A 72,089-nucleotide genomic window follows, 5' to 3' on the forward strand; every position below is an offset into this window, starting at 1 on the left:
CAGGCAAGTGGCCAAGAGGCACTGAGGTGCAGGATCACAGCCTTTAAATAGGACACAGGTGATTGCTGATTGCACTGGACTCTGGAAACCACACCCACATCCTGGAGAAGGTGGAGCCTAGCACAGGACAAAAAATTAGCACAAACACAAACATCTACCTGGGAGATGTAACACAGAGACACAATGCATGCGGGCTACTGCATGCTCATCCAGGAGGAGTGAATGCTGCAAGTCATTGACTCGATGCAATCTGTAGCGTTTCCTATGGAAAACCTTTTAAGCTATTTAAACAATAAACGGAACTTGACTGTTGTTTGATAACAAGGATCAACTGTAATGAATATAGCTAAATAGTTTTTATGATACATTTTTTATACTGTTTTGAAACAAAGTGTTGTGTGTTGCCACTGTATAAATAAACTAGAGTTGAATTGAATAATTTTCCAAGGCTCTTTCTGTCAGGGTTCTCTGTTTTGGTCCGTGCTCTAACTCTGCTCCACAGGTGGCTCTAGTTGTCTGGGGGGCGTGGCCCACACCTGCTGCACGTTGGGAGCGGCTTCCACTATATACTGGAGAGCCTTAACCCTGTCGTGGTACGCCGTGGTCTCCGACCACAAGAACCTCGCGTACCTGCAGTCAGCCTGACGTCTGAACCCCTGTCAAGCCCGCTGGTCCCTGTTCTTTTCCCAATTCAACCTCACCATAACCTATCGACCTGGCTCAAGAAATATCAAGCCTGATGCTCTGTCTTGACAATTCGCACCCCAGGAACAGGAAAAGGAACTGCCGCCCATTCTTCCCCCCTCCTGCACAATGAGGGCATTACGTTGGGAGCTATAAGATCGTATTAATCAAGCATTAAGACTTGATCCTGACCCAGGATTTATAGGACGCAATCACAGGTATCCCGTCGGTTTTGGTGGCCGGCTTGGACCAAAGATGTGCGCGAGTATGTACTAGCCTGCCCTGTCTGTGCACAGAATAAGCCCTCTAATCGGCCACCTTCTGGTCTTCTCAATCCTCTCCCTATTCCTAAGCGTCCTTGGTCTCACATCGCGCTAGACTTTGTCACCTGACTTCTCCCGTCCCAGGGTATGTCCACCATACTTACAGTGGTTGGCCGATTCTCCAAAGCCTGCCACTTAATCCCCATTCGAAAACTGCCTAATGCCCTTCAGACTGCACAACTCCTCATAAAGCATGTTTTCAGGCTTCATGGAATTCCCACGGACATCCTCTCTGACCGGGGCCCCCAGTTCGTCTCACAGGTCTGGCGGCACTTTTGTTCTGCTCTTGGTGCCAGTTACACTCTCACCTCAGGATTTCACCCACAAGTCAACGGCCAAACCGAGAGAATGAATCAACAGCTGGAAACCACCCTTCGTTGCCTCACCTCATTATCACCCGCCGACTGGAATACATTTTTGCCCTGGGTTGAATACGCACTCAATTCTCATGTTTCATCTTCCACAGGACTTTCAATTCAATTAAATTTTTCAATTCAAGTTTATTTATATAGCGCCAAATCATGAAACATGTCATCTCAAGGCACTTTACAAAATCAAGTTCCATCATATTATACAGATTGGTCAAAAATGTCCTATATGAGGAAACCAGTTCATTGCATCAAAGTCCCAACAAGCAGCATTCACTCCTGGGGAAGCGTAGAGCCACAGGGAGAGTCGTATGCATTGTACATGGCTTTGCTGCAATCCCTCATACTGAGCAAGCATGAAGCAACAGTGGGAAGAAAAACTCCCCATTAACGGGAAGGAAAACCTCCGGCAGAACCGGGCTCAGTATGAACGGTCATCTGCCTTGACCGACTGGGGGTTACAGAAGACAGAGCAGAGACACAACAAGAGAGACAAAAAAGCACAGAAGCACACATTGATCTAGTAATCTGTTCTACATTAGATGGTAGTAGCGGGTGAGCCGTCTTCTCTGGATGATGTCACAGTTAACAGAACGCCAGACCAGGTGTACCTACTATGAAGATAAAAGAGAGAGAACAGAAAGTTAAAGCAGAAATGACAACACATAATGCATAATTGAAGAACAGTAGAACTCTATAGAGTGAGAAAATTAGATCCTGATATCCTTCAGTAGCCTAAGCCTATAGCAGTAAAACTATAAAGGTAGCTCAGAGTAACATGAGCCGCTCTAGTTATAAGCTTTGTCAAAAAGGAAAGTTTTAAGATTAGTCTTAAAAGTAGACAGGGTGTCTGCCTCACGGACCAAAACTGGGAGTTGGTTCCACAGGAGAGGAACCTGATAGCTAAAGGATCTACCTCCCATTCTATTTTTAGAGAAATTCTTATTTGAATTTTTACACTCACCAGCCACTTTATTAGGTACACCTTGCTAGTACCGGGCTGGACCTCCTTTTGCCTTCAGAACTGCCTTAATCCTTTGTTGCATGGATTCAACAGGGTACTGGAAACATTCCTCAGAGGGTCAATATTGACATGATAGCATCAAGCAGATGCTGCATATTTGTCGGCACATCCATGATGCAAATCTCCTGTTCCACTACTTCCCAAAGGTGCTCCATTGAATTTAGATCTGGTGACTGTGGAGGCCATTTGAGTACAGTGAACTCATTGTCATGTTCAAGAAACCAGTCTGAGATGATTCGTGCTTAATGACATGGTGCGTTATCTTGGTGGAAGCAGCCATATGAAGATGGGTACATTGTGGCCATAAAGGGATGGACACGGTCAGAGACAATACTCAGGTAGGCTGTGACGTTGACACGATGCTGAATTGGTACTAAGGGGCCCAAAGTGTGGGAAGAATAATATAAATATCCCCCACACCATTACACCACCAGCAGCCTTAACCGTTGATGCAAGGCAGGATGGATCCATGCTTTCATGTTGCTGACCCTACCATCCGAATGTCACAGCAGAAATTGACTCATCAGACCAGGCGACATTTTTTCAATCTTCTATTATCCAATTTTGGTGAGCCTGTGTGGATTGTAGCCTCAGTTTCCTGTTCTTAGCTGACAGGAGTGGCACCCAGTGTGGTCTTCTGCTGCTGTAGCCCATCCACCTCAAGGTTTGAGGTGTTGTGTGTTCAGTGATGCCATTCTGCATGCCTTGGTTGTAGCAAGTGGTTATTTGACTTACTGTTGCCTTTTTATCAGCTCGAACCAGTCGGGCCATTCTCCTCTGGCATCAACAAGGCATTTGTGCCCCCAGAACTGCCCCCCACTGGATATTCTCTCTTTTTTGGACCATTCTCTGTAAACCATAGAGATGGTTGTGCGTAAAATTCCCAGCAGATCAGCAGTTTCAGAAATACTCAGACCGGCCTGTCTGGCACCAACAACCATGCCATGTTCAAAGTCACTTAAATCACCTTTCTTCCCCATTGTGATGTTCGGTTTGAACAGTAGCAGATCGTCTTGACCATGTCTACATGCCTAAATACATTGAGTTGCTGCCATGTGATTGGCTGATTAGAAAATTGCGTGAACGAAGTTTTGGACAGATGTGCCTAATAAAGTGGCTGGTGAGTATATGTTTGAAATAAAAAACAAAATCACCAAAAAGTATCTGATTTTGCATAATCAAAGCTTGGCACCTGATTTGGTGAATATTCTATACTGTAGATGGACCATTTCTTCTGCAGTCTGTTTTCAAGTGCCATGATCCCCACTTATTTCACTACAAAACAAATATAAATGAGCAAAGATGTATTAAAATAGATGCAGCTAACATTTCGACATGAAAAAAAACGATAAATTGCATTTGTTAAGCCAGCCAGAACACACACACACCTGCCACATGATGAGTACTACGTCACAAGGTGAAGCACAATCTGAGTTTTGGATGGTTTCAAAATGGAGGAGCAACTTTTATTTGTCAATTTCTCTTTTTTTCTTTCCCAGTGAGAAATTCCAGCCAAAATGAATTTCTCACCGAGACACGTTGGAACGTTGCATCGACAAAGATTTTTATTGTTATTGTTTTAAAGGCTGATCATTTATTTTACGGGACCATAATAATGAAAACAAAACTGCTTGTAATAAAGAAACACAATCCTAATATGATTAAACTTTTATATAAGTGAGTGATTCAGTAAAATATTCAATAAAATATTCTAAATAAAATATAACTGCAAACATAAATATGACCTCGTTTTTTAGAAAGCGCAATCAGTTATAGTAAAACGATGAAAATTAAAAGAAAAACAGGTTAGATTATGTTTGTCCACGATAAATCTTTCTCTGCCCTTGGACCGCTGCAGCCTGCGCATGCGCCTTAGCTGTCACGACTCGAACGTTTCTGCGTGCGGCTGGTGCAGGTGGAAACATGGCGATGAGGGCGCTCAGGGGGATGGTGAACGGGGCCATGACCGAGTTGTCATCGGCCGTCAGCGGGAGCAGACCGACAGCCGCCGATCCGGTCCTCTCGGCTGCCTCCAGGGAGCATGCGATGGCTGTGAGCCGGGACTACATCTCACAACCCCGCCTGAGTGAGTGTGGATGTGTCTGGAAAAATCCGCAGATAAAGCTCGGTCGACCTGATCCTGGCTGTTTCTGTCAGATCAGGAGGTGAACAAGGTGTCAGTCCTGATCATCTGGAGCTGATGTGGTGACTGTCAAACTGGGTCCGGCAGTGGTCTCGTCTGGGAGGTTTAAGATGTCTTTGAACCTTTATTCTAACAACGCCAAGGTTACTTTATATCTTCACCCAGCTTGGCTGTTTTCCTCCAGAATGTAGATAAACTGGTATAATTGTGGCTGGGAAGTCACAGGTGGTCCCAGGTTTTATGGGGCCCTGGGGCAGAATTGGACCTGGGCCACCCCTATCTCAGCAATCTCCTGGTTTGTTTGCTTACCAAGACAAATACAGTCGGCATTGGGTGGAATGGCGGATATTCTCCGACTTCCTGGGGCATTCATGTTTATTTTTCAAACTTAGAGCTTGGTTATTCAGACTTCTGAGTACACATGCATTACACAGCATCTCTTCTTTGCTGTTGGCAATTGATTATTGGTTCTCTGCATCTGATCTGACTCATACAGTGTTTAAATTAAGGAGCTAGCATATGATGCTCTGGGTGAAAATAAAGCATGTTGAAGGATGAAAAGGACTCCACATTTGTCATTTGTGTCAGTTCAATTAAAGATAGTGACACCTAATGAGTAATAAGTAACTTTATTCAGAAGATTATCTGGGCATTCTGATCAGGAGGCCCCTGTTCTTAAATTTAATCTGCTCAAAGCGGTGCAGTAATCTCAGGCGACAGGGCCTGAGTTGAGACTCATGTTTGAAAAAGCACAACTATTTCCAAACTTTGTCCACAGTTACATGGAAACATCTCAGTCTAATAGAAAAAATAATCACAATTATAAGCTGTAGTATTAAACTGGCAATTAGAAGGACTGGCTTCAGTAACCTGAAGCCTTTTCTTTCCCCCATGTTTTGCTTGTGTCGACATGATCTGTCATTCGTATAGATTAGAATCCTAGCAGTTCAACAAGTCGTAGGTCATGTGCTTCACATGAACCTTTATCCTAACCTGGATTCAGATGTTCCCTATAAACCATTGTGGATCAAAACAGACAGAAAAACAATATCGACATACAGGAACAGCAAACCTGCATCCCCATCAGCAGATCAGAGCTCGACGTTGAAATGATAAAGGTTTTCATGCTTAAATCAATTTGAGTTTTAATAACCATCTAAGTAAATTTTGGAGGATCAATGTTCTTGGTAATATTGTTAATTGTGTTGGAGATTTTACATTTCCTAATCAAAGTATTACATAACTGAAAGCAGAAATTTATAAATGCTGTAAAAACACATGTTTTTCCTCATTGTCTGACTGTATATCAGTCTAAACCGTTCCTGTTTCAGGTCAGAATAAATCATTACCTAAATTACCGGTACTTCTATTCACTAAATGACTGAATAAAAAGAAATAAATAAATAGGTAATTTTATAAAAATGATTATCTACAGCGCAACAAGTCCTACACTGTCATGGTTTAGCATTGCTCTCAGGGACAAAGAGCTTCAAGGCCAGTGTTTGGAGTGGCTGTTACCATGTCCTCCAAACTCCCATAGAACATCTGGTTTCATAGTTAAAAGGTGTTTGCTCAGGGAACTGATTTCAGGAATCCTAACTGACTTAATGATGGTGAGAGAAAAAGTTACATGGGTCAAAAACATCTGGTTTTAACTGTGCATAAATTCACTGTGTTGCTGCTCTCCATTTTCAGCCTATAAAACGGTATCTGGAGTCAACGGTCCCCTGGTCATTTTGGATCAAGTCAAGGTAAGAGGCAGAGACAGGTAGAGTCTGGCCACCTTCATGTCGTCCACATTTATCCAACCATGTTTAGACTCGCTTCTCAAAAAGCCTGTCAGACAGTTTAGTCTGGGCAACTGAAGTCAGTCCAGTTAAGGTACCTTCCTGGTGTCTGTATCTTTCTCCTATCATTGTGTGATCAGGAATATTCACTTAGTTTTGTTCAGGACCATGGTTAGTCTTAATGCTTGTTGGTCATGTTTCCTTTGAACAGTTTCCTAAGTACGCAGAGATTGTCCACCTGACCCTGCCTGATGGTACCAAGAGGAGTGGCCAGGTGCTGGAGGTTACTGGGTCCAAAGCTGTGGTGCAGGTAAGAGTGACAGTCAGAGAGATTTTCAAATCTTCCAAACCGATCAGCACTGTGTGAATAAAAGGGAAAATTTATTCATCAGGCTAAACTGAGAAAGACTAAGACAACTTTATTTGTCATTTTGTATGCCCAGAGTGCGTACAGAACGAAATTCCGTTGCATACAGCTTGTAAATTGCAGTAAAATTAAATTACAGTATAAGGTGCAGCAGTGATTTAAAAGTAAACAGTTTAAATGTAGACAATGCAGGAGAAGTCACAGTGTACAGGTGAGTATTTTTTAAAAACATTTCTATGTGCAGAATTTGATTGTGCAAAGGGCCTTTGAGCAAGAATGCATTTAAAAACTAAGAGTTCGGCAGCATTTGTATTGCTAGATGGAGATGCAATGATGCAAAATGTGCAGATATGCGAATGTTGTGCAGAGTTTATGGGTTATAGTTCAGCAGTTCAACAGTCTGATGGGAGCAGGGAAAAAGCTTTTGCAGAAAAGCAAAAAAACAAAACAAAACAACTTTAAACATTAACATGTTAGAAATGTTTGTAGTTCCATAACTTAAGGTGGTTTACTTAACCTTTCCTAAAAAGACAAGAATGCAGTGTTATTGTTGAAACACTTGTGCTTTAAAGTCAGAATGCTCCTGCTGGTCAGTCGAAGGATTATTAAGATTATTCCAGACAATTTCAAGTAAAACATTCTACAGTAGGAAGGAATATTCAAGCATGGGAAACATTATAGGAGGGGACATCCTAGAAAGTTCCCCCTCAGGCTTCACTGTCCAACACTCAGAGAAATGACAAGAATCCCTGCAGCTCATGCATATTAAATGTTCATGTTTGTGAAAAATAGAAAAGTTGGTAGAAGAAAAACTGAGAAAAGTTGGTAGAAGAAAAACGGCGGTCTGACCTAGGATGAACATTTCCCGATGAAGAAATCCCAGGACTTCTGAAAAATGTCCTTTTGGGCCAATGAGAGCAACATAGGAATTTATGGCCACAATGCTCCACAGCAAGTCTGGAAAAAACAAGACAGCTTCTCAGCACCAATGCCATGAAGCACGGTGGTGGAGAGGTGATGATTTGGGTTGGTACTGCAGCCTCAGGTCTGAGCAGCTCGCAGTCACTGACGTGATCATGAACCTTCATACAGCCACTGTGAGGCCGTCTGACTGGTCAAAGCGTGAACAGAGGAAGATCATCAACAAGAGCACAGAGGCCCTTCTATGACAGAGAGGCTGACAGAGAACAAGGTCAAGGCAATGCAGAAAATAAACTGGATGAAAAGTTGAGACCTGGTGTCAGTTGTGACTGCATCGCTCCCTGATTCTACATTTTGCTTTTTTTATGACATGCTGAAGAAAAGTAATTCTTCATTAGAAACTGTAAAAACCTGGTCATGCTGTATATGATCAAGAAATTTAAAACCTGAATCAAAATATGTGTTCTAATGGTTTTAAAAATCAGGGACGTTTCAGAACTTATGCGGTGCGGCTGACAGCCAGACTGAATGTTGGTAACGTTGAGGAAGGGATGCTCTGTCTGCATAGGCTCCCTCCATTTGATTTGCTGTTTGTTTTTTTTATTCTGTCCAAATGCTCTGCAGGTGTTTGAGGGCACATCAGGCATCGATGCAAAGAAGACCAGCTGTGAATTTACAGGAGACATCTTACGAACACCTGTTTCTGAGGACATGCTGGGTTCGTGTCTTGTTTTCCATTCATTCCTATTCAGACATACTATTTGTGTCTTGTTAGACAGCAATGAGGCATTTCTCATGTTTTCAGGGCGCGTGTTTAACGGCTCTGGCAAACCCATTGACAGAGGACCAGCAGTGCTGGCAGAGGACTTCCTGGACATAATGGGTACGTCTGGTAGCATTTACTTTTTGTTTAGTTTTAGTTTTGTTTATTTATTTATTTCGTTCAAAAATAACTTTAAAATTCTTACACACAACACTAGAAAATAGATGCATCTTGAATGAAAAGGAGCAGAGAGAAGAGCAATCTTATGATATCTGCTCCTTAACTTATCTTACAATAATTGTGCATCAGTTCTGTTTTTTACAGTATTTACATCCATCTTGTCTCAGTTATCCATATTTGCTGTAATTACATTTTACAGTATTCAACAATATTATATAGCATCATTCAAACTCAACTCAAAGTGCTTTACACAGAAACAAAATAAAACATGTTAAACATTAAAACATTTGTTTCAAAGAGCGTTGTATAGAAAAGAAACAAATGCTAAAATGCTAAATTTCTCTTAATAATTTATTATTTTTATTATTATTATTATTGATTATCAGCTTGATCAACAAACCACTGAATTATTCCATAATTTTATACTCAATATACTTAATTTAATACATTTGGAATATTCACTGGGTGTAAAAAGTTGCCAAAAGTAGTGAAGCCAGTTCCCCACGTCTTCTGGAAATTGGGTGTGTGTGTGTTGTTCCACAGGCCAGCCCATAAACCCTCAGTGCCGCATCTATCCTGAAGAGATGATCCAGACTGGCATATCCGCCATTGATGGCATGAACAGCATTGCTAGGGGGCAGAAAATCCCCATCTTCTCTGCCGCTGGGCTGCCACACAATGAGGTACACAAACATTGCATGGCTATCCTGGTCAAACTGGAAATAAGATGGGTGCAAGACAGACTGACTTTGTTCTAAAGATATACTGATCTGATTTTTATTGGCCCATATCGATTTCTGGTGTTCCTTTGGCTCTGGCCTGCTGATTCTGGTTCTGGCCATTTCAATTTTTTCTAAAAACTAACACAGACGTCTTTTGTGTAAACCTTATAAAGATTTAATAGTGAAATTATGTGTTTATGCATTTACAGATTGCTGAAGTGTAAAGGTTTCAGGAACCTGATTTTGTTCACATCCACACCAAAGACTGTTGTCATCATGAAGCATCCGAATTTCATGTGGTGCATTCACTGACTGTAAAAAGATCTGATTTTTCACTCTGTGATGGGCCGATTACCTGTCTGGACCGATCAAGCCAAAAATGGGCCAATTTTGATCAACACCTGATTTAACTGTATATCCCTAATTTCAAACCTTTTTTTTTTTTTTTTTTTTTTTTTTTTAAAGAATATGTTTATTTATTTTCCATTTCACAGCAAGTAGACAAATATCCAATATGCAATGGCTTAAACAAACCAACAAACAAGCAAACAGGAGAAAAAACAAAACAAAACAAAAAAAAAAAACACACAGAGGCTCAGCTATGCATATACAGTTCCATATATGGAGGAAAAAAAAGTAAAAATAGAAAAAGTGCAACAGCATGTCTTCCTTTATGACCTTTCAGGAAATCCTTTTAACAAAATGGCTGATACATTCGGGTCAAGGTAGTTCAAATAAGGTTCCCATACTTTATAAAATTGTTTCGATTTGGAGTGTATCATACATGTTAAATATTCCAAGGGTATCAAATCAAAAAGCACCTTATGCCAGCCTTTAACAGTTGGGTCTCTATTATTTATCCACTGCAATAAAATATTCTTCCTAGCTGCATATGTAAGAATACAGAACAGTCTCTAATTTTTTAACAGAACACATCTTGCTGGAAGGCCTAGAATAAGAGACATTGGGTCCATCTGTAGCTTCAGTCCTAATATCCTTTCAATTTCAGTTAAAATATTAGACCAATATCTTTGTAACTTATGGCATGACCAAAGACAATGAGTTAATGTTCCCACTTCAGTTTTACATTTAAGACACATTGGTGATAAAGTGGGATTGAAATTGTGCCTACGGTTAGGGGATATATGCATTCTATGCAAAATCTTAAATTGTATCGACTTGGCACGGTTACATACTGAAACTGATCTAGCATAGGTCCATATATCTTTCCACTCATTATCATGAATTGTAACAGAAAGCTCTTTCTCCCATTTCTCTCTAAGCTCTTGCAAAGCTACAGGTGGAATATCACGCATAGCTCTGTAGAGTATCCTAATGGACATTTTCCCAACTGCTCCAAACAGCACTTTCTCAAGAGGAGATATCTCAGTATTACTAATTAGGGTTGTGCTTTGCACTATATAGTGTCTTATTTGCAAGAAACAAAAGAAATCACGTCTGGGGATATTGTATTTCTCAACCATCTGATCAAATGACATCAAAGAATTATCAGAAAATAAATCTTTCAGGACGTTAATGCCAGAGATACCCCACTGTTTAAAGCCAGTGTCAAGCAGCCCTGGTTGGAAATCGGGATTGTTAAGAATAGGAGTGAAAACTGATGTTAGTTTGGACCTACCCTCAAGTCTACGCATTAGTCGCCATGCATTAATTGTGTAACAGGGTTGTCACAGCACAGCCTGATAGTCCTAAAACTCTTAATAAACAACAGGTCTCTCAGTGGATATTTTGATAGGGAGGTTTCAGCACCCAACCAAGTAGAAGTTTTATCATTTAAGATCCACTCATGAATAAATCGCATATGAGTACACAGCTGATACTTTCTGAAATTTGGTAAGTCTAAACCTCCCTCAGTGCTTGGCAGCTGTAAAGTAGCTATCTTTAGCTTTGGTTTGCGTTTGCTCCATATAAAAGAACTAAGCCAGCCATTTAGTTTTTTCACAACTCCATTAGAAAATAAAACAGGGATCATTTGGATATGATAAAGTACTCTAGGCAATATGTTCATCTTAATGAGGGCTATGCGTCCTAACCAGGAGACGGGTAGGGAATTCCAGCGCTCCAAATCTTGTCTCACTTTCTCAAATAAGGGAACAAAATTAGCTTTATACATTTGCTTAAATGTAGGGGTTATAAATATATACCTAAATAGGTAAAGCCTGTTGGAGACCACTTAAAGGGGAAAAAGGGGAGTGCTTTAGGTATTGAGTTTAGACTCCCAATCGGCAAGGCCTCAGATTTTGTCAAGTTAATTTTGTAACCAGAAAATTTACTAAACAAATCAATAACATTAAGTAAAGCAGGTACTGATGTATCAGGACTTGAAACATAAATTAGGACATCATCCGCATAAAGGCTTATCTTATGATGTATCCCATCAATTTGCAGGCCTTGTATAGAGGGGGCTAATTTCAAACCTTTTATGAACTCAATTGTACACTACTGGGCTTTGAAGCAAATAGAGGCATGAGCACAACTCTTTCACAACCACTGTCAGTTTTATTCCACCTGATTGTTTTCCTTGTCAGGAGTAGGACTCTTAGGACTCTTTAAGGTGTAGCTTTTTCATGATGAGTTCCACTGGAGCAAGTTGGGAAAACTGCATACAGATGGGAACAAGGAAGCAACATCAGGTTAAGCTTAGGTCATAGCATAAGATCATTTCATTTTCCCAATAGTAAGTACATTTTATACAGTATAACCCTGTGGATAGCTGTCCGAAGTGATGTATGTCAGATCTAATAATGTGTTAAAAAGGTAATAGCAGATAAAAGAAGCAACATGAAAAAATAATAAAAATCACACAACAAATTTTACATAAAAAAACACACAAATTAAAGTAAATGTCTCATTGAGAAAATTAGCAGGCTGAAAAAGCCTAATTATAAGGGAAAGATTTTAGCCTAGCCTTAATAACATGGATTAAATGTCAAGGGAAGCTAATTCAGAGCAGCATCTCCTTTGTGCCTAAAACAGGATCAGGGAACATGGAGAAAATCTTTCTGTCACGATTTGTCTTCGATGAACCCAGGACCACACACGGGACTAAAATTGAGTTTTTATTGAATGGTAGTTGGGATGGTGGATGATGAAACCAGAGAGGCAGTATTGCACGGTAACAGGGGTGCAGATGACAGCAGGAAAAAAGTCCCGTCTAGACTTTTTATTCAAGTTTTACACTGAAGCTGCTCTCAACCAATTAAACCTGGCAGAGCCGGGACATTAGCCAATCAGAAAGGGAGTAGGGCGCTCCAGGACACTAAATAAAATGACATGCTTACAGAATTATTAAGAAAACTACATCAAAAAGATAAAACAAATAAACTGCAGCTACAACATGGACTGGAGAACAGGTTCTAACTGGGTGAGGCCAGAGAAAGGCGATTCTCGACAAGAGTTTTTATGAAGTTAAAGTGGAGCGCGGACACAGGGTTCATCCTGGACAGGTCTCCAGTCACTGTGCTAAAATATAACCATTTTATTAAACTTCAAAAAAGTTAAATCATGCCTTTATAAACTGTAATGATTAATTGGTGAACAATAACGGGCAAAGCAGAGACTGATTATTGTCATGTGCAATCTGTGTCAAATTAAAATGTATTATGTCATGATAGTGTTGGTGATGTGTCCTGCATTTCCAAGGCTGTGTTTGGCCTTGTATGATCATAATATTGGTTTATATTGAATGTGACAGGGAGCCAGAGGAGTTGATGTACAGATGTGAAGTAGATTATGTAATGATGCAAGCTGCTGTCCTTTGAACCAGCTGCAGTTTATGGAGGTTTTCCTGAGGACAGGGAGGAAAGGGAGCTTGGATTGTAAAGTGGTCTCTGGACCAGTTTGTCAAAAGTATGAAGGAAGAACTTGATGCTGCAGAGATGAAAGTTAACCAGATGATGATGTGGATGTGGAAAGTGATGAAGAGGCTGTCCAGGATGACACAAAGGCTCTAAAGCTGAAAGGTGGCAGAGATACAGGAATTTTCAATGGATATTTTAAAAGTACCAGATTTGGTTAAAGTTGACTTTGCACAATAAGCAAGGGGGCCAACTAATGTGGCATGATGTCCATGGCCCCGGGAATGTATGGGCTGGCGAGACATTTTTTTTCAGTCAAACATTATTTTTGCTTCAACCCATGTGCTAACTTTACTTGCACCGCTTCTTTTGTTAATATGGCAAAGCCCTATTAGCAAAAGAAGGACATGCATCAGGCACCAGGATGCACGTGATGAGAGGGGAGACAAGTGGATCCAGTAGCAAGCAGAGATTAATAACGTAAAACTGAGGCAGGAAACAAACGGTCAGTAGGAGCAAACCAGGCAGACAGGCGAGGAGTAGGTGTTGCATGATGACGAACCGGCAGAGGAGTGACAACAGAGGGAGGCTGGCAGGTGAAATGAGTCTGACTGATTAATGACTAACAGGTGTGACTGACTGCAGAGGGAGTGAAGAGAAAGCTAAATGAGGAGAAGGATGAGCTGAAAACTAACAAAAAAAGTCAGTTCATAACTGAAACCCTAACAAGGAGGAAAAACTGAAAATAAATAGTAAACAAAAGCCAAGTCAAAACTAAACCCTGACACTTTGTCTGTTCATGTGAGAGGTCTGTGAGATAGACAAAGATTTACAAGTTCATTCAGAAATAAAGTGGGTTCACCCATCTAAGGCTAAATATGTGACCATCCGAATCCTAAAATGAGGAGTGAACTGGAAATGGAGACATTGCTTTAAGCAAGGACTGGAGGGATGGTCTCTTGTTTCTTGGTACCGGTAGTGGTCTTTCAGAAGCAGCATTAACACAAGTCTTTGTTAGTTAGAATGTCTTTAAAAGGGAGCAAACACGTTTAAATCTGTGTCCTTTCACAATTATTACTTAACAGTTTATCCTACTGCTGTCGGCTTATTATTTCTTTCATCCCAAATATCTGGACTCTGTTCCCCTATGGATCCGTTCAGGTTCTGTCTAATTGATGCTTGCTTCAAACTGAAAGAAAGAAAGTTAATTTCCTGTCTGTTAATTAATTCAATGTCATTTCCTTTGAACTGCTCTGATTTCATTCATATGAAGAAATATTCAAAGTTTTATCTCTGACTAAGGTGAAAGGTGAAGCAATGATCATTTCAGAGAGTTTATGAGTCATTTCCTTTTTTCTGTCCTCTCGTCAGATTGCAGCTCAAATCTGCCGACAGGCTGGTTTGGTGAAAAAGTCCAAGGACGTGATGGACTACAGCGAGGAGAACTTTGCTATTGTTTTTGCTGCTATGGGGGTGAGATCCTGATATTCTTCTGTCCAAGACCTAATCTTATTAATACACTGTGCTTTATTGCATTGTGTGGCTTGCAGAGCCTTGTCTATCTTAAACCCTTTATAGTGTCGGACATTCCAACAACAGGCATCTATTCAAACCATATTCTAATGTCACTGCCTCCTAGACACAAACTAGTGCAGGATGGGGAATTGGAAGGAAAATAACATGTTTTCAAACATTTCATTGGACTTTTATATGATGCCCCTAAATCAACTTTCCAAACATGGTTGTGTTGCTATTGCAGGAAGATTCAGGCCGTCTATGTGGTGTCAAAATGTCGAAACAAAGCCTTCTTTAATCAGTTTAACTGTTTAGTTTGATTCTAAAATCAAGTGATGGTCTGTCCTGTAGTAACTAGAGAGTGATTAAGTTGATGAGCCATAAAGTAAAGGTATGCTTGAGTTATTGAGGCGATGTTAAGAGAAGAGGTAACTATCATTGAACAACAGATTGGTGTCATGCTGAGGAAGAGTCCCACAGATGTGATATTTGCTTGGAGAGGTTTAGAGAATTCTAGGAAGAGTTAAGCTGTGTCGTTGTGGATCTAGAGAAGCACATGAGCAGAGGTCCATCATCCACAGCAATGGGCAGAGAGAAAAGAAGACCACAAAGAAGGGTTATGGATGTTGTGAAGGGGGATGAGCAGAGGGTTGGAATGCCAGGAGGATGTTGGAGATATGGTAAGATGAAAGTAGATAGTCCACTAGTGTGACTTCTAAAGAAAGCAGCTGAAAGAAGAAAGTAGTTCAGGTAGAGGCCTTTTTTTTCTTTAAATAGAAGTGAAGTAGTGCAGAGGAAGAGAAGGGAGGAATTTAACCTACAACCAACCGATTGTCCTATTTTTGAGAGGAATCTTTTTTTTTAAACTGAGAGTTGGCTGACATGATGTAGAGGAGGAAGGTGGACACACAAGCTGTTCTACTGTGGAATAGACGGGAAGAGAAATGATGTAGGAGTTATCTTGAAGGAGGAGTTTGTCAGGAGTATTCTAGAGGTAAAAAGAGTGTAATTTAGGATGAGCTAATGCCATCAGATAGACAGGTATGAGAGTACTTGGTATCTCTTCTGGAAGGAAAGTTGGAATGAGGAACTACGGCATATCTAGAGAAAAAGATTTGTTAAAAAGAAGTTACAGGGATGCTGGGAAATAAAGTGCAAAGTGAAGGTAGAGGTAGTTAAGGACGGACAGAGGGCAGATAGTGACTTGTATGCCAGGCTGGACAGTAAGGAGGGGGAGAAGGATTTATACAGGTTGGCAAGGCAGATACAGGAAGGATGTTCAGCAGGTTAGAGTGATTAGGAATCAAGATGGAAATGTACTGACAGGTGCAGCAAGTATGATGGGGAGATGGGAGCGGTACTTTGAAGGAAAACGAGAAAGAAGAGAAGAAGAAGCAAATGTTGTGGACCAGGAACTACGAAAGATAAGTTAGCAGGAAGTAAGAAAGGCATTGAAAAGGGTGAAGAGTGGAAAGGCAGTTAGTCCTAATGATACCTGTGGAGATATAGACGTGTCTAAGAGAGACAGCAGTGGAGTATTTGACTCTTTCAATGAGATATTAGAGAGCTAGAAGATGCCTGAGGACCTGTGGAGAAGTGTGCTGGTACTGATTTTCAAGAACTAGGTAGATGTGCAGAGTTATTGCAAGTACAGAGGAATAAAGTTGACGATACAATAAACATAAGATAAAAATTCCGTTAATGTCCTTCAATGGGGGAATTCAGGAATGAATTAACTTATGGGAAAGAGTAGTGGAAGCTAAACTGTGGTCAGAAGTGAGCATCTGGGCGCAGCAGTATAGTTTCATGCCAAGATAAAGTACTACCGATGGGTGAGGCTGTTGATGGAGAAAGTCAGAGGTCAAGTGTTAGCTCCATTGTGTTTTTTTTTTTTTTTTTTTTTTTTTTTTTTTAGATCTAGAGAAAATAGTTGACAGGTGCCAAGTGAGGACCTGGGGTATTATGTGATAAAGTCTGGAGTAGCAGAGAAGTATGTTAGAGTAATGCAGGACATGAGAGCAGTAAGACAGTGGTAAGTTGTGCTCTAGGTGACAGAGGAGGTGGAAGTGGGGCAGTTTCCAGGATCGGCTCTGAGTCCTTTCTTGTTTGCTGTGGGGATGACAGGTTAACAGATGAGGTTAGACAGGAATCTCCGTGGACTATGATGTTTGCAGATGACATTGTGACCTGTGCTGAGAGCAGGGAACAGGTGGAGAAACATCTAGAGAGATGGAGGTTTGCCCTGGAAAGGAGGAGAATGAAGGCTAGCTGTAAGGAGACAGAATACGTGTGCGTGAATTAATTGGACCATTCTTTGTCTCTCCTCAGGTAAACATGGAGACTGCCAGGTTCTTTAAGTCAGATTTTGAGGAAAATGGATCCATGGACAATGTCTGTCTGTTCCTCAACTTGGCCAATGACCCCACGTATGGCTTTTTTCTAAGATGTGTGGATATATACTTTCATGTAGATATTTTCTAAGATGTTGATCCTTCTTATCAACATGTAGGTGTATGAACCCCATTTTTATCAATCATTGGAGTACTTTAACCTACAACCTAGGATTTGGTTTAATACTTGACAGTATTTATGTGCATCAGAAAAACTAGAAATAAGATGTACTTTCAGCGTTGTTGCAAAAACATATTTATGATATTTAGTTTTTAAAGGAAATGCTTTTTTCTTCTTTGTATTGAGATTCAATTAATTATTTAACCAATTTCCCAATTAAATGATACCACAAAATGTTGATTTTTTTTTTGTTTTTGTTTAGAGTGTTGCAGATGAGAAAAGTTTAGGTTTTTAAATTTATTTTTGCAGCATTGAGCGAATCATCACTCCTCGTTTAGCTCTGACGTCTGCGGAGTACCTGGCCTATCAGTGTGAGAAGCATGTCCTTGTCATCCTGACCGACATGAGCTCCTATGCAGAGGCTCTTCGAGAGGTCTGTCATCTTCTTTTTTAGTCTATATCCTGATGTTATTGCAGGAAATGGGGGGGAAAAAAGGGTTTTATGTGTTCTCTCCCAGGTGTCCGCTGCCAGAGAGGAGGTGCCGGGCCGCCGAGGTTTCCCTGGATACATGTACACTGACTTAGCTACCATCTATGAGAGGGCTGGCAGAGTGGAGGGCCGAAATGGCTCCATCACCCAAATCCCCATCCTCACCATGCCTAATGATGGTACTGGCTCAGAATGAGCTTAGAATGTTAGCAGCTACAGGGCTTCTAAAGAGTGATGCTTTTGTTGTCTTTCAGACATCACCCACCCCATTCCTGACCTCACTGGTTACATCACAGAGGGGCAGATATACGTGGATAGACAGCTTCACAACAGACAGGTTATTTTCTCCTCTTACTTAAAACGAACATGTTTCAACATGGCTTTGCCCCATGTGATTTCCAGTATGATGCTTTATTTATTTCTCCCCATTGATTCTGTTTTTGACCTTGACATTGATGAGCTGAGTTTGAAAGTTGTCATTAAACTGGACAAAAAGCAAGCCTCTAAAGTCTTTTGAGGTTATTTGAAAGTTATGGAGTCAAAAAATGTATTCTTAGTTTGGTGTCTTACCTCCAATCTAGTAGCCTTAACTACCTGACAAGGTTTGATTTTTGCCGTGTTCGCTTGGACTTGGCGTCAGAATGAAATCATCCACTAGATTTTTGACTGAACTGGGATTTGTGTCTTTGGGAGTTTGAACTGGTGGTTGTATTTTATTAGGCTTGAAGCTGGGCCTGACCTGGAATGTTAGTCCGAACCTAGGACTTAAAGCTGCACATATATCAAATCACATTTGCCATTGCAAGATCAGTGTGTGTAGTCACAAAGGAGTGATTGGATGCAGTATTTGGTAGGAGATAATATTTCATGTGTCATGCACTCGCTTGTATATTCACTTGTATATTATATTTGGCAATCTGAATGGACTTTACGTTTCCATAAAGCCTACTGCAAATGCTGTGACTCACAGTGGTGGGAAAGTGTCCAGGAAATCAGGGTTAATCATAATCAATACTGTTATCACATTATAAATCTTGATGCTAGAGGGGATTTCTGATCTTCTCTTCAGATGGAGTGTTACTTAATACTTCCTGATGTTGTTGTGGGATCTGTTTTAAGCTTGGAGGTGTTTTCTATGGCTGGGGATCTTTTTTTGCAAAATGCCCTGTTGCTAAAATGTTTACTTTAAGGTCTTCGCGTTTCCAGCCAGGTGTTCAAAATGTTTGTTCTAACAATAAATCTAAATTACCTATATTCCTAAAATGTCAGCCCTTCCCGGACAGCTGTGGTGTTTGTGAAAACTTTCAGTTGTTGAAGCCGTCTGCTTCCCCGGGTTCGTTAATTCGTTGTGCAGGACTTTAAAATAATAACTCAGCCATGGACGCAGAATTTCAGTTTCACCTTTGCAAAGGGGAGAGATGGTACACCTGCCGATTCCGGGCAACAACTCTCGCTCTCTCTCCCGCTCAGGCTAGTTTTATTAAAGTTAGAACACAGATTATACAAAGTCACACAATGAATGACGCACACATCCTATCGCTATCTTACTCCCTAATAACTATCTTCCCTCATTATTTTCTCCAGCTGCATGTGAACTGGAGTTTCTGTTCTTTCCCACTGCCTCGGACTGGCCTTGAAAGTTTTCCTGATACTCATACACTGAACCTATTCACATTCTCTTCTTCTGGTAAACAGACAGGCCTCAAAGCAAATATATTGCACAATAAAAGCATGTTATACCTTCATAAATGTGTACTAAAAATGAATCAAAGTTAATACATTCCACAATTCCCCCTTTTGAACTCTTTTAAGAGTTCACCCATAAACTATTGCAGTAGAAAACCCTAAATTTACCAGGTTTGTTATGACACCTTTGGTAAATACTTGATTATATTGTAATGGTAATAAGTTCTAAGCACCAGTCATTGGATGCTGCTGTAATAGCGCGTCTTTGTGGTCTTCCTAGGTGGATCAGCTGGACATGTTCAGGAATGGAAAGTCGCAAAAATACCACAATATACCTGTAACAATAACAACTGATAATAATAGACCTCCAGCAACACAACCCTTAGGGGGTTTGGTTAATGCTATTTTAGTGCCCCTGTGGAAAAACACCTGTGGAGAAACACACAAATTTCAACAAGAAATGCAAAAATACATATATAAAAACAATTTTTTTTTTTTTTTTTTTTTTAGTTCTCTGAGTCTCTTATTGGTTTTCTTCTTCTCTCTGAGTGTAAGAGTTGCTACAACACCATGTGGTCAGGTAAAAAACACTACTTCCGCCTCTTCTGTTTTATGCTTTTTTTTTTTTTTTTTTTCTTTTGTGGAGCAGGAGAGCAGCTCACTGCCCACTTCTTCCGCCTCTTCTTCTTTGTTCTTCTGCTCTGTCTCCTTTGCGCGATTTTTGTGAGTGAGCTTAAGCTCACTGAATCTCTCTACGGGTTTTATTATGACCGTGGTTGAGTAGAGGATTCACCGATAGGCTCCCTTTCACAGCGTTGTGGTGTTATCCTGTAAATCCTGGCGCACCTGATGCTTGAGAGCGCTGGGGTTCCTCAGCGGGTGCACACTGACTCCAATGATACCAGGTGTCGCCTTTTCCTTTGAGCCTGACAGCGTGCGAAGTGCGTTCCACCGTCTGGTACGGGCTGGTCCACCTTGGTTCTGACCACTTTCTTTTGATGACTTTCCCACTCTGGTTCTGCGCTGGTCTCGGTGTTTCCTTTGGCACCCTGTGGTGGGACCTCACGGCTCCGCACTCTGGTCAGAGCGCCCTAAATAACAACCCCCACTTCTGTCCTTCGTTGACCTTAGCGCGCACTCAGCCGAGGTCTGGGGGTTTGTGGACCCTTCTTCACATTCCTTAGGAATCTCCAATATAATCTGAAACTACACAACAATCTTTAGATGTCAAATTTCGTGTGCTACCTGTGAATCCTGGGAGGTTGACGTCGCAACCCCGAAAAACTCCTTCCAGTCAGAGAGTGCATCCTGTAATGAAATTAACTGAACACTCCAACAAGAAACAAAACTTTACCCCATATCAATTTAGTCTGTGCACAGATTTCAGCCAATTATTTTTCAGATACTAATTAATCCTTACCACCTTTTATTGTTCCATCTTCATCCTGTCAGGAAACCTATTTTTAGAAATGTAATAGTTAATGAGACATTTTATCATAATTTCTCTGTTCTCTCCTTTCACAGGCCTCTTGTCATCCTGTAAAAGAATTCACGCACGCACACACAAACACTTTTAAACCTCGGATGTGTCACCGTGTCTGTGGAATCAAAAGTTAGTTAATTGTGGTTTGAAATCAAAGTACATTTTTTCCTATAACGATGTCCAAATCTTCCTTGGATTAAAATGACCACACATCGCACACACACTACTTTACACACGACATTGCTGTAACCTCTATAACCCCAGATGTCCTACTCCGGGTGCTTCAGAAAAAGTTCCTGTTTTAATCCTGGAGGAAACACCATGAGGTTGTTTTACAGCACCCGTTCTACTCTAACACACCTCTGAAGCTGCTCTGCTCCACCTACACTCTTCTTGTAATTAATCAGTGAGAATGCTATACAGCCTTCTCACTTATTGTTTTCCTGTTTTTCTTTATTATTATTATTATTATTATTATTATTATTATTAGGTCGATGTCTAACTACTCCCGCATACTTCAACCAATTTCAACAATTTTGGTGTCAAAACGTTCGGCTCGTTCCCGGCATGCCTGCTATATCTCATGGTTATGCTAACGTTTACACTTTTTAAAATATTTTAAAATAATTCCTTCAAATTCTTCCCATTCTTCTAATTGTTCTTAATCTTCAAATTCTTTCAAGTTTTTTTTTAATTTTTCAAATTTCTTCAAGTTTTTCAAATTCTTCAAATCCCTTTAAATTCTTAATTCAAATTTTTTTTTTTTAATTCTTTAAATCTGATTTCAATGTTTTCTGCATCTTCTGCTCAATCATTCTGCAGATTAGCATTCTCACTCGCTGTTACGCAGGAACAGCTTTTTCTAGTTCCTCTCTCAGTTCCTCTTCAATAGATGCCATTCTCATGTCAAAAATCCTGCACCCTGTTTTTCTATTTTATGTTTTTCTATTTTATCTAATATTTACTGATATGTACATCCCCCTTTTGGAATCAAACTAGTTTTATTCCAGAAACAACAGTAAAATGTAACGTTCTGTTTTGGTCTAGGTTTATTGTTTGGTGAAGTTAGTTCTCTCCTGCCTCTGGTTTTATTTCTTTTGTAGGTTCTATCTTGTTTTAGGTTCCTGTTTAGTCTGTGTATGGTTTTAAGTTTTCCGGTCTTTGTATTAGTCCTTATCTGTGCTCTGTGCTTTGTGTTATCCTCAGTCTTAGGTTTATTCTTCTGTCAGCATCGTTATTGCTTCCACCGTCCTATGGTTAATTAGTTCCCTCTGCTCACCTGTTCGCCTGTTTATTTAAGCCTCACTTGCTCCTCAGTTATTTGTTGGTCCGTCACACTCACATGCCCATGCTCCTGTTCCTCCTCGGTTACTCTCTCTGTTTTGGTAAGAGCCCCGGCACCTTTATTCTGTTTTGGATTACCTGTTTCAGTTTACTCTGCCCAGTCTGTTCGCCAGTTCCCGTCCAGCTTGTTTGGATGTCTGCCTTACCTCTATTTGGATCCTGTTTATGTTCACCTGTCTTCCATTAAATCCAGTTTAAAGGAATAACTCTGTTCTGCAGAATATCGGGTTCTGCTCCACACCCATCATTACATAAGAAGCTGTCAATAATAGTCAATTCAACTGCATAGGGTAATCTATGGTGAAGTAAGAAGAAAAAAAAAAAATTTCCTCGAATCCTGAATCCAAATCAAAATCTTATTCAACTTTATCATACCTGATATTTTCCCGAGGTCCCTCAAAGGTTGCGTGAGATCAACGTACCCACCATGTAGTTGTCACAACAGCCATTTAGTCCCAAAACTATAATGTGTCTTCCACACGCTGTAGTTTGGGTTTGTTAGAACGCTTTGCTTGTTATTGGAGGACACATTGGTTGTTCCTGCGGAAAATAACACAGCCCAGGAAAGACACGTTCCTTGGCAAATTGCTATTTTATCTTTACTAACCTTAAATGTAAGTGGAACACATGAAAGTATTCCCACCTCCGTGGACCTTCTGCTGATTAATGATGATCAGTACGTTCCCGGCCATGGTAACACTTCAAACTCATGTTTGAAATAAACTTATCAGTTACATCACAGATAACTTAAAAGGTATGAGTATATTTTAAAACAACAAACCTGCACGCTGGTAGGAGCCCAATCAGTTGCCTGAAGGGAATGTTTAACCATGCCCCTACTTCTTTGTGGTGCTCAACATGGAGAGAAAGACAAATGTGTGAAATCGTTTCATCCGACCTCATATATCGTTATAAATTGTTCAGCAGTAGCAGCTGCCAAACGCTCAGGTGCCACATACATATTCCTAGAATGACTGTCTGTGTTTTACCTTAAAGAATCATGATACCAGTCTGTGCGGTTGCTGTCGTAGAACAGAGTGACGTGTGGCAGGTCAGGTGGGAGGAAGAGCAGGAACCCAGACGTTGCATCTTCCATAGCTGGAGAGAACACCAGTTGTAGCAGGCTCTGTTCTCAGTCCTCCATAGATGCTAGCAATGCTTTCTCCCCCTCAGATCACAACGGCAGACACTGTTTCTTCTCTCAGTATCATATTCAGTGACAGTCTTAGTCCACAACTCAGAGGCCCATATGTGTCTCCAGTGTCCACCAAAAGTTCATGCAGTCTTTTCCGCTGACAGCTCGGAGTCTGCAGTGCTCATGCAGCTGGCCATGCTCAGGGGTGTGTCATCAGAAGAGTTATCCCCTTGCAGGGGTACTGACCTTGAGGAGGTGAGGTCATGTCAGGACTTGGTTGCTTCATACCAGGTGGACCTGCTGGTGGGGTGAAACAGCCCACAGGCTGTTCAATGTCCAGGACAATCACAATTGTATGTCGATGGGTGCTTTAACATGTCCACCATATCAGCTCCAAACACTCATCCATCACGCCCTGGGTTCAATACTCGACGCCACACTGACCACCAAGCCATCTGCTTCCACGTTCAGCAACCAACAGACCTGTAAATAAATAAAGAATAGAGAAAAGGAGGCAATAGGCAAGCCTCCTCCTTGGAGTTAATTAAACTGAGGTGACACCTTCAGGGTTGAAGATCCAACTGCTGAAACATCACATGTTCACTTTCTATTTTACTCACTTTCTGTTTTGTTCCTTGTAATTGCAATTTAAATAATAGATCTTGTAATACTTTTTTTTATTATTATTTACTCTTTCTCTCCCCATCCTGAGCCACATTGGAAAATGATGTACCAAATGTTTTGTCCCAGCGAGCATAATCACAATCAGCTGTAATACTGAAGAGGACAAACCCTTTAAAACCATTTTTCTGAATAATTCACCGCTGTTGTGGGCCCCAGTCAAATTAAGAACCACTGCTGGGGTGTGTTAAGGGAGAATGTTTTATAACTCCATCTTCCAAGTAAGAAATTAGTAAAGAAAACAAAGTTACATCTGGCATGTGGAACGTTCAAGCATCATTTTCAATATAATTTGCAGCAGAAGAGGGCACACAACCATGTGTACCTTTAGTCAAATTATCTAATTTAGAGAACGTGTTTACATAAAAAAAAAATCCTTTGGGATCTGCCCTTTAATTTTTCCAAATCCTTTTTGTTCCTGTTGATTTCTGTCCCTCTGCAAAGTTTAACTTCTGTAGTAAAACGATTTAAACCAGTAACATTCTTCATAAATTCTTAAACATCAGCAACTCCATCTGAGGATAACTGTAAAACTGATGCATGACTAGATGTAGGGCTGATAAAATCTATCTAATCAACCGGGTTGTACTTTTACCAAACAGCTTTAAGTTCCATTTTAACTTTTAACTTTTGTTTCTGCTAACTGGTGATTCCTAGACCTACAATTAGCAGAAGTTGTTAGTGAGCTAATTCCTGCTTTCCTTAGATCAACCAGATTTAAGTCTAGTGTATTATATTCAAACTAGGGCTCTCAAACTATTAAAATTTTAATTTCAATTAATCTCGTATTCTATCTTTTTATTTCTGAAAGTATAAAAGCTCATTTGGGAATTTTAATATGCACTTTTGCAATAAACCACACTAGTTAAAATTATGCTTATACAAAAACTATTTTTCTTTTTAGGTACTTTTCAGAATTGGAATGACAACATTCTGGTGCCATAAAATAATGAACTATAGCCAATAATGAGCTAAATCACAAATTATTATGCCCTGATGTTTACACAATGTATAAACAAATGTGTGAATAAATAAATATTTCATGCTGAAATATATATATATTTAACTCCTAAACACAGATATAAGTTTTATTATTCATTTATTATTTACTCTCTTTCTCAAACACATATTCCTGAGCGGTCCCTTAGTTTATCAAATGCAGAGACAGCAAGTCTGCCTCTAGAGGGGAGGGCTGCGCCCTGAGCAGCAGGCGGAACATACCAACTATCAGTGACCAATCCTAGGCTGTTTTCAGCGAAGTTGGGCTGTAGGTGTAGTAACAGATGACAAGTATGGTTGATGGGTGTTTCTAATGTGTTGTTCCTGGGGGTGTCACCAGGAACCGTTAACTCTCCGCCCAACACATTCAGATGTTTTCATCATGGTCAGTTTTGTTTATCATATCTATTGTCCTGCTTTAGGTCAAACTGTCCCCCCGAGGTTTGCCTCAGCTCAGTGTAAAAAGTCTCCCCTACACATAAACCATCCAGCTCCACTTCTCCCATATAATCTCCCCATATGCTGTTTGCCAAGTTAATAAAGTTATAACATTACAATCTAAAAAAGACCCTACTCTATTATTTTTACAGCTGTCATGCAATCCATTGTCAAATACAAGCTTTGTGCATTAATAGTGTAACTGAATACTTTCCCCACGGCTCTGGTTAACTGTACTCCATAATTAGGCACCCAAAAACCTTTATCCCCAGTTTCAATCATTTGTAACAAGCCTGAGATATATTTATTTAAGTCATGTTAATATCTTAGTGTTTAAATTTAATTTGGGCTGGACAAACTTTTATATTATTAATTCTTAAGTCTTTTTCTCTTACAACCGTTTAGTTAAACCTTTCTGTTTAATGGAAGTTTCCAAAGTGCATTTGTTTTGAATGCTGCAGACATTCAGCGCAAATAAACACTTTTTGAAACCATGGTTTTCTAGGATTTTAATCTGGATTATTTTCCAAAGACGAACAGAGCTTTCACACCAATAACACATACAACAAGACAATTAGACGAACAAAACACACACACGTGTCTTTCCCTTTAACAGTATTTTTCACAGATCATGTTTGAAAAGTTTAGATTGCCGAAATATATTTTGCCGAAATATCACGCTTATTGGCCAACGCGCCTCTGTCACTTCTCGGGGAAGTTTACTTGGCAAAATTGCCCCGCACCGCCGTAACCGCTCAATTTACCGGCTGTCCGACGCCGCGCCTCCGCAGAAACAAGGTTCAACATCTCGCCACTCGCCTGTCATCATTTATCTCATTACGTTTCACGTTTTTTTTAGTCATTTTCCCCCACTAGCCGAGATAATCATCTATTCGGTCCGTTACTAAAATGTTTCCCCCGCGAAACGCTGCGCTTCTAAAGTTCCGTTTTTTTTTTGTTTTGTTTTGTTTGCTTTTTGCCTCGACTAACTGCTGGTTGCACTCAGAACGCTCTGCTGAGCCAAAAAAGCCACAAAAACATCGATCTGTCATCCCATTGATATCCATGCTGCACAATTCTATTTATTTTCACTAATATCCTGATCAAATGCACCGTAATTCTCTTACGCTTCAGTTGCTATTCTCAGCTCTGTCATACGCACAAATCTACACACACAGACTTACACACAAAAACCCATTTGCGCACAGACATCAATCTCCGCGGATCCAAGCAGTCTCTCCCCCACTCACTCAAACAAAATGATCTCATTTCCACAGGTACAATATGTTGTACAAGACAGACAGACAGCTTGCGCGTAGTGTTCTGCGAGACGTCTCTCTCTCTCTCTCTTTTTTTTTTTATATGAAAACTCCTTGTTCTAAAAAACTCCCAGAGTGTTGCTCTGTATTTCCCTTTAGATTTCCCGATTTATTAATGATAGCTTCCTGGAATTTTAGCTATTTTCTGTTTGTTAAGTCACCTCTTAAACCTGAATTGTATTATTTTACCCATGTAGCTAAATGTTAAATTTGATCAGAGTGGGTCCTGCTGTTTAATATTATGGCTCATGCAAACCCGCAGCAAATGGGGATCGCTCGCGTTTTGGCGTTCTCCCCCAGTCAAGCACTCAACATTCAAACTGTTTGTTTGTTTTTTTTTTTTTTTTAACAAAAGTCTGTCATAGCTGATTGTGTGTTCAGCCAACAGCTCATTCATTTTATCTTTATCTTTATTCCCTGTCCGATTCTCGCTGGGTGTGTGTGTGTCCAGCTCACGGCTCATAAACCGGTCTCCCTGTTTCTACGTCAGGTCACGGTTTGTTTAAAAAAAAAGATTTAAAGCTCACAGGACTTTTTCTTGTTGTGTTATCCGCACAACTTATATTTTACTCTGTTCTTAGTTCTGTAATGTTATATCAGAACTTTATTTCGTCTGTAATCGGAGCTTCACAGAGTCACTCTGTTATCTCCGCATCCATTCAATGTGTGTTGCCTGATCTCGCTCAACCTTTTATGTAGCATTCGAGATTTCTCAACTTCTCGGGCCTCTAACCCAGCAAAAAGACGGTTCCCCGTCGAGAACCGCAGTGAGCCGCCACGCTCGAGAAACACCTTTAGATTTCCGAACTCACAGGTCTTCCTCTATTTCTGTTATTTTATGTCAGAACTATTTTTGCCTGGTCTCGTTCTCTTTTCTTTTCTCTCTTTTTTTTTTTAAATTCTCAATACATTTCTGAACCACACTTTTTCAGTACTGCTCCAAGGCACTCCAAAGCATTAATTTAGCAGATTTAGTTCTACTGAGACTTGGGACACTTAATTTAGACTATTTTTCTAAGCCGAAAATGCAGATTCAGGTTCTGCCTACCTTGTTTTGTTGTGGCCAGCCAGTGTCCCTCGTCCTTTCGATCCAATCTGAAGTCCAATTCTGCCTGTCACCCCGAATCCCGGACCGAGCCCCCAAATGTTGAAGCCGTCTGCTTCCCCGGGTTCGTTAATTCGTTGTGCAGGACTTTAAAATAATAACTCAGCCATGGACGCAGAATTTCAGTTTCACCTTTGCAAAGGGGAGAGATGGTACACCTGCCGATTCCGGGCAACAACTCTCGCTCTCTCTCCCGCTCAGGCTAGTTTTATTAAAGTTAGAACACAGATTATACAAAGTCACACAATGAATGACGCACACATCCTATCGCTATCTTACTCCCTAATAACTATCTTCCCTCATTATTTTCTCCAGCTGCATGTGAACTGGAGTTTCTGTTCTTTCCCACTGCCTCGGACTGGCCTTGAAAGTTTTCCTGATACTCATACACTGAACCTATTCACATTCTCTTCTTCTGGTAAACAGACAGGCCTCAAAGCAAATATATTGCACAATAAAAGCATGTTATACCTTCATAAATGTGTACTAAAAATGAATCAAAGTTAATACATTCCACACAGTCCAGTTTGAAATCCTGGAATCATACTAGCTATGTTTAGCATGCACAAAATTTCACAATCGGATTAAAATGTATTCTGATTAAATAATCGGATTGAACCGGTTATATGAGCAGACAATCAACTAATCAAATCATAATGTACGTGTATATGTATCTGGCTTTATTCAGAATAGAACCACTCTGACATGCCCAGTTATCACATTCCCCTAAAAACACACAGAAGAAGTTCTTCTGTCTTTGCTAAACAACAAAAAATAGTAAACAAAGCACTAGTATACGAGTTAGTTTGTCTTCCGAGTGCCCAGCCTGGACTTGCACGTCCTTCTAATTACGTTTGTAATGTTACTGATGAAGTAATTTTGAACTCTTTTATTTTTACGAACAGAAAGGTTGTCTCTCTCTCTCTCTCTCCGAGTCTGAGCAGCAGCAGCGCGGTTGTTTGTGAGAGAGAGCTGAGTGGGCGGGCCAGGCCGAGCCTGCGTGCTGATTGGCTGGTGCCGCTGAGCCATGTATAAGAGGGGAGGTGGAGAAGCAAAGTGCGGTGACACAGACGGGGAGACTTTGGCGAAGCTGCTGCAGTCAGGGCCCCCCTCTGTCCTGGGCACGGGACAATTAACCCGTTTGTGCTTTTAGTCGAACTTGGCATAGAATGAAATTAATTCATGCTGACCTACTAATGGGTTGCTCCTAGCCTGACCTGAACCTGAAAGCAGATTTCTTTGTCCAAACTCAGAACCTGATAGCAGACCTGTTGGTCTTGACTTGTGGTTCTGTGGCAGAGTTAATTAGCTTGACTTGAACTTCGACCTGTCCAGGGTGTACCCCGCCTCTCGCCCAGTGAACGCTGGAGATAGGCACCAGCAACCCCCGCGACCCCATGAGGGAATAAGCGGGTCAGAAAATGGATGGATGGATGGACTTGAACTTCTAATGACTTGAAATGTGGCTGAAAACAAACATTTTTATTCTATTTTTTTTACCCAGGGACTTTCCATTTGCAGCTGGTACGTTTTGACCTGAGATCTGAATTAAGGCTTATTTGTGTCGACTTGACCTTAGCGGCAGATGTTCAACCTGACAGTCATAACTTTATGGAAGACTTACTGAACTTGATCTAAGTCTTGACTTGGCTCTTCTGCTTTTGTCTTCAACCTACTTACCTCCTGTGATTACAGACTTGACCTGATCAGGTTCACCCAGTGATTTATAGCTTTACCCTTTCAGAACAAATTTGTCTGATTTGTCATATTGGCTCTTTGTGTTCTTTAAGCCCTTCCTCTCCAAAGCACTGTGTCAGTCTAAGCAGTGGATCTGGTCAGTATGACTGACTTTAGAGGCTTAATAAACTCTTTAAACAAATAGATCATGTTCATGTCAAGGTTGTCAAGTTTTTCTTTGAAATATGATAGATAAAAGAAAAATATTTCAAAGATCGTTTTGACTCTTCTGTCCTTATCTCCGTTCCTTTTCTTGTTAGATCTACCCTCCTATCAACGTGCTTCCATCTCTCTCTCGACTGATGAAGTCTGCTATCGGGGAGGGAATGACCCGTAGAGACCACTCTGATGTTTCCAACCAGCTTGTATGTGCAAAACTGTTCCTGTGTGCAAAAAGGCCTTTACCACACTTTACTTAGAGTGTGTGTGTGTGTGTGTGTGTGTGTGTGTGTGTGTGTGTGTGTGTGTGTGTGTGTGTGTAGTATGCATGTTATGCCATAGGAAAGGATGTCCAGGCCATGAAGGCTGTGGTAGGAGAAGAGGCCCTTACTGCTGATGACCTGCTATATCTGGAGTTCCTCACTAAGTTTGAGAAGAACTTCATCTCCCAAGGTACAATAGTCTTCAGATGTTTTGTTTTGCATGCTATAAATATGCCTTCAATGAAAACTTTGTTTATCTTTTGGTCAGGTCTTTTGTTACCATGTTTAATATATTGAAATATGGAGAATGCAGGGCTCTAGCTGTAGAGGAATGTTGGAACTAAGCTCTACCCAGAGTTTAAAATAAAGTCTGGGTGGAGTCTTTTTCTCATTATATTAGAGACATGGCGGATTCTGCCTTCAGACGGGACAACTATAGTAAGGTTGTGTATGGTTTCTGTTTCTCTGCATCTCTTCTGCCAAAAGCTGCAGCAGCACAACAACTCCTTTCTACATGAGCTTTAACAATAGATAGCACTAGTGGACCAATAAAGTTCACAAGGTTACCACAACAACTCGGCCTCATCTGGTACCTCAAGTACTTGAGCAGCTGTGATGCGTTATGGATTAAGACAATTTCTCTGGCGCTAATGAGAAAGAAAGCAATCCCAGTTGGAGCCGTTTAAATTATCCGTTTTACACAGGACCTAACTCACTGAGTTAGGTATGCCAACGTTTTGGAATGAGACTGTAGCTAAAACAATTAAAGATTCAAGCCTGTTATCAGGCCAACTGTACGCAGGTTTAATAAAGGTCTGTGGTTGTGTGCATGTGGTTGTGTATCCAGGGGCCTATGAGAACAGAAGTGTGTTTGAGACTCTGGACATCGGATGGCAGCTCATGAGGATCTTCCCCAAAGAGATGCTGAAGAGAATCCCTCAGAGCACCCTGGCTGAGTTCTACCCCCGAGAGTCCAAGCATTAGTCAACCACACACACTGCTTGCTGTCCTTTCCTCTGGGTGAGGCCTCATTGTGTGCATACAGTGTAGTGTTGTGATGCTGTAACCATCCTGATGCTTGCTGCTTTCATCTGACATAGACGTCAGTTCCTCCCGGTATAGACAGACAGAGAAAGAGACTGAAATGTACATCGTGAGTTTTTGTTTCCAGAGTAAATGCAAGGAGTGCAATATTTGTCAGGATATTGATGTGGACGTCATACTTTTATTCAGCCAATGAGGGAGAAGGCGAGTGAGTTCAAAACAGGAATGTCATTATTTACAGAATCACTTCTTTGTCATTGCATGAAGAACACTGTTGTTGTTGTTCGTGTGTTTCTACATGTATCTTGTGGCATAAAAAAATCTTATTGGATCCTGTGAAGTCATTGAATTAAAATGGCCACATCAGAAAACGACACAAAAGGAGCAAATCCTTTTCCAATTATTCTTAAATTCCCCTTTGTGCGTCTGCTTGGGATCATCCAGTAGCTGTCGATCAGATGGGTTTACAGCACAACATCAATTACTGATCAGGGGTTTCAGATGAAGTACATTTTATCACAGTATAATATGTTATGAAATATCACTATAATAGTTGCAATGTAGCCACGCGTTCTTATGCTGTAAAGTGGGAGTTAAAAATCAAGCCTTTTATAGCTCTAAGCCTTTGAGCACAGTCTAAAATCTGACATCAAAAACAGCAACTAGAACTTGTTCATCTGTGCCAGCTATGACAGATCGCATGAAGGAAAGCATGAAAGATTATATACTTAGTATCACAAAATAAACAAGCCTAAACTTCCCAAAAGCTTCTGAACATTTTAGATTGTTCTAAAATCTCTACTAATCTACTAATGTACTACTCATTGGCTCTTCAGCCTTCATGTCTCCAGCAGGCAGGAGGTAGATGCCAGTAGAGTTACAGCAGAGGCCTAGTTTGTTGTTGACTACTAACTGTGGAAGAAAGGCTACTGCTCTTTGATCTATATGCAAGCAGCTCCATTAAATGGTATCCTATCCCTGATTAGAGCCACAGAGATGATTAAATTGAAGCTTAATATATGATTCCGTTCGCTGTTCAAATAAAAAGGTTTTCCTGAACTTTTATCCAATCAGTGAATCTCCCTGAATGGATCGTCATCGTCAAGGAATAAATGATAAATGTAAAAAAATACTGAAATGAACTACACTCTGGTTTTTTTCTGTTGGTTATTTTGGCTTTTGTGACAACTTGTTAAATATTCAGTTATGTTCTCCAGATCCTTTTGGGTTGTGGATAAAAGAACACAAAGAGAACTAAGCAAAGGAATTAAAAATATGTTTAAAATGTCTTCCTGTCTGTCACAAAGACTTTCATGTAACCGTATTGTTCATCAACACAGTGGATTTAGGATCTGTTTGAACGCAAACTTCTTTAGTGAAGCGAATCTCTTTGCCTTTCAGAGCACGAGTAGAATTAATGTGGATTGTGTTTGGGTCCCTGTGGGACCTTTGATTTTAATGCATTCTTCTCTCAGCAGCTGCCATTGATAAATAAACTGATTAGGTTTGAGTTGTTTGGACAACCTGTAGTTTAACTTCAATGCAGTGTCTTACAGTCTGTTTATAGAAGAGCTGCTGGTTTGGCGACTAAGTTTTAGTTTTATCATCTTTCTCCTTCAGCTCATCCTGTGGTCGAGTTATTGTGTTTTTCTGATGCAGTTGGAACCCAAAAGCCATGCCTGAGTGTATCCCTCCATTAATACTGCTCCGTCATTCTGACTGTATGTAAAAATATTTATTTTTCTCTGTATTTATTTATACCGTAATTTCAATATGCTAAGATAAAGGTTAATATAAAGCTTTATATACATATTGACATTAAATAACTCATCAAATCTCAGCTGCCTTGTTTGCCTGAATGATTCATGGCTTTGTCTTTGCTGCACTTTCATCTGCTGGAGTGATTGTGACAGACCCTTGTTGCCTGATGTGAGCTTTATGTCCTTGTTTGGAGTAATTGTTGTTCAAGTGGTCCTTTTTAAACCAGACTTGCCTGTAATGGGAAAGCCATGACCTTAACTTGGATCCCTTAAAAATATGTTTGTGTTGTTAGAAGGTTGTATTTCTTCACATCTTGGTTATGTTCTGGTGCCAAAAAAAAAGATGTCTGAGTCAGCGTTGCTGTTCCTGTTCCCTGTGTAGAGATCCGCTTAAAGTCACACACCTCCCTTCATCCACCTCTGTAAGCTGTGTTTCCGTTTAGGCACTGTGAGCTTGTTGGCTGGTTCTGTAGAAACTGCATGCATTAATCCTAAATATCTCCTGTTGGTGCCTCCAGTATCATGTCAAAGTGTAAAATAAAGGCTGTTGCCTCATCACTTCCAGTCTGGTGTGGGTTTTACTCTTACTATGTTATGTTCAGAACAAAATTTCACTCTATGAACCCAGATACTGTATTTAGAAAATAAAATAAAATTGTTTCTTTGGTTTTTACCATGTATATTTTAGAAATGTGTAAATATGTTTAGTACTCTTTTAGAATATTATGGAACATCTATATTCAAATGAACCCAAAGATATATTCCCATTTGTTTTTCCTCCAGCAGCCTAATCTAAACCAGAAAAACAAAGAGATTCCCAACCTTTTCATTTAAGCACTTTTTAGTGGAGTTAAAAAGCAGCACCTGACAACCCTAACAACTCATAAAGTTAATCTCACTGATACATTTATTAAAATTTCTACTTACATTGATCAGAGAATTCCTATTTTCTTGGTCAGGTTCAAACACCTAAAACATTCATTAACAACACAAGAAGGAGAGAAAACAATGAGGTTAGTTTTCAAAAATCTTGCAAGGAGATCGAACGAAGATGCTTAATACAGATCTTCAAATTCGATCTAAAGCAAATCTGTCTGCTCCTCTCTATTTATTAGGAAAAGGAATCCCTGGTTCCATTGTCAAGCTAAGGGGTAGGGATAAGCAAAACAACTGTGACCTTCGAGATAAAATTAAGCTGTTCACACAGTACAGTTATGTGTAAGCAGTCCAGATGGCTGAATAGAGTTCATAAAAACAATTATTGTCACAACATATTTCTCTGCATTCTGCAGGCCTTCTGCAACGATAAGACAGAGATCTAAAACCTTAAAACTTCTTAGTAGTAAAGAGTAAATATATGTGATAAATGCAATGAACATAGTAAATAACATAAAATATGTAGAAAATAGTAAGAATTATTCTATCAGTGACATATACAGATTTTTTAGCCATTCTTCAAAACCGGAAAGACAAGAGAACACGGCTGTCAAGCGTGGCACATTGTGTTGATAGTGCAAGAAAATATATTAAAGGAAAGGTAAAGAATTTCCCCTTCGGAGTGATTTTGGGTTACACCGGGCTGCTACAAACTCACTATCTGTACAGTTAATAATCTGACATGCCTTACAATCTCAATAATATCTCATGCCTTGCATATAGACTCTATGGCCTGAGTCTATAGTCTTTAGGCTTTTGGTGAGAAAACCTTTGAATATTCTTTTTCTTATTCATTCAGCTATTTTCGATTGCTGCTATTTTATTTGATTTTGCAATGTTGAGCCACTAACAATTTAATTTGAATAATGATTCTCCAATGTTATATATTTATATTAGTAAAAGAGGATTAAAGCAAAACTTTGAAAATATCAGATTTAATCGTGCTGGATATCCATCCTGATATGGAATGAGTAATGTGTTAGGTACAAAAGGAGGCCACATCATCTGATGAAAATAAAAATGATCAACAAGCAGAGGGTTTCATCTGAAGTCCCAGTGAAACTGAAAAACAGATGTAGCAGGTTGGTCCAGTTTGCTAAAACTGCAGCAATTCAAAACGGTTCTCAGCAGTTTGTTTGGCCCCCACAGGATGGTATGCCTGCCTGACGATGTCAGCAGATTCGCCTTGTGAGATGACAAGTGATAACCTGGGATATCTCCTCCCAGATCCAGACCAGGGCAGTTTGAGGTGTGACCTGGTGGATTCATACGGATCTAAACAGATTGTCCCAGAGATATTCTGCCGGATTTAGATCAGGAAGTGTGGAGGCCAGTCAACAGTAACAATTCCTTCATCCTTCAGGAACTACCTGCAAAAGTGCCACATGAGGCAGGGTATTATCCTGCACCAGGAGAACCGAGGAGCCACTGCACAAGCAACGGGTCTAACAATGGGTCTGAGGATTTCATCTTAAAACCTTATGGCAGTCAGGGTGCCATAATTTATTCTGGCCAGCTCTGTGCGTCCTTCCATGGAGATGCCTCTGCAGACCATCACTGACCCACCTCCAAACTGGTCATGCTGAACAATATTGCAGGCAGCATAATGTTCACCGTAGCGTCTCCAGACCCATTCATGTCTGTCACATGCGCTCAGAGTGAACCAGCTATCTTCTGGGAAGAGAACAGAGCAGCAGAGCTGATCCTGCCTTTTCTGGTATTCTCTGTTAAATGCCAGTCAAGCTCCACAGTGCCAGGCAGTGAGAAAAGGGCCTACTAGAGTATGCCAGGTCCTCAGACCACCATCTTGAAGTTTCTTTCTAATGGTTTGGTTAGACACATTCATGACAGAAAGTCTGCTGGAGGTCACTTTGTAGGGCTCTGTGGTAGTCCTGTTCTTTGCAAAAGGGAGCAGATACTGGTCCTGCTGATGGCATAAGGACTAGACATCTATAAATATTTTCTGCCTCGCTATTTTACTTCAACAACTCTTCTTTATCTGGTTCTACTTCCTAGCTCTACAAAATGTAATCTAAAAACTGCCAGGGAGCCTGGTACCACAGCCATTATAACATTTGTTACAATGGCTGAGCTGGATATTTACATTTAAAGTCTAAGTCTTGTACCGAAAAAATATCCTGAAAACCGTTGAATAACTTCCAGAACAAGGTAAACTTTGAATATTCATGTATCAAAAGTGTTCAAATGAAGTTTAAATATGAAATATCACACATTTTTTACACCGATTATGGTATTTTGCGTTTGAGTGCTGCCTCCGTTTACGATCGGCCATTTCCGACAAGTGACGTCAGTTCAAGAACACCGAGAACGCGCAAATTGAACTTGCATAGAAACACACATTGTTTACATTGTACAACTGGTACGGCGAACCAGGATATATATGCATGTTTTCCGGGATCTTCTTTCGCACACCAAATCTGCGGATCCACGTGTACTTTGAGCAAGCGCTTATAAAAAATATCACCAAACTAATTACAGGATAAAATACCTTCTAGGTGCGTAGTTGGTGGCTGTAGTGTCGCTTATAGGCCTAGTGCAGAACGCGGTGAAGTTGGTTTGACATTGGACATTCAAGCTCCACGGAGTCAGCGGGATCTAGCTCACGGTTGATCCGGTTGAAGGACTCCGATTTCGGAGTGATATAGGAATGATTATTTTCCTGTATATAACATTATTAAAACTAAGAGAGAATTCAGCATTAATCACAGCGGGTACTTTTTGTCCCATAAATTTGCCATAAATCTGCTCTGATTATGCTGAATTATATTTATTAATGCACAAATGACCCATGATTAGCAGAATATTCTTCTTTCATCAGTGTGCCAACACAGCCAGTCTTTGCTTTAATCAAAGTTCTAAACTAGGCCATTCAAAGTAAAGGGCTTTTAATTGAAAAGTTATTTGTTAAAGAGTTTAAACTTTCTTTTCAGCTTGTTAAAGGTCACCAATGGCAACATCCACCTCTTTGAAAGGGCAGTGTTAACTTCAAATTAGGTCTAGTCTAAGTGTATTAACATAACACATTTAAAACAAAGTGCTTCACAAACAATCCAATTATCAGTCATTTAATCTGCAAAATATGCACTGCAAAAACAACAAAAAATTATTATGATCTCATATACTATTAAAATATATGAAATAATTTGTCCTGCAATAAAGGCTCAGCTAACGAAAGCCACAGAACAGCAGTGGGTCTTTAAAGCAGTCCTAACATGATCGAGAGAGACTGCTACCCGATGCTCACTTGCCATTTTATTAGGTACACCTCTTACCGGGTTGGACCCCAATTCATCCCCATCAAATCAACTAGGTTTTAACAAGGTCATTAGTATTCCTCTGAGATTTAGTCTATATTGATATTATAGCGTTTCAAATTTGCTGCACATCTTTCAGCTCCACCTCCATGATCAGAATCTTCTATTCAAATGTTGGAAAGAATCTGTCCTTCACACCATTTCACTGCTACCATCAGTTTAAACTGTTGTTTCTAGTCAGGATGGATTCTAGGCTTTCAACTCTACCAGACAAGGCATTTTTGTTCCACACAGCTTTTGCTGATGGAATAATTTTCCTTTTTCAGTCTATCTCCTTTAAACCTGAAAGATTTGTTTCAGTGAAAATCCCAGTCAATCAGCCTCAGTGGTTGGGGTGGTGGTAGGGTGTGTGTGTGGATATTTTGAATGGCTTGCAATGCTGTTGTGCAGCAGCAGCAGCAGCAGCAGCGCGACCATGCAAGCCACTTAAAAGCTCTTGTTGTGCATACTTTTTACACCCTCATTCATAAAACACTGATATTGAGGAAATTCCGGGGAATAAAAAAAAATCTGTTAAAAATCCTGTATAGACATCATCAAACTTAAATATAGGTTTTTCTGCCTCTCTGTGGTGAAAATACATAGAACAGGTTGATTTGTAGCATGCTTTCAGACTCAGGAATAAGGAATTCCTGGCTGTACCGCGCCGTTTAGGTCTAATACAGCAGCAATCTGGCTTTCCCAGATGAATGAAATCTCCTTAATAAGCTATCCTTTCATCTTGTCTTACGTTTTTGTTAAACCAAGTTTTAATGTATATTTTGATGTAATATCACATAGACGTATATGGGTAGACGTCCCATGGACTGCCACTGCCTACTGGAGTAGATTTTTCAGCGAATTTCATCTTGAATGGGTTTCTCACGAGGAGACAGATCTTTTAAAGCTGTGGCGCCTCGCCTCTGGAATGAGCTACCTTGTACCATTCGCTCTCTTGTTTGTATAGACACTTTTAGGAAACAACTAAAGACCCACTTTTTTAAACTTGTTTTTTAGCTCAATACTGTGTTTTACTGTTTCTGTATGTTGTTTTAATTTATTTTTTATAAACTTGTGCAGCACTTTGTGACCCTGGTCTGTGAAAAGTGCTATAGAAATAAAGTTTACTTACTTACTTACTTACTTACTCACGCTCCCCCAGTGCATGTATTTGTTCTGAGGAAGCTGTTTGCCCAACTAAAATAAATCATACCTCCCTGAATTTTTACCCGATGTTCACAAGATCTGGTTTGTTACATGGCATTTATCATAACGGCATAGATGTGGTTATGATACAGGACACAGTCACACATAAAAAATAAAACGTTTTAATGCTGAAATATGTTTTGTAAATAACATATTTAATAAATGTATGCTCTTAATAGTCAGACATATGCCATATTGGTGTATAAATACGTGATTTCATTCTGAAATTGTCATAGTGCAGCCTTGCCTGCTGCACCATGGACATTTCATGGCACTCTCCACCTTCCATACAGCTCCTGATTCCATGCTCAGTAATCATCTACACCTGTCAGTCACTAATCAGCCAGTACTCAGCACACCTGTCAGCCTCCTTATTTAAGATCCCTGCATTCAGTCCTCCCCTGTCGGTTCGTTCTGTTGGTTTCTGTTTACTCTTGTGGATTTTGCTCTTTGCTGCTCACCTCATCTTGTTCTCATCCAGCCTGAGTTCTCCGCCTGTCTGCTGTGTCTCTGGTCCTGCTCTCACTCCAGTCATGCAAGTATTCATCCAGTCGTGCTGCTGATCAAGCCTGGTTCTCAAGTCTCCATGCTGCTGTGCTGCCGGTCCAGCTGTCTTCATGCTCCGGCTCCGTCCTGCTCGCCAGCTCCAGCTATTTACAGCTCCAGCCTGGTCTGAACTCTGGTCATCTTCCTCCACAATTCATCATCTTCAAAAAACTCTCTTTTTAACTGTACTCTGTGTGTGGTTACGTTCGGGTTAATCTAAAAACATGACAGAAATACTTTGTTTTATGCTATTTAACAAAGACAGACAATTATATGCGGTATAGCATATAGTTAAATATGTCAATAAATACTTGCTTCCATGTTCAAATACTTTGGTTTATGCTTTTAATCAAAAAGACATGTGGCATTACATATTAAAAAATGTATAAATTAATACATTTTATATTTTATTAAAAAAAGAAGTTGATTAATTTCACTCTCTCACACATACAATCCTGGTCTTCTAAACACAAATAATTTCTTCATATATTTGCATGTTGTGCATACACACATGCATACACAGTTTGGCCTGGAAAAATGTTCTTTAAAATGTCCAGGTCATTCTAGTGTCTTACACTACCCCACTTGCAAATAGGGCAGGAACCTAGAAAACAACTGTTTTGCACAGCTTCTTAGTACTCTGTAATTCCAGGGTACTTAATTTGGCAACGTGATTCAGCCTTAGTTTCTGAAATACAGACATAATAAATTAATAAGCATACAATTATGGTTAATCTGTTAGGTTTCTGCATTATTCTCACAAAGTAAAAATTCATCTTCAGAACCAATCTCAGCCCAAAATGGTGATCTGCACCGCATGATCTACCCATCCAATATGATGGCAACTCAGGATGCGCTCCAGCACATAATGAGGCGTCTACGCATATAATCTCTATGGTAATACAGTAGCAAAGTGTCTCCTTCACTGCCTCTAAAAGTTCAGTTTAAAGGCATACTATGCAACATTTTTCAGTTAATTAATGTGTTCCATACCATTTTGGATGATTAAATGAGTCATTTCAGGTCGAACAAAGGTATTCTCGGCCGCCCTGATGGTCTGTGGGGGAAATACCGCACTTGCGGTAGGTCTTGAGAGTCGGTCTTGCTTTACGGAGAACTCCATGTGTTTTTGCCCTGCCATTCACTATATGCACGCGCGAAAGCAACAACAAAGAACCGCGTGTTAACGTCAAATAAACATGCAAGCATATCGAGTTTTATTATTATTATTTTTAGTTTTTTTTTATGTTGGTGAGACGCTACCGCGGTGGCGGCGGCTGCGGCTTGGCGAGGCGGCGGCGGTAGCGTCTCGGCAACATAAAAAAAAAATAAATAATAATAATTAAGCGAGGCGGCCGCTATCTTGGCAGTGGCCGCCTCGCCAAGATAGCGCTGCGGGAAGCTTGATGTTCATACTTTCACTGTGTTAGTCATTGTTTGTACTGCCGTTTTTTCCACTTTTCGTTGCGTTCGCCTGTCTGCTAAGCTCAAAACAACCGCGCCTGGCTTGACTGAGAAACCAGAACAGCTGAGCATCTTTACGACAGTGCACTTTTACTTTCGCCCTCTGGGGGGAGCCTCGCTGGAAAATCAACCCCGGTTGCATAGTATACCTTTAATAGCCTGCAAGGGTGGGCTTGGCCCCCCACGGCCTCTCCGTTGCCGCCAGGCCTGTGTAGGTCAGAGGTTCAGTTGAAGAGAATAAGGCTTTACAGTGCTCAAGAAAGTCCAACGACCAAAACAACTTTCTCGTAATTAAGAATTTGCTACAAAATCATAAAGGCAGATGGAAAACTTGACCATGTGTTTCATTGGTCAACTATTTCTCTCTAATGCTGCGTTCAGAACGAACGTGATTTGAGTGTCAAAAAGGTGTCCAACACCTCAACTTGGACGCTTGTGCAGAGCGTTATGACGCTCACAGCAAACTGTGTACAGATGTGTCTGACTCTTGTTGGGAGGAGCTACCTGTTCTTTTCCTCAAATGTGGTGAAATATTTACCATGTGCAAAAGTTTTGATAATTCACCTGTAATCCCGATTTCCTTGCTAATCCTCTTCCAGGCAAGGTCCTTTACTGTCTCTGTAGTGATGGCTTGAATGATCATAGATAATAGGAGGCACACAAACAACGACGATGAGTTTATCCTCCATTGTTGACTTCCCTGCTTTTCAATGGTCCTTCTTCTCCCATTGGAAAATCTGCCACTACATCACATGGCGGGGTCTCTCTTACTGGTTGATGCGCAACGTCCAGCTACAATAATTCCCATTTTCCAACTCTAGCGTCTGCTGCTTCGGATGCTCTGACGCTTGAAAGCTCAAAATGCCCTGCACCCGACGCTCAAAACAATACCTCTGGACGGTCCTAGAGGCGCATAAACCATATACTTTGCATGTAAACAAGATTGCCCCTGACGCTCAAAATGAATTTGGGCTGAATAAAGCATTAGACCTAGCTATTGGCTGATCTTTTAATGCTACTTACTAACTAACTGACTGACTGACTGATTAACTAACCCTCTGTGCTATCTTTCAACCTCTAGACTTGAAAACCCGCTCAGACTTTATTCAATTAAATTTTATTTATAGAGCACCAGGTTTTTGTCCTGGCCGTGGAACACTGGACCAGCTCTATACCCTCAGCAGGATTCTGGAGGGGGCATGGGAGTTTGCCCAACCAGTCTACATGTGCTTTGTGGATCTGGAGAAGGCATTCGACCGTGTCCCCCGAGGATCCTGTGGGGGGTACTCCGGGAGTATGGAGTACAGGACCCTTTAATAAGGGCTGTCAGGTCTCTGTACGACCGGTGTCAGAGTCTGGTCCACATTGCCGGCAGTAAGTCGGATTCGTTTCCAGTGAGAGTTGGACTCCGCCAAGGTTGCCCTTTGTCACCGATTCTGTTCATAACTTTTATGGACAGAATTTCTAGGCGCAGCCAAGGTGTTGAGGGGATCCGTTTTGGTGGCCTTAGGATTGCGTCTCTGCTATTCGCGGATGAAGTGGTCCTATTGGCTTCATCAGGGCGTGATCTACAGCTCTCACTGGAGCGGTTTGCAGCCGAGTGCGAAGCGGCCGAGATGAAAATCAGTGCCTCCAAATCCGAGACCATGGTCTTGAACCGGAAAAGGGTAGAGTGCCTTCTCCGGGTTGGGGAGGATGTGCTGCCCCTAGTGGAGGAGTTCAAGTATCTTGGGGTCTTGTTCATGAATGAGGGGAAGATGGAGCGGGAGATCGACAGGCGGATTGGTGCAGCGTCTGCTGTGAAGCGGGCGCTGTACCGATCCGTTGTGGTGAAGAGAGAGCTGAGCCAAAAGGCGAAGCTCTCGATTTACCGGTCGATCTACGTTCCTACCCTCATCTATGGTCACGAGCTTTGGGTCATGACCGAAAGAACGAGATCCCGGATACAAGCGGCTGAAATGAGTTTTCTCCGTAGTGTGTCTGGCTCTCCCTTAGAGATAGGGTGAGAAGCTCAGTCATCCGGGGAGGACTCAGAGTAGAGCCAGTGCTCCTCCACGTCGAGAGGAGCCAGTTGAGGTGGCTCGGGCATCTGGTCAGAATGCCTCCTGGACGCCTCCCTAGTGAGGTGTTCCGGGCACGTCCCACCGGGAGGAGGCCCAGGGGAAGACCCAGGACACGCTGGAGGGACTATGTCTCCCGGCTGACCTGGGAACGCCTTGGGATTCCTCCGGAGGAGCTGGCCCAAGTGGCCGGGGAGAGGGACGTCTGGGCCTCCCTACTGAAGCTGCTACCCCCGGATAAGCGTCCCGACCCCGGATAAGCAGAAGAAGACGGACGGACGGACGGACGGACGGAGCACCAGTTCCCAACACACGTCATCTCAAGGCCCTCAAATTCAGTCATATCCACACAGATTGGTCAAAAAGTTTCCTATTTAAGGAAACCCATAAGGTTGCATAAAGTCTTGATAAGCAGCATTCACTCCTCCTTAAAGAGGGTAGAGCCACAGTGGTCATCTGCACTGTCGATAGCTTTGCAGCAATCTCTCATACTGAGCATGTATGCTTATCTTCTTACTTACTTTTCTATCACACAAAAGGTATTCCTGGATCAGCGCTTCTGTGCTGTTTTTGTGTCTCTGCTCTGTCTTCTCAAACCCCAAGTTAGTCGTGACAGATGGCCGTTTACATTGAGCCTTGTTGTGGTTCTGCTGGAGGTTTTTTCTTTGTGTTAAAGAGGAGTTTTCCTCTCCACCGTCACCTCATGCATGCTCAGTATGATGGATTGCTGCAAAGTCAACAACACAATGCCAGCGACTGTCTGCTGTCGCTACATGCTCATTCAGGAGGAGTAAATGCTTTATAACGCTTTATAAATAAATTGAATTGAATAGAAAAGATGAGAGCAAGAATGAGTCATATGTGATGATGCCTCCTGTTTCAATCATGTATGGGGTTTAGTGTTTATGCAAGTCAGGTTATGTCAGAGTTCAGTGTAGACATAAAGTGCTGGCATAGATGAAAGCACAGAAAGATATGTTGCTTATATTTATTTTGATATTTAATTTCCCGTGGCGATTAATTAAGTATATTTTAATTGAATTGGGTGCAAGGATTATCAAGGGCAGTGTTCTTCAAACACTCCTTAAAAAGGAATTCCTTGTGCAACTTCTGAAAATAATTAGGGAAAGCATTGGTGACTTTCTGTGATTTTTTTAAATGGAACATTATGTCACAGGGTAAAATAATAAAATGTGTCAAACATTGGGACAAAAAAAATTGGGAAATTGAAAAAAACAAACAAAAAAACACATCTCTTAATCATGGTCAGATCTCAAAAGCAGGTGGAGAAACAGAAACCAGGAAGTTAGGGCCAACTCCAAGCACTAAACAAAAAATATAATTGTCAGGAATTAGTCAGGAAGTTGATATCCAGTTATAAACTGCTGAATATTTATAGAAGGGTCCAAACTACTGACTACTACTACTATCTCTATTACTACTACTACTATTACTACTACTAGTAATCATCATCATCATCATCATCATCATCATCATCATTTCAAAGTGAACAATTATATCTGCTGATACTTTGGGCCATGATTGTAGAACTCCAGACAACCACAGAGGGGTGGTGTTGCACTATAATATTTTACCCCAAAGCTGCTACTGCTGTTTTTCATTCTAAAGTCTGTGGTCCACTAATAAAACCAGAGGTGGATGACGATGGGGGAGTTCACTTCACATCCATCTCACATGCTCGCAGCTTTTTCCCAAATACCAGCAGGTCATGCATGAAAGTTCAGCTGAAAGATGAGAGTCGGCGTCGGTTAAGTGCCGGCAGCATCTGATAGAGGCTTTATGAAAGATGAAAGCAGCACTTTGAAAGGCGGCTAAACCCAAACACCGGTCACAAACTCTGATTGGGGAGTTCAACCTGAATTTTACATACACATAGATGAAACTGCTCTAAACTTACTCCCATGGAGGATTATATGCTATTTTCTGTCTGAAACTAAAAGTGAGTCCCTCTTACAAATCATTGAACCTAGATTCTATTACCTGATTGTCTTAAGTATCTGACAACATGAACAAATAAAGTATTGAAATATAACGTTTTGTTTATCGTTACAAAGTTATGCTAACACTAACATCAGGGTCCATTGAGCCACTAGAGAGAATATTAATATAGTCATAGCTAGAGCTCTGGGTTTAACCTTAATTAATATCACAGATGCCTTCAAGCTTTTCATCAGTCGTTCAGCCTATTTAAAGAGAACAAACATGCTGCTGGCTAGTTTGGCAACACTGTGTGCAGGACACTAAACATGGAGTAGAGACAGCGGAGGGTCAGCGCCATCGGAGGAACTAGGAAACAATATCAGCTATCCTCAGAGATTTAAATACGACTGATTATCAGTAGACAATATCCTTGAGCTTCTGATAAAACAAGTTTAGGGGTTAGAAGGCTACTGAGTCTCCAGCACAAAACAGTTTGGTAGAATGTAGCATCCACAGAAGGTAGGGGTTTGCACATAGCGCTTCTTGCAGGTGGGCTTTAAACTGATGCAAATGAAAACTGGACAGAGCTCTGGAAAGACCCCATAATGCACGCGTGTGCAGATGTGGAGGAATTAATTTGGCGTGCATGCTGTGGATTGGATGCGCAGAAATAAACCCTGCTTTAGTTGTGAATATGAAACAAGTCAATGGACAGCATTGATATGTAAATTGTATGAAAGTTTAGTCCTTCGTGTTAAAGATTTAGATCATTGCATAACCGATTAAAAAAATTCTAACCTGTTTCTGTTTGCACCAACGTATTAATATCCAAATATGTATTTTTAAGGCAGATATGTTTCTTGCAATGGAAAAACACAAACAGACAAACAAACAACTGGAACTGCATTGGGTGACATAATTCTCTTTAAAGGTTTGTAATGACACTCGATATTTGGCCATCTACCTGACTGCTTTGCAACCTTGGCTGCAAAGAAAGTTGTCCTGAGTTTATTCCGGGGGGCGGGGTTCAAACCCGTTGATTGCCGGGGCCTGCAGGAGGAGTGGGCCAACTGGTCCGGTGTCTTGGCTGGCGGTGGACGTTGGGCCTGGGCGAGCGGTTGGGACCTGGGCTGGCGCTTTTGCTCTCCCCTAGAATACAGACACCCACCACAGACCCTCATAACCACTATTGAGCATTTTTCTTATGGAAAAACCTTACATACACAACTGCACTCTCACAAACACCTACAGTACTTACAGATTCACTTCTATACAGAAAACCCCTATTATTATCTTTAGCTGCCTCTTCATACATGTCGTATTTATTAATACAGTATATTCTTTAGTGATGGTATCAAGGCGTTGGTTGTTTGTATCTATAATACCTTATTGGTTGGTTTTGCTGTTCTTTTTATATCTCTCTTTGCAGGTGAAGAAGCAGACTCAGAGGATGTTATCTTGCTCTCTTCCTTTCTTCTCCTCTTTCTCTTTCACCTTTTCTCACTTTTAGTATCTTATTTCATCTGTTTCTCTCTTTTTTCCTCTTTTACCTTCCTGTTTCGGTGTCCATTTAAGATGAAATCTATCTAATAAAGCTTCTTGCATCTATAAATCAAGCGGAGCACTATGGCGAAAGCAGTAAGGCTCCACTTGTGAAAGTAAAATCTGTTGGGCTCTTTTTGGCATTAAAACAACAATTCTTATTGCCACAAAAAAGAAAGTTGTGCAGATTTGTGAAATCCTCCACAGTAAAGATAGTTATTTGACAGAAATTGTGCTGCTAGGATTTATATGTAGATTTATTTTGTCTATTCATTAAAGCCTCTACAACTAACTGAACATTTCATCAATGTCTGAAAACTCAGAAAATCTAAATCAAAATGTACTTGCATTTATGTCAATAATCAGTTATTAGATTGAGATCATGCAATCCATGTAAAAAATCCCAGTCTGCCAGACAGACGGGTTCCTCCTGCTCTCATACACCCAGGCCAGTCATGGTTGTGAGAAAAGGGGTTCTCCTGCTGAGCTGATGTTCACATCAGGATGGAATATTCTGTCCGCTCCGGATTTGGAACTGGATAAGAGCCGGTTCCAAATCCTTTTTCCCTCCATTTTACTCTTACATTCAATAATATTAGATAAGAAAGAAATCAGACAAAAGTGGAAATCTTTTCAGAAATGGTTTAGTGAAAATCTCATAGATTTAAGATGAATCAATAATCCTGTCAATGGCAGCAAGCACCTGTCAGTCTCACCAGCAAAAATAGTTTGTACTTTAATGTTTTCATCATTGTGTTTGTGGTAGTTTGGTTTATTACTTATTTTACCAATCAGTAAATGTGTGTCTTTGTTTGATTGATCATAACTTTGATTCAATGGGTAGCTGCCATTAGTCTTCACTTCCTGGTCGCTGCACAACCAGTTCTTGTCTCTGGTTGGAAACAAGTCTTAGTGCTGAGCAACAGATGTAACTCCTGAACTTTTTGAAAGCAAAACAACTGATTGTTTATTGACCGTTGGTTTGGTGAATAGTGTTTAATAAGTGATAAAATACATGAGACTGATTCACTTAAATTAGTTACTTCTATTCTGTTCCTTTTCCCCAGGATATTTTTCCAGTTACCTGATATATTCACTGACCAAAAGTAAAATGCTAATTTTCTTCTGGCTTGTGTGCCCATTCCCCAGTATGCTCTAATCCTGGTGTCCTGTCAGTTTGTCCGTCAGTCTGCAGCGATGGGTGTCGAGGTGAAGCGTCAGTTCAGGTCCGCAGGGAACCGCATATAAATCAATCAGAGTCTTGGTGGTGGCATTTTTAGATGTTTTCACCCTAGAGGTCAGCCAAGTGTTAACCTCGAAAGTGTAAGGGGACATGCCTGTCTTGTGCACAAACACACTCGAGACACACATGCAAAGAACTTCAGTCAGAGACAAAAGGCTGGGTTAGTTTCTGTTTTTTTTTGTTGTTTTTTTTTGCTGTAAACAATGCTGTGAACCAGTGGTGCAGTTTATTACCATAAAATTAAGTCTCATTGTTGGTGTTGCTGTGAAAAATCATTTACTCTCCACAGAGGGACATTATTATGGTACATGGGGAGGGGTTAAGAAGAAACAACTACTTCATGATGAACTTTAACCTGTTTAATTTTCCTTCGGTGTTGCCCAAACAACGGTAGTTTTGCCCTTTCAAGCTAGCCGCCTGCCCACTGCTGAAATAACCAGCTTTAACATGGAGTAATTCAGTGCAACTGGACATCTTGTCGCCAAAACCAGAGAGAGCAGGAGAGGTTTGGCAGAGAAATAAACAGGGAAAGTTTAGAATTGTTTAATTGATGTGTTTTTACTGTGTTTTCAAAGCTTGACCGAGCTAACACGATATCTTCCACTAGCATTCTGGCAATCAAGCTTTACTGATGTGGTTTAACTCTATTTCCAGAAGGGTTTTATACACCGATGGAATATGTTTGTGTTGTCCAATCAGCTCATTACGACCAAATAAAACTTATAAGTATTTTTAATTAGTGCAGAAGCTGCTATTAGTTTCCTGGATAACATTAGTGCTACCACCCAGTCAATGCAACTATGGTTCATTTTAAACATAATGTTTGTTTTCGTTTCACTCCGTCATCGTTCAATAATGCTATTACCTCATTAATATGGAATATTAAGGTCTATTTAATGGCGTTGTATATAACCAGAGCTCTCAACTCTCACGCATTGAACATGTGACACACACATTTCCCTGACTTCACATGCATACCCGCCACACATGGCATTTCTCATGCATAAAAATAACAATGGGACCACTTCGTCATTCCGGCTGCATAATGAAAGCACATAGAAACAACTTCTAACAGAGGAAAATCTCACATTACGCCGGGCATTAGAGATTGCTATATCAATGGTGACAACAGCAAAAGATGCAGGAGAGCTCCAGGTGCAATCCAAAGATTTGTGTTCTGTGAATAAAATTTGTGCACAGCGTAATGACAGATTGCAGAATTGTTTTAGATGCAGCAAAAAGTCCCATGACACTGCTAATTGATGGTTTAAGGATAAAGAACCTCTGCAATGCAACAGAAGGGGCCACATACAGAAAGTGTGCAAATCACAGCAGTATGTGAAAAATAAAAACAAAATGTAGAAAAAACACAGGGATGTGCATAAAGTAGACACAGACTCAAATGATCTCCAGGATGATTTGGCCTGCCTGGATCTGTACACATTAGAAGATAAAGATAATGATGCAATATGGGTCACACCAAAAATACAAAGTGTTACAAATGGAGCTTGATACGGGGTCAGCTCTCTTTCTGATCTCATATGAAGATTACATATCTTCATATGATATTACATATCATATCTCATATGAGATAAATCCCTGAATCTGAAACTAAGACGTACCTCAGTGAAACTAAAAACATACACAGGTGAGAGGATAACTCCCTTGGGAAAACTGCAGGTGAAAAAATAAATGCAACCTGGAACTTTATGTTCTAAAAAAATGGAGGTGTATTTGGACGTGAAAAACACACCCGCCTCAACTGGAAAGAAATAAAGTCAATGAAGCAGGCTCAAAATCTGAGTGCACACCCTGTGAATGAAAGACTGAAACAGATACTTGAGAAGCATGCTCAGATATTCAAAGAAGGACTTGGCATAGATCACACTGGAGGAAAATACAAAACCCAGATTTCACAAGGCACCATATTTTATGCACCCCAAAGTTGAGGCAGATCTGGAAGAGCAAGACATTCTCCCCAAGGTGGAATGGTCAGACTGGGCTACACCAATAGTAACAGTGAGCAAGAAGGCAAGTGATAGTGTGTGAATCTGTGGTGACTTTAAGGTTTTAGTAAACCCAGTCTTCAGTACCAACTACCATGGATAGACGACACATTCACAACAGGCGCAGGTGGCAAACATTTTTCAAAAATTATATCCAGAAAATACCTGGTGATAAATACCCACAAAGGCCTATATCAGTATAACAGGCTGGCATTTGGTATCACCAGTGTCCCAGCAGTATGGCAACGTGCCATGAACTAGGTCTTGCAGGGCATTCCTGGGATACAATGTTTTCTGGATGACATAATTGTCACGGTGTGGATGAGAACACTCCTTTGGCTAACCTGGCAGCAGTCCTGGCCAGGCTACAAAAAATATGGAGTATTGTGGACATAAAATTGACGGAAATGGACTCCACAAAATCAAAGACAAAGTGGAAGCAGCCCTGAAGGCACCAAAACCTAAAGATGTGAGCCAGCTGTGTTCATTTTTGGTGCTAATTAATTATTATCACAAGTTTTTTTTACCAAACCTTTCAACAGTGCTGCATCCACTGAACTTTCTGCTCCTACTAAATGCCAAGTGGAAATGGACAAAAGAGTGTGAAGAGGCATTTAATGGTGCTAAGAAGCTCATTACATCTGAGGAGGTGCCGGCACACTTTGACCCAAATCTACCGCTTCGCCTCGCTTGTGATACCTCCCCATATGGCATTGGTGTTGTGCTATCTCCCAAAATGCCTGATGGATTAGAATGATCAATGGCGTACCGCGAGCAAGCTATTTTTAGAAACGTAACGTCACGATGACGTCACATCACGTGGTACGCAGTAGGGCAAACTTGCATAGTCCACTGCTGTTTCGCTGTAAAAGAGACGTGTGTTACCCTTGGCTTTACTCGGTAAACGACTGCTTTTTCCAAATCTAAGACCATAGTTTTTAAACATTGTTGCTATGGAATGTGCAACAGCGACTCGAGGTACGCTGATCGGCCGCATATGAAGGATGTTTTCTTCAAGACTGCCAAGGAGAAATGTGTGCGATGGGTACACCGGTGCGGTCGGCCTACATATGTAGCAAGCATTTTGTTGGAGGAAAGGGCCCAACCGAAAAACATCCCTACCCAATTCCAGCGACATCAAGTAGTGAACAGGTTAGAGTATTTTGGTGGCCGACATGTTAATAATGAAGCGCCTGCTACCATGATAGCATATAGGCTATCATGGTAGCAGGCGCTAACATGATACCCTGCTACCAGGATAGCTTACTCAAAAACATTTCAAATAAGACAAACATTAAACATATACCGATCCCTGGACGGTGATTACAAACAAAAAAATGGCCGACGACGCCATGACCGCCGCGCAGGAAAAAAATAACAAAGCTTACCGTTTGATCAACTCGGCTCGTTTTCCGGTCTTTTTAAGCCCTCGCCACTCAAGCCATCGTTTGAGCTGAACGTTGGTGTGTTCTTCGACAGTTCGACCAGTAATCCGTGCGCCTGGGACATCATCTTGGGAAAGTTTAACGGCTGTAAAGTCGGTCATATCGCTGTTTCTGCTGGTTGCTACGGGCGTTCTCTACCTGTATGCCCTACCAAAGCGGCAAAAGGGGCGTTGCTCTTGAGACGGTGACGTCACGTGCGCGGTACGCCATTGCTTTAGCCTCAAGGTCCCTAAACACAGCCGAGCACAACTATGCGCAGATAGACAGAGAAGTGCTCAGTCTAGTGTGGGGAGTGAAGAAGTTTAATCAGTATTTATATGGACAACACTTCACCCTGTCAGTTGGTCAGACCACTGACAGCTGGTATCCATCTTTAACCCTCAGAAAGGTGTCCCAACCATGGCTGCAGCATAGTTGCAACGGTGGGCCTTGTTCCTTGGTGCACACACTTACACCCTTGAATTTAAAAGGAATAAACTACATGTAAATGCAGATGGACTCTTATGACTCCCACAAGTGCATGTCACAGAAGAAATCAGTGATCCAGCACTGCACAAATAGAACCCCTGCCAGTCTCAAGTGCTCAAGTGAGAAGAGAAACAAGCTGGGACACAAGTCGTCCAGAGTATATGATTTCACTATGAATGGGTGGCCATCCCCTTCTGGTACTCAGGATGCATCATGTGGGGAACTCGTGTCATTCTGCCTCCCAAACTACATACAAGAGTACTGGACACACTACACGATGGACATTTGTAGTGTAAAACGAAAAGTGTTGGTAGGAGCAATATCTGTTGGACAGGGATTGACGGTGACATAGAGAACATGGCTAAGTCCTGCACCGGTGGCCAACAGACACTGCGCCTGCCTCAGTCAGTACCTGTACACATGTGGGAATGACCATCCACTCCATGGCAATACATACATATAGACTATTTCTGGACCTTATATAATATTAGATAAGAAATACTACAGTATTTCTACAGTACTACTACAATACTACAGTAGCCCCCCCCCCCTCCGGAAGGAGGGGGGGGGGTGGGCTCTTCGGCGCTCCCTGTTTTAAACACACTTGAGAACAACATGCAACAACACAACATCTGAGCGGGCGTAGGGAGGATCGGGGTCTTTTACACACCCCCGATCTCCGATCGCAGCATGGGTTAGACCATGTGTCAAAAATGGGGATGCTTAGTGCACTCACCGTTAACTGGAGACTTAACATGAACATCTGATGATGGATTTTGTTGCATTAACACCTGCAAAGGTAAATAAATATGCTTTTGTAATGGTAGACAGTTCAGCTGATCATTGATCCTCAACACTGGAATGCCGGAGGGTTGTGTCATCAGCCCTGCTCTCTTCACACGCAACTGTTCTGTTATCCATTCCACAAACATGATAATGAAGTTTGCGGACGACACCACTGTGGTGGGTCTCATATTCAAGAAGGATGAGACCCACTACAAAGAGGAGGTCCACAATCGGACACAGTGGTGGTCCAAGAATAACAACAAGTCCAAGGTGGTCATAGGTCCAAGGTGGTCATAGGTCATATTGAAGATTGAACACGCTCCTCTCTACGTATATGGGGAGGTGGTGGAGCGTGTGGAAAGCATAAAGTTCCTGAGCATTCACATTTCCTCTGTACTCTCTTGGACTCAGAGCACCTCCCACTTGGTAAAGAAGGCCCAACAGCTGCTCTTCTTTCCTAGGACACTGAAATGGACTGGTTTCTCTACTCAGCTGCTGATAAACTATTCTAGAGCCCCAACTGAAAGCATCCCATGTCTCAGGGTGACAGTGTGATATGGGAGCTGCACGGTACAGGAGAGGAAGAATTTAGCACGGGTGGTGGGGACAGCACAGGGGATTGTCAGATGCCGTCTACCAGATCTAGACAATATTTATGCTGCACGAGTCCAGAAAAGGCCCAGGCATATAGCCACAGATCCCACCAGGGCAATGCACGGTTTGACCCATTTCAATAAGGTAAACTATTAAGAAGCATTAAAAGAACCCAAATAGACTTAAAAACAGCCTATTCCCCAAAGTTGTGAAGGCAATCACCCCCTGCTGAGAATCAAATAAACCACCAATCCAGTTCACAGTTGTTTTGCATGTTCACAAACAAGAAGAATCTAGATTCATTTCACGTCGAGGGAGCTAATATGTTCGTCCTCAATCCATGGCTTTAGCCTTATCTTGGTCTTCTTCCTCTGTTGTAACACTCTCTCAGTTCTCTCCAGTCGTTCTCTTCCCTGTCAGCTTGTTATCCCTGCTTGTTAACCTACTCCTGATGTTGTTGGCGGACTTCCTGTTTGCGGTAAGGCGTATTGCGTCACTTCCTGTTGTTGCTGTGTGAACGACGGAGCTTTGCTCCAGGCTCTCTCGCTTTTTATCTTTAAACCTCTTTGCTGTAACATCTGTTTCCAAACATAAGCACTTTTAAAACATTGTCTGTGGCTGCTCATCACGTTTGGGAACTCCTCGTGTTTCACACGGTTTGTTCTTTGGCGTGGTAATAGGGCGTTAGCCTAGCTTTAGCCTAGCGCTAGCCAAGCCTTAGCCTCATAATGGCTTCTCCGGCTCTGACTAAGTCTCCTATCTGCTGCTCTCTGTGTCAGATGTTCAGTTATTCCTCTGCCTCCTTTAGTGATGATGGTACATGTAATAAATGTAGTGTTTTTGTAGCTTTGGAGGCGAGGGTGTCAGAATTGGAGACCCGGCTCCGTGCTGTTGAAAAACCAGCTGATAGCCGCTCTTTTGCTAGCGCGGAGCCGCATAGAGTAACTTCACGTAGCGAACCTAAAGCAGTAGCACCCAGCCAGCCTGGTAACCAGGCTGGCTGGGTGACAGTTCGTAGGAAGCATAGCTCTAGATTACAGACCCCAGATCACCACCAACCCATCTGCGTTTCTAATAAATTTTCCCCTCTGAGCGACAATCTCGCCGAGGAGCCGACCTTAATTATTGGCAGCTCCATAATGAGAAATGTGGCACTAAAGAAACCAGGGACCATAGTTAAATGCCTACCAGGGGCCAGAACAGGCGACATAGAATCCTACCTAAAACTACTGGCTAAGGATAAGCGTAAATACCGCAAAATTGTTATTCACGCTGGCGGTAATGACACCCGGTCACGCCGATCAGAGGTCACCAAAGTTGGTGTTGCTTCGGTTTGTGAGTTTGCTAAAACTATGTCGGACTCTGTAATTTTCTCTGGTCCCCTGCCTGATCTGACCAGTGATGACATGTTTAGCCGCATGTCATCATTCAACCGCTGGTTGTCTAGGTGGTGTCCAGAAAACGACGTGGGCTACATTGATAACTGGAGAACTTTCTGGGGAAAACCTGGTCTGATCCGGAGAGACGGCATCCATCCTACTTTGGATGGTGCAGCTCTTCTTTCTAGGAATCTGGCCGGATTTATTAGTTCTCCTAAATGCTGACAACCCAGGGTCCAGACCAGGAAGCAGAGCCGTAGTTTAACACACCTCTCTGCAGCTTCTGTACTGTTACCCACCCATTATCCTATTGAGACGGTGTCTTTCCCACGGCCAAAACTTAACAGATCAAAAACTGATCTAAAAGGAACAAATCATAAAAACCTAATAAAAATCAATATGGTTCACCTTGAACCTAAAAATAAAATAATAAAATGTGGTCTATTAAATATAAGGTCTCTCCCTCCAAAGACTTTGTTAGTTAATGAATTGATTTCTGATAATCAGATTGATTTGTTTTGTCTCACAGAAACCTGGCTACAAGAGGACTACGTTAGTATAAATGAGTCAACCCCCTCCAGTTATTCAAATTTCCACATTCCCAGATCTGTGGGAAGAGGAGGAGGAGTGGCAACTATCTTTCAGTCTGATTTATTAATTAGTCCCAGGCCAACTAATAATTACAGTTCTTTTGAACATTTAACCCTCAGTTTCCCTCATCCAAACTGCAAAGCAATAAAACCTCTTCTGTTTGTTGTTTTGTATCGTCCACCAGGCCCTTACACTCAGTTTTTGGATGAGTTGTCAGATTTCTTATCTGATTTGGTGTTAAATACTGATAAGGTTATTATAGTGGGTGATTTTAACATCCATGTTGACACTGAATGTGATAACCTTAGTGTAGCCTTTAAAACTATCCTAGATTCAATTGGTTTTGTTCAAAATGTGCATAAACCGACGCACTCTCGGCTCCATACTTTAGACCTTGTTCTGACATATGGCATTGATTGTGAAGAATTAACAGTATTCTCTCACAACCCTGTCCTGTCTGATCATTTTTTAATAACATTTGAGTTTAATCTAACTGAATTCTCCACCCCCAAAAGAGGGTTCCATTATAGTAGATTTTTATCGGATAATGCTGTATCAAAACTTAAAGAGTCTGTCCCCTTCTTAATATCCTCAGTATTGCAGAAATGCCCTGTAGATGGCAGCATTGCTGTTTCTTCCCATTCACAAATCGATACCTTTGCTAACAATGTGACTTCCTCATTGCGTTCTGCATTAGACAATGTAGCTCCCTTGAAAAAGAAGGTGATTATTCACAGGAAGCTGGCTCCTTGGTTTAATTCAGAGCTGCGTTCCTTGAAGCACAATGTTAGGAAATTGGAGAGAAAATGGCGCTCTACACACCAAGAGGAATCCTACTTAATCTGGAGGGACAGACTATTGTTGTATAACAAGACCCTCCGCAGAGTTAGAGCAGCATATTTTTCATCATTAATTGAAGAGAATAAAAATAATCCTAGATTTCTCTTTAGTACAGTTGCCAAACTTACCCAGAGCCACAGCTCTGTTGATCCATCCATTCCCTTAGCTCTTAGTAGTAATGATTTTATGGGATTCTTCATAAATAAAATTGATGCCATTAAAAATAAAATAATTGGCATCCTCCCAAACATGATTACCTCGTCCTCAGTAAGTGAGGCAGCATTGGAGGAATCTTTAGAATCTGCGCAGTGTTTGAACTGTTTAGAAGCAGTAGAGCTTTCTGAGCTATCTAAAATTTTAGCTTCATCTAAACCTTCTACCTGTATGTTAGACCCAATCCCAACCAAGTTGTTTAAGGAGATATTCCCTTTGATCAGTGGCACTATTTTAGACATGATTAATCTATCCTTAGTAAATGGATATGTACCACAGGTTTTGAAAGTAGCTGTTATTAAACCTTTACTTAAGAAACCTTCTCTTGATCAAGATGAGTTAGTAAATTACAGACCTATATCTAATCTTCTTTTCTTATCTAAAATTCTTGAGAAAGTAGTTGCTAATCAACTTTGTGAACATTTACAAAGTAATGACCTACTTGAGGAGTTTCAGTCAGGCTTCAGAGCTCATCATAGCACTGAAACAGCTCTGGTGAAGGTCACTAATGATATTCTCATGGCCTCAGATAATGGACTTGTGTCTATACTTGTCCTGTTAGATCTCAGTGCTGCGTTTGATACAGTTGATCACAATATTCTCCTACAAAGACTTGAACATACTGTAGGGATTAAGGGGAAAGCATTAGGCTGGTTTAAATCTTATCTGTCAGACAGATTCCAATTTGTTCATGTTAATAATAAATCTTCCTCAAACTCTAGGGTCACCTGTGGAGTACCACAGGGTTCAGTCCTTGGACCAATTCTCTTTACTATATATATGCTTCCGATTGGCAAAATTATCAGACAGCATGGGATTAATTTCCACTGTTATGCTGATGGTACTCAGCTATATTTATCCATAAATCCTGATGAATCCAATCAATTACTTCGACTGCAGTCATGTCTTGATGACATCAAAAGCTGGATGACTTTAAATTTCCTGCATCTAAATTCTGACAAGACCGAAGTTGTAATCTTTGGGCCAGAGTCCTCAAAAAATAAACTTCTTAACCAATCACTTAATCTGGGTGGCATTAACCTGGCCTCTGGTAATAAAGTAAAAAATCTTGGTGTTATTTTTGACCAAGACATGTCATTTAAATCCCATATTAAACAGGTTTCCAGAGTTTCCTTTTTTCACCTCCGGAATATCGCCAAAATTAGAAACATTCTGTCCAGGAGTGATGCTGAAAAACTGGTCCATGCATTTGTTACTTCAAGGCTGGACTACTGTAATTCTTTACTATCAGGAAGTCCACAAAATGCAGTTCAAAGCCTTCAGCTGATCCAAAATGCTGCAGCAAGAGTTCTGATGAAAATCAACAAGAGGGATCATATTTCTCCAATTTTAGCTTCCCTTCATTGGCTTCCTGTTAAATCAAGAATAGAATTTAAAATTCTTCTTCTAACGTATAAAGCCCTTAATAATCAAGCTCCATCATATATCAGAGCTCTGATTACCCCGTATGTTCCTAACAGAGCACTTCGCTCTCAGACTGCAGGTCTTCTGGTGGTTCCTAGAGTCTCTAAAAGTAGAATGGGAGGCAGATCCTTTAGCTATCAGGCTCCTCTCCTGTGGAACCAACTCCCAGTTTTGGTCCGTGAGGCAGACACCCTATCTACTTTTAAGACTAGGCTTAAAACTTTTCTTTTTGACAAGAATTATAACTAGTGACTCATGTTACTCTCAGCTACCTTTATAGTTTTACTGCTATAGGCTTAGGTTACTGGAGTATATCAGGATCTAATTTTCTCACTATATTGAGTTCTACTGTTCTTCAATTATGCATTATGTGTTGTCATTTCTGCTTTAACTTTCTGTTCTCTCTCTTTTCTCTTCATAGTAGGTACACCTGGTCTGGCGTTCTGTTAACTTTGACATCATCCAGAGAAGACGACTCACCTGCTACTACCATCTAATGTAGAACAGATTACTAGATCAATGTGTGCTTCTGTGCTTTTTTGTTTCTCTTGTTGTGTCTCTGTTCTGTCTTCTGTAACCCCAGTCGGTCGAGGCAGATGACCGTTCATACTGAGCCCGGTTCTGCCGGAGGTTTTTTTTCCCGTTAATGGGTGGTTTTTCTTCCCACTGTCGCTTCATGCTTGCTCAGTATGAGGGATTGCAGCAAAGCCATGTACAATGCAGATGACTCTTCCTGTGGCTCTACGGTTCCCCAGGAGTGAATGCTGCTTGTCGGGACTTTGATGCAATCAACTGGTTTCCTTATATAGGAAATTTTTGACCAATCTGTATAATCTGACCCAATCTGTATAATATGATTGAACTTGACTTTGTAAAGTGCCTTGAGATGACATGTTTCATGATTTGGCGCTATATAAATAAAATTGAATTGAATTGAATTGAATACTCCGTCTAAGAAAAATAATATGCACTGACCAGCTCGATTTGTTTAGCTGTATCCATGCTATGCTTTGTTATACTATCGCATCAATGTTTCATCACGTTGCTTCTCTGTCTCTAAGCACCACCTTGCTGCGGAGGCAACTCTCCAGGGTTTCTCTTATCTGTCAACTCGTTATCCCCGCTTGTCGACCTACTTTGTCTGATAAAAAATGCAGAACAGGGGTCACCAACATGGTGCCTGTAGGCACCAGGTAGCCCTCAAGGACCATATGTGGTGCTCTCAAGCCACAACCAACCAGTGAGCTGTATCTAAAATTGTTGGGATCTGGGGGCGGCTCCCCGCCTGTGCGTGCTGCTGCTCCCTCCTCACAGGTGGGGGTTGATAAGCAGGGAGGCTGCGGCTCGCAGGTTTTTGTCATTTCGGGCTCCTCAGGGAGAGCTTAAAAGGAAACTGCTGCCAGCACTTCACCGCCAGAGTGTTAACCCATGTGGTCCCGCCCGAGTGTCGAACCCTCGTTCCCAGGACTAGGACATTTTTTGACCAATCTGTATAATATGATTGATTTTGACTTTGTAAAGTGCCTCGAGATGACATGTTTCATGAATTGGCGCTATATAAATAAAATTGAATTGAATCGAATTCCAAGCCGTATAAACCCATCCTCCGTGTTTCCAGCTGGCAGTTTGCCGACTTTGCTCCTCCTGAGCCTTCTCCCCAAATTGAGCCTAGCTCACCCTCCACGACTCCCCATCCAGCGTCATTGCCACTTCAACACAGACCCTCCCAGAGAGGAATTTCAGCTCACAACCACAGCGCCTCATCTGCAGCAATCCCGTCCCTCACATCCCGCTCACCTTCACCTGGCGGTATACCTAACATCCCTCAGTAAGCTGTCATACCTGTTCAAACATTTATTCTATTCAGTTGTTTCCCCCTCTAACCACTCTGTCTCCCCTCCACGCAGCCTGAAACCTTCAGTGAAACTAGTTAAGGAAAGGCTGTCTACCTACCCTGAATGAAGCTTATAACATATTTGTCACGGTTTGGGTTTTGTTTTGGTTTATGTTTGTTTTTGCTTTATTTTGATCTAATCACTTTTGTCACCAGCCTTTAATTAGTCACCTCAGTTCACCTGCCAGCATTCTGTCAGCTCACCTCACCACCTATCTGTTTGTTTGTCACTTCCCTGTTTAGTCACCAGCCAACAAGTTTAGTTCATTTCTGTCACCACCTCCCCTCTGATCATTCTCACCTGCTGCTGGTAATTAGTCTTCACTCCTGTTCACCTGCTCACTCCCCTATATATTCCTGCATCAAACCTCTGCACATTGCCAGATCATTAACGAGCCATTGGTGAGTTTTGTCCAGCGTTCTCTTGTTTGATTGACCTGTTGATAGTACCGATTGCCTCTGGATTCTGAGCCAGCCTGACACCTGTACCTGTTTTTTTGCCCGATCTGACTGCCTGCCTGTTTTGCCTGACCTGGTTCTGTTTTTGCATATCTGAGTTTGCCTGATCCCCATCTGTTTAACCTGCCTGCCAGTGTATCGTTCTGGACTGTTTTTTCACCACAAGCTCCGTTTTGCGCTGTTACTATCACACACCAGCCTGTCTACAAATAAATCTCTTAAATCATACCTTTGCTTATCTGGTTGAATACTGGGTCCACCGTTCATGACAATATTAAGTATATCTTTCGCTAGAGATGTCATCCAAATGCATACAACTGCAGATATTTTGCCTAAATGTTGTTTCCATATGTCCCAGAAGCTTGCTGGACTCGGTGACGTAGGAAGAAAACGTCACTAACTCACGCCTTTCTGCGAAAATCTTCGGCAAAACTAATAAAGCAAAGGTTATGTACTTTCCTTGATTAAAGATTTTGAAAATAATATTCATACTCCTCGCTAGAAATGTAATCAAAATGCTAGGGCTGGGCAAGTTAACGCGTTAATTTCGCGTTAATTCATTAGACTATTAACGGCGATATTTATTTTATCGCGCATTAACGCATGTTGCTCACATGCTTTCACTCAGTGTCAGTCAGCAGGCGCGCTGATTGCAGCGCGCTGTCACGGCAGCACTCTCCCGCTCCCCCTCCCCTCTCGTACATGGCTCAGCGGCGCCAGCCAATCAGCACGCAGGCTCAGCCTGGCCCGCCCACTCAGCTCACACAAACTTAACAAACAAACAGCTGAGAGAGACCGCAGCAGCGAAAAAACATGAACTGGGGAAGTAGCACCGTTTGGCTTTATTTTAATACCGTAAATGAAATCAAGCTGTATGTTTTGTAAAAAGCCGGTTCATTTCAGTGGAAACACAACAAATTTATCTAAGCACGTGAAAAAACATGAAAACGTCGAGCCCCAGAAACGGAGAGAGGAGACGAAACTTCTCTCACTGCCCCGACAGACCCACAGACGTCTCTGACTGAGGCGTTTCAGTCCTCCATGGAACATCCAGGTAGATCAGTGGATGGATGGATGGATGGATGGATGTTACTGGAGCCCACACATAACATGTAATTAAGACCTTGAAAGAACCCAGTACATATATTAAAAAGTGTTATTTAAGATAAGATAACATTAGCTAATCCTTTTTTTATCCCACGACGGGGAAATTTATAGGATTAAAGCAACAGGCAGGTCCACACAACACAGACAAAATTACATAAGGATTGAAATATATAAGAGGTGGATTAGCGAAAAACACTGAACATAACATTATTATTATTATTATTATTTAATTGTAATAATAAAATAAAAACCACAAAACCCAAAAGGTCAGCAGTTTCATGATACATCAAGCTTAGGGACTGGCTAATATACAGCAGGTCAAAAAAGGTCATATTTTGGCTGCAGTGCTACTGTTCTCTTATGAAGAAAAGTGCACTAAATTCAATAGATGGGTTGAAAATATTCAGTATAAAATAAGTGCTACAAATGTTACAACACTTTTGTTCATATGGCAGCAGAACATTAAAATAAAAGTGCTCTTTACACTACTTTTGAATTCATTCTTGGAGTTTGTAAATACAATGCGATTAATCGCGATTAATCGCGATTAATCAGGGCGATTAATCGCGATTAAATATTTTAATCGTTGCCCAGCCCTACAAAATGCATAAAAACACAGTTGTTTTATTTAAATGTTTACTTTTCCACAGGTAACAGCAGCCATGTTTGTTTTTTTTTTGCTGGGGAAAACCTGACAGTTACGTGACCTGGGGCTTAGGCCGTGGGCCAGACAGTTCATATGAACCGTCAGGGGGCAACTTTCTTCCACCGGGATAAGTTGCTACACATAGTAGTGATCTCAAAACACCAATGTTCCCACGTTTTCACTTGCACATTAATAAGTTATAGTCGATAAAAAAATCTAAACTGTTGCACTCCGGTCCAAGAGGTCACGTGATTTGAGTTTTGCTACTCAGCCAAACAGATCGTTGTATTGTTAGCTGAGCGAGTTCAACCAGTTCATCATGGCTGCGCCCGTAAAGGGATGTATGCATCTGTTTTCAGACGAAGAAAGCCCAATAATAGCATTTTCTGGTGCCAGTTGGCAAAGATCTTTATGGCAAGAAAAAAGAAATAGCCCACACCATCCTTCTATTCATTTTCTAACACGCTTGTCCCCGCTGGGATCGTGAGGGGTGTTGGTGTCTATCTCCAGCTGTCAATGGGTGAGAGGCGGGGTACACCCTGGACAGGTCCCCAGTTCATCGCAGGGTAGAAATAGCCCAGACCTTTGCCCATTTTACTGTTTCTGTTCCCTCTAAACTGCGCCCATGTGCATTTGCGCACAGCATCTGGATTCAGCGCGCACAGCAAAGCTATGCTGCGCAGTTAATAAAATCCAAGCTAAACTGTAAACAAAATAATAATAAACCAAGTTTTAACCATTTTGCAACTCTAGTGTGATGGTGGACCACGGCCCCGATCTGTGAGCGCCAGGTGCTGATTGGAGCGCACCGCTGATTGATGGATTGGGCAGACGCCTTTATGGTTGGGCAGGTTGCGCTGTGCGTCTTTGTTCTGAGCCTCGTTTCAGAAAAAACGGCTGATCTACACTGAGTAGAAAGCTGCTACTCTGAGCAGTTCTTCCTCCCTTTGTCATACTCAGCATGTCCAATTTCAGACCAGATTATATCAGTCACTAAACACAGAGCCTGATCAACCATTGATGAAAAAGTCATTGCATGCGTGATATGAAAGTTTTGTGATGGAGAATTAAAGCTGCTTTCTCACACTTCACTGTTCAACACAAAAGGTGGAGTATGTGTGTGTATGTGGGGGGCAGAAACAAAAAACGCAATAGTTACTTTTACTGGTAACTAGTTACTTTTATAGCGGAGTAACTCAGTAACTCAGTTACCTTTTGGGAGAAGTAACTAGTAACTATAACTAATTACTTTTTCAAAGTAAAGTGCCCAACACTGTCAATAACCCATCTATGTATAAAACCCTTGTGGAGATAACGTTTGTTATAACCCTAAAAACACGCTTGAATTACATCAGCAATGACATGGTTCTAAGACGCTAGCGGGAGCTATCCTGTAAGCTCCACGTGTTTCAAAAACACTGTGAAAACGCATCAAGTAAACCTTCTAAGTAAACCATTTAACTTTCACTGTTTATTTCTCTGCCAAAGCTGTCGGTGCCTCTGTGTCAGCTGTGGGTTCACTTTGGACATCCAGTTGGAAGCAGTTTATGTACTCCAAGGGAAAGCAGTGGGCATGTGGCTATGGGTTAGCCAAAACGTGGTGGTTGGAGCAGGGCGCTCCGGAGTTCTAGATGTAGTCTATGACCCAGTTGCAGCGGGTGATTTCAGCTCAGCTTTTGTTCTCAGCTTGGGAAAATGGGTCCTGTGCTGGCTGCAGGCGGGAGTCTGCTCCAGGCCGTCTGGAGTCAGCTTCCTGCAACAGCTGAGAAAAACAGAGCAAGGCTGGTTTCATGGTAGAAAAGCTGCGCCAACCCTCTACTCCCAACCCCAATAACCAAACAGTTATTCACTCTTCACACTCATACTGACAATGAAAAGGAGAATGCAACAGGTTACTGGTTTGTCTGTGTCACATAAATTTGTCGAGACACCCTTGCTTTCCTGATAAATGCCCAGGAAAAGAGCAGCTTGGATAGAGAGCTTCACACATCACACAATTTAGTCTCTAACAGAGAGTAACCCAACTAATGTTAGGTCAGACTTTTAGCCATGCTGGAGCAAACGATTCCCCATGAAAATATTCACAGAAGAAGCAAGAAGTTAGTTTATTAAAGATGCTTTTTATGTCAAGATGGACAATGAAAGAGAAAGGTCTGTGCAAGTTGAGTATGTCGGAACATTAAAATAGCTTTCTTAACCTAGTCAACTGTGTTGGAGCAGTATTGAAACTAATCTGTGGAAACTCCTTTTGGGACAAAATATGTTGGGGACAAAAAAGATAGGAGTGTCTGCAGCTTCCTGAACATCACTGGTGAATTAAGTGCTACTCAATCAGGAAAATAATGTAGAGCATGTAATACCAGTGAAATTTAGACTTTAATTTTACTGTATATAGTTACTTTGAACACATACTTAGGAGTTGCCTATTCCTATTTTTAACGACTCTGGGACCAAAAAAAATCATGATAAAGGCATCAGAGGTAACAGTAATATGTTGTTAAATAAGTCAGGATTTACAGAAGGTTGAAGTTGCCATGATCGAGATGACTGAAAATCTGCACAGGCAAGTCAGGTTGATGTTGCAATCAGGGTGGAGGAAAATAGACTAAGGAAAACGGAAGGAAAGGGAAGCTAACCAAAGACGAAGCTAAAGTAAGAAAAAACATATGAAACCAGCTAAAAACAGCAACAAAAAACATTACCATGATGGCAAGACTTAAAGAAAAAGAAAAACAGGAGAAAAACTTAAAAGGACCAAACAGCCAAAAAAGCACAGACTAAACACAGCGCTGTTGATTTTATTCAACTTAGTATCGTCCAGGAGGAGCTGACACTGTCTGTCTAAGCCATTCTCCTCATTCTTTTGCCAATCTGCTCTTTTCTGTTAGTTCAGCCTAACAAGCCCTCATTTGCTGCTACATCCCATGGGACAGCAGCAGGCTCATGCTTGAATAATAGCAGAATAAGGATGGGTCACCAGCTCCCACAAATTTGGGTGTGTTTATACATTCATGTGTGCTCAGCAGCCTTTTGTGCACCTTTTCACATGCATACATTTTTGTCTAGGAATGGCTGGAGTGCAGCCAGTGTATCTGAAATTGGACATGTGTGGTGTGTTGAGACTCCTAGCCACATACAAACAGTCCAACAAATCCATGAGGCAGAAACACTGCAGATAGAGTTCAAAAGGATTCATCCAGCATGTGACAGATACAGAAAATGGATTTCAGCGCCTGTCAAAACAAACAATGCTTTTCTGCTTGAGGCTCAGAGAGACACAACTGGAAGGGGATTGGAGATAGATGAAGGATATTGCTGAGCTCTCTCACCTTTAACTTCAGCTGTGTTTGCTATCAGTGTAGTTCATAGTGAGGTCCAAACATATGCTTGAAAGGACAAAAATACACATGCTAATAGATCACAAGTAAATCATTATTATCCAACATTTTCATTAGTTGGGTTTTTGCATCTCAATCACACTGAAGCTACTGCAGCAGAACAGGTAGATTCAGACAAGTACAGCCTGTTTTAGATTGTGTGTCAACTCAGAAACATGTCAACCTAGTTCCATCTTCAATAGTGGTTCTGATGCCGTTTCAAGTTCTAACTCTGCTGTGCTCTTTGCAACCGGAGCTTTTCAGAAGAAGCTGACACATTTTACAGTCAATCCTGCACCTTTCTAAGCCTGCACAGTGGGATGGGTTCATTCATGTTTTTCAGATACATAAAATTCCCCTTGACTGTGGCTCTCACTTGCAGTGAGGATAACATTTTTAACCTCTCCCTGCAGCTCTCCATGGTTCCTACCTGCCTGAAATCCTCCTTCATTAAGCCTCTGCCCAGAAAAAAGCAACCATCACCTGTGTCAATAATTACCGTCCAGTTGCTCTGATCCCTGTCATCATGAAGCGCTTTAAGAGGATCCTCCTGAAATACATCAAGGACACCCTCCCTGCTAGCCTGGACAGCCCGCAGTTCACCTACAGGGAAAAATCGCTCTACAGAGGATGCTGTCTCATTGGCATGGCACATAGCTCTGACTCATCTGCAGCATCCCAAAACCAATGTTAGGATGCTATTTGTGGACTTCAGCTTGGCCTTTAGCATTGTGCTCTGAGACGTGCAGCCTTGAAGCTGCACAACCTGGGATTGTCTGCACCACTCTGCTCCTGGATCAGTCAATTCTTCACTAATAGGCCCAAAGTGGTGAGGATAATGAAACTCAAATCTGCCTCACTAATCCTTAACACTGAAACGCTGCAGGGTTGTGTACTCAGCCGTGCTCTCTTCACCCTCTTCACATACACACACACACACACACACACACACACACACACACACACACACACACACACAACTGGTCTGCTATCCACTCCACAAACATGGTTTTGAAGTTTGCAGATGACACCACTGTGGTGGGTCTCACATCCAACAATGATGAGACCAGAGAGGAGGTTCACAATCTGACACAGTGGTGCTCCAGGAATAACCTCATCCTAAACACCAGCAAGACCAGGGAGGTCATAGTGGACTACAGGAGATCCAGGAAGACTGAACACACCCCTCTTTGGGAGATGGAGGAGTGTGGGGACAGCATAAAGTTCCTGTGCATTCACATTTCCTCTTACTCTCCTGGATTTTGAACACCTCCCACCTGGTGAAAAAGGCCCAACAGCTGCTCTTTTTCCACAGGAAACTCAAACGGACTGGACATTCTTCTCAGCTGCTAATAAACTGACAGTGTGGTATGGGAGCTGTATGGCACAGGAGAGGAAGGATTTAGCACGGGTGGTGAGGACAGCAAGGAAGATTGTGGGATGCCATTAACATCCCATCCCATTCTGGACTTGAATTTCGACTCTGTTCAACCTTGCAACACAGGTTCATAGCTACAGCAGTATTCCATGTACAAAATGTATTGAACGGATTGAAATGTGTTTGGATTGAAAAATAAGAAAAATCCTAATACATCTTTTATATAAGCATAAAATCAGTTCATCTGTACATATTTTATATGACATATGTTTATAGGCACCCAGCTTATATATACACTATATTGCCAAAAGCATTTGCTCACCCATCTAAATTATTGTAATTGGGTGTTCCAATGACTTCCATTAGCCTCGTGAGACCATCCTGATCTCGCGAGCTTTCAAGGTTTCACTCGCAGATAAGTCTGGCTACTCTCCGTTAAAGAAAATTTGGAGCCGTTCACCAAACGAACGTCCAATCAGCGTTGGCTTTGAGGCGGGTTAAGGTGTGACGCAACGAGAAGATCGACAGTTCAGTCTAAAGAACACGGCGGCTTCAGCCGATGAAACTAGCGTTAGCGTGGCTATCGAGCAAGTTTTATCAGAATTACAGAATATTTCTTAGCTGAGCTAACGAGCCTTTACCTGCAGCAGCAAGAGTAGCTTGGCTTGTGGTTGTGTTTTCGTCGTCGCTCGTAACAGAGCGACGACGAAGCTTGTTGACGAGTACGTCATATGCTTCGTTGATCTGATTGGTTTATTTGGCTTGTCTATCACCAACATAGGCCAATCAGCTAACCAGTATTTTCGCCCCTTCCCAAAATTACTTCAACGGAAGGTTTCCAGATGGATATGCGAAGCAAATCTATCTGGCGGCGTCAGGTTAGACTTCCATAACCACAGGTGTATAAAATCAAGCACTTAGGCATGCAGACTGTTTTTTCAAACATTTGTGAAAGACTGGGTTGCTCTCTGGAGCTCAGTGAATTCTAGCATGGAACTGTGGTAGGATGCCACCTATGCAATGAATCCAGTCGTGAAATTTCCTCTCTTAAATATTCAAGTCAACTTTCAGCTGTATCATAAGAAAATGGAAGTGTTTGGGAACAACAGCAACTCAGCCATGAAGTGGTAGGCTACGTAAAATTATGCCTTAAGCGCATAGTGCTAAGAGGTCACCAACTTTCTGAAGAGTCGATCACTACACACCTCCAAACGTCATGTGACCTTTAGATTAGCTCAAAGACAGTGCGCAGACAGCTTCATGGAATAAGTTTCCACAGTTGACCAGTTGCATCCAGGCCATACATCATCAAGTGCAATGCAAAGCACCGAATGCAGTGGTGTAATAACTGCTGCCACTGGACTCCAGAGCAGTGGAGACGCATTATTTGGAGTGACGAATAGCGGTTCTCCATCTGGAAATCTGATGGATGAGTCTGGGTTTGGTGGTTGCCAGGAAAACAGTACTTGTCTGACTGCATTGTGCAAAGCGTAAAGCTTGGTGGAGGGGGGTTATGGTGTGGGGTTGTTTTTCAGTAGCTGGGCTTGGCCCCAGTGAAAGGAACTCTAAATGCGTCAGCATACCTAAATATTTTGGACAATTCCTTGCTCCCAACTTTGTGGGAACAGTTTGGAGCTGGGCCTTCCTCTTGGAATGACTGTGCACCAGTGAAAAAGGGAAGGTCCATATAGACATGGATGGCTGAATGAACTTGACTGGCCTGCACAGCGTCCTGACCTCAACCCAATAGAACAACTTTGGGATGAATTAGAGCGGAGACTGAGAGTTCCAAATGAGGCTCCAAATGGTGAAATCCAATTTTCCAAATTGTTGGGCTTTTCCACGCTTCACTTCCAGATTTTATCCCATCATCTCTTTGAGTTCAACCACCGAAGCCAGTCTGCGTACCAGCACATCCAGCTTTTCGGCTCCTCCACCTTCCAGAACTGTCCGTTCACCACCTTAGTGAGCGCGTCATATGCAGCCGGCAGCCTGATCAAGGCCAAATGGCTACCGACATCCGTTGTATTTGCTGATACATCAAAAATCCACCACATCCAATAGGTAGAAATCCAAGTATCCTGAATCCAAACATGCAAACGTTTCAAACGTCCAGGAATGACAAAGTCGAAAGACACACCGTTTTCCATCCAAGAATATAGGGTGTATCTCACAAAATGAGTCAAATCAGGACCGGATGGGTCTCCCTTTCGTTGCCTACCCGTCGAAATTTTTTTATCAATAGCATTGAGAGACCCGCTTACCAGATCCATGTTTTTCAGAGTTCGGTTGATATGAAGAAAGTGCTCAGAAAGACAAGACATAGCAGCAGAAGCAGGAGAGGGGGAGGGGGGGGGGGGGGGGAAAGCTGGAGAGGAGAGAAAAACACAACCAAACTCAAAGAGAGACAGAACAGAAGAGACTTGAGGCTTCTTCGGCACAGGAATGATGGAGGCAGACTTAAAGCATGCCGGCACTGTGGCTTGGTCCAGCGAGGTGTTCAAAATGTCTGTGAGAACACCAGCCAGCTGACCTGCACGCTCCTTGAGTACTCGACCCAGGTATGTTGTCGGGACCAGGGGCCTTCGGCGGGTTGACTCTCCTCAGAGTCTTCCATACATCGGCTGTGTCAAGGCAGAGTACCTCCTCTTCCTGATGGGGAACAGCCTTCACTGCCGGAGTACTGTTTAGTGCCTCAAACCTCCCGAAGAAGTTATTTAGTCCATTTAGGAAGTCAGCATCCACTTCACCCACCGGGTTGGAGGGCGTGTTGTAGTCAGTAATCGCCCGTATGCCTTTCCACATGCTCCTGGTGTTGCTGGCATCGTAGAAAAGCTCCTGGACTTTCTTAGTGTGGCTCCGCTTCGCTAACCTGGTGGCACAGTTTAGGTTGGCTCTTGCTGTCCTCAGTGCCTCCTTGTCGCCAGACTTGAAGGCTGAGTCTTTTTGCGCTTGACAGACCTCCTCAGTCATCCAGGGTTGTCGGCTGGCTCGGGTGATGATATTCTTTGTGGTGCTGGCGTCGTTGATGCATTTGTTGATGTAGGCTTACACAGTCATGGCATATTCATCAATGTTTATCTTGTTATCATATGTTGCTGCAGCTTTGAACATGTCCCAGTCAGAGCATTTAAAACAGTCCTGGAGCGCCTCGATTGCTCCCTCAGCCCACACCCTCACCTGCCTCACTCTAGGTTTGGCTCTGATCAGCAGGGGCCTGTATGCAGGAATTAGCATCACAGAAGGGTGGTCTGAAGAGTAGCGGTGAGGGCGGGGAGCTCCTCTGAATGCGTCTTTTATATTTGTGTAAACCAAGTCTAGAATGTTCTCTCCCCGAGTAGCAAAATCCACGTGTTGGTAGAAATGAGGGAGAACAGTTTTCATATTGGCCTGGTAAAATCCCCGGCAATGATGAAAACACCCTCCGTGTGTGCAGATTGCAGCTAGAGATAGTCCGATAGAGAACTCTCATAGCCTCTTTTGTATTTGCGCTGGGAGGCACATAAACCGCTGTGATGGTTACAACAGTAAACTCTCTGAGCAGGTAAAGGGTCTGCTGCTATCAGTGCATTTGGTTCAATGCATTTTACGTATCACAGAAACCAAAAAAGTGCCTAGTTTCCTTGGGCAATGTAGTCAGCTTATTTAAACGTTTTTTTTTTTGCAAAAGAAACCCAGCAAAAAAATTATCTTAATTTTTTTAAGCAAAAATATATATATAGTGCACCTATATAGCTTTTAACTAAACATATTGAAAACCAGGAGTAAGATCCACTCTCAGTAGCTTAGTAGAACTGCTGGCTGAAACAACAGGACTGAAGACAGACCACAATGTCAAAGAACTGTTTTTAGAAACAGTAGTTGGTCATGTTCTGGGTTAAATGCACTGTGAATATATCTCCTGCAATATAAAATACACGTTCCTGGAATACACAGGTAGGTTTTTGCAAGACGTGACAAAAGTGGTTATTCTGTCTGGTGCTCTCTCCACCAGCTGAGGGGCTCCCATATTCCAAGGGACATGGGAGCAATTGCTTTGTATCGTGTCAGTCCCTGTTTAGCCCAGTCCTGTGTGGTTCTGTGTCTCACTGCAGTACCTGTACTGTTTGTTTGACCAAGAAGATCAGCTAGACTACATGACAGCCTTGCTCTCTTTGTGGGTGGAGTAATAAAGATGTCCTGCTTGTTGATATTCACACAAGTGTTGCTCATTAGGCTCTTCTTTCTCAGTTTCAGCCTGTTCCTATAGAAGTAACCCATAAAAATATTATGGTTGTCTGGCTCCTTATCTCGGTCCTGGTCCATGCCATGCTGGCTCTATCCTGGAAACAGGGGTCTGCATGGTTTGGGTGGGCAGGCTAACTTTTTTTTCCCCCTGGAGGTAGGGTGAGCAGGTTTGGGTGTGTTGGTGTTGGCCCTGGTTTGCTGTTGGCTCTCGGGCCCTGCCGCCTGTGTCTGGCCCCTCGGGCTATGCTGGTGCGGCTGGCGGAGCCTCCCTATCCGGGTGGGTTTTCGGAGAACAGGGGTGCCTCAACAGGGGAGCTTGCTTCCTGGGAGAGCATGAGGCTCCTCAGTCTTTCCTCTCCATTCCCGGATGGGATGGGGGGGGGGGGCAAGACATCTGGGGTGGGGTTTATTGTGTAGACCTCACCCCTAGTGGCTCCCTCTGCTCCCACTCACATTTAGACATTGAGGGTTCTGGGTAGGTTGCTTTGGTGTGGTGTGCTGGCACCAGCTAACTTCTGGAGGGGGTGGACTGTGCTGGGCAACCCCTTTGGCACTCCCAGTTTTAAACACACTTGAGATCAACATGCAATATCATGACATTTGAGCATGCGGAAGCAGGCTCGGGGTATTTCTCGCACCTCTGTTCTCCGATTGCCGCCCTGAGTCTGGAGCCAGGAGGAGGAGTGGGCCACCTGGTCCGGGCTCTTGGGGCTGACACTTCAGCTCTCCCCTGGAATATGTGGGGGGGGGGGGGGGAGGCCAGGGTAGGGGGGGGGGGGGGTGTGGGGGAGATAGCACTTCAAGTAACTCGATCAGGGTCCCTGCCAGGAGGCGGCGCACGCCTTGGGCTTCAGGTCCCTGGGGCCCAAGGCCACGGGCACGGGGGCTTTGGCATTGTGGCTGTTGGGGGGTTTCCTTGGGGCCGTCTCTCCTTTTCTGAGTGGGTTGGGGGTGGCAGATTTCCTGTGTTGGCCCCTCTGTGTAGGCACCTTTACTCTGAGGATCCCTTAGGGCAGCTGGGGTTTTGGTTACCCTGGCGTCTGCCTCGGTGCTCTGGGGGGCAGATCTTTGGCTCATCACAACCACTATTGAGCTTTTTTTTCATGGATAAACCTTAAATACACAAGCGCACTCTCACAAACACCTACAAGTGCTTGAATCCAAGTACTTAGACTCACTTCTATACAAAAAAAACCCTATTATTATCTTCAGCTGTCACTTCATACATGTAATTTTAATTAATACTGTACAAGGCATGCTTTTTATGGTTTACTACCTTTTAATATGCTTAAATTTATTTTAATAATAGATTTAATTTGTTGATATTCTAAGAATTTATTTTTAATAATACCATATAGTATATCTATCAAATTTGACTTCCTTAATTCGTTCAAATGTATTCAATACCTTTATTCTTCCAGTATAGAAAGTTTATCATATTATTTTTTGTAGGATGTCAGGATTATTCCAGATGGGTGTACTAAGGGGCCAAAATTGTTGCTTTAATATTTGCAAATGTGTGTGGAGAGTTGTTTGTCTGTACAACAACCTGCAAATGTGTAAAACTACTTGTGTGTAAACCGTTTTGCAAATGTGTAAAAAATCCATAAATCTGTTTTCAGATCTACAAATGTGTACTGAGATTTGTAAATGTGTAAAAAATCCACAAATCTGTAATCAGAACTACAAATGTGTACTGAGATTTGTAAATGTGTACTAAGATTTGCAAATCTGTACTAGGATTTGCAAATGTGTAGCTCAATCTGTAAGCACAAACACAGACACTTATGTCTGAAGTATTTTCGCTTCAAGACCCAGAAATACAGACAAATCATTGGTTACAAGTCAAGCGGTTTTTTGGTTGGCTCTCTTTACACACGTGATTTTTGCTAGACTTCTGCCGTTTGAGATGCACAAATGTGTAGAGGACTTGTATGACTGTGTAATATTTTGAAATGCAGCCCTGAGCGCAGGCTCACATGCTGCCTCTACCGGCTCAGATATCACATGCGGGAGGTCACGTGATATCTGAGCATCATGGTGAAGATGAAGAGACAGGGAGACCCTTTATTTATTTTTAAGAAGTCGTCATTTGTAAGAGGAATGTATTTCTGCACTGAGGAGTAACAAGGTAAGTCATGCATATAAAGCCAGTAGCCTACTTGAACTTTGCTCAATTCCACAGTTATTTGTAGTTAACTATTATTCTCTGGATACACTTGCATCACTGTAA

The 72,089-nt window shown here is 41.7% G+C and overlaps 1 protein-coding gene and 1 long non-coding RNA gene across 3 annotated transcripts; one reads left to right on the top strand and one right to left on the bottom strand.

The window, feature by feature from the left end:
- Positions 1 to 4,257: 4,257 nt before the first annotated feature.
- Positions 4,258 to 33,327, top strand: LOC105918654 (V-type proton ATPase subunit B, brain isoform). Of its 2 annotated transcripts, XM_036140663.1 has the most exons (15): positions 4,258 to 4,485; positions 6,238 to 6,293; positions 6,541 to 6,639; positions 8,242 to 8,335; positions 8,423 to 8,500; positions 9,104 to 9,243; positions 14,472 to 14,573; positions 16,944 to 17,041; positions 17,436 to 17,559; positions 17,645 to 17,795; positions 17,871 to 17,953; positions 29,804 to 29,908; positions 30,026 to 30,155; positions 30,813 to 30,985; positions 32,630 to 33,327. In XM_036140663.1, the coding sequence occupies exons 1-14, from the start codon at positions 4,323 to 4,325 to the stop codon at positions 30,947 to 30,949; spliced, it is 1,560 nt and encodes a 519-aa protein (XP_035996556.1). In that variant the 5' UTR covers positions 4,258 to 4,322; the 3' UTR covers positions 30,950 to 30,985; positions 32,630 to 33,327. The 2 variants fall into 2 exon arrangements, with proteins under 2 accessions (XP_035996556.1, XP_035996555.1); XM_036140662.1 differs by having other exon boundaries at positions 30,813 to 33,327.
- Positions 19,813 to 23,582, bottom strand: LOC118563984. Its single transcript, XR_004931569.1, has 2 exons — positions 22,911 to 23,582; positions 19,813 to 20,610 (listed from the first exon to the last, which is right to left on the bottom strand). It is a non-coding gene; the product is annotated as an uncharacterized LOC118563984 (long non-coding RNA).
- Positions 33,328 to 72,089: the final 38,762 nt, after the last annotated feature.

The sequence above is a fragment of the Fundulus heteroclitus genome, chromosome 8 (genome assembly GCF_011125445.2).
Source record: "Fundulus heteroclitus isolate FHET01 chromosome 8, MU-UCD_Fhet_4.1, whole genome shotgun sequence".
In the NCBI taxonomy this organism is placed as follows: Eukaryota; Metazoa; Chordata; class Actinopteri; order Cyprinodontiformes; family Fundulidae; genus Fundulus; species Fundulus heteroclitus.

Bases quoted from the DNA above. Each gene is read 5' to 3' on its own strand.
- LOC105918654 (XM_036140662.1), top strand. From the start codon at position 4,323: ATGGCGATGAGGGCGCTCAGGGGGATGGTGAACGGGGCCATGACCGAG. The intron at 17,954-29,803 runs GTTATTTTCTCC...TTTTCTTGTTAG, and splicing joins GACAGCTTCACAACAGACAG to ATCTACCCTCCTATCAACGT. The intron at 30,156-30,812 runs GTACAATAGTCT...TTGTGTATCCAG, and splicing joins GAAGAACTTCATCTCCCAAG to GGGCCTATGAGAACAGAAGT.